This window comes from Pristiophorus japonicus, chromosome 15 (genome assembly GCF_044704955.1).
Source record: "Pristiophorus japonicus isolate sPriJap1 chromosome 15, sPriJap1.hap1, whole genome shotgun sequence".
Taxonomy (NCBI): Eukaryota; Metazoa; Chordata; class Chondrichthyes; family Pristiophoridae; genus Pristiophorus; species Pristiophorus japonicus.
This window is the reverse complement of record NC_091991.1, coordinates 56,911,330-56,972,925: the sequence shown is the minus strand read 5'-3', so window position 1 is coordinate 56,972,925 and position 61,596 is coordinate 56,911,330. Positions and strand designations below refer to the sequence as shown.

At 44.5% G+C, this 61,596-nt stretch overlaps 1 protein-coding gene across 1 annotated transcript; it reads left to right on the top strand.

The window, feature by feature from the left end:
• The first annotated feature begins 4,346 nt into the window (after positions 1 to 4,346).
• Positions 4,347 to 57,108, top strand: LOC139281485 (polyglutamylase complex subunit TTLL1). Its single transcript, XM_070901657.1, has 9 exons — positions 4,347 to 4,459; positions 10,950 to 11,158; positions 29,082 to 29,262; positions 37,258 to 37,392; positions 38,014 to 38,122; positions 42,219 to 42,362; positions 48,775 to 48,861; positions 49,783 to 49,946; positions 56,979 to 57,108. The coding sequence occupies exons 1-9, from the start codon at positions 4,347 to 4,349 to the stop codon at positions 57,106 to 57,108; spliced, it is 1,272 nt and encodes a 423-aa protein (XP_070757758.1).
• Positions 57,109 to 61,596: the final 4,488 nt, after the last annotated feature.

Sequence of the window (61,596 nt, the reverse complement as noted above, 5' to 3'; positions counted from 1 at the left end):
GCCCAACCGAGCTGGTCGCGTGTGGTCCGTGCTTCGATGCTGGGGATGTTGGCCTGATCGAGGACACTAACGTTGGTGAGTCTGGCCTCCCAGGGAATTTGCAGGATCTTGCAGAGACATGATTGGTGGTATTTCTCCAGCGATTTGAGGTGCCTACTGTATATGGTCCACGTCCCTGAGCCATACAGGAGGGCGGGTATCACTACAGCCCTTTAAACCATAAGCTTGGTACCAGATTTGAGGGCCTGATCTTCGAACACTCTCTTCCTCAGGCAGCCGAAGGCTGCGCTGGTCCACTGGAGGCGTTGTTGAATCTCGTTGCCGATGTCTGCCCTTGCTGATAATAGGCTCCCAAGGTATGTAAAGTGGTCTACATTGTCCAGGGCCGCGCTGTGGATCTTGACGACTGGGAGGGGCAGTGCTGTGTGGCGGGGTCAAGTTACTGGAGGACCTTTGTCTTACGGTTTAGTGTAAGGTCCATACTTTCGTACGCTTCAGTGAAGATGTTGACTATGACTTGGAGTTCAGCCTCTGAATGTACGCAGACGCAAGCATCATCCGCATACTGTAGCTTGACGACAGAGGATGGGATGGTCTTTGATCTGGCCTGGAGACGACGAAGGTTGAACAGGTTCCCACTGGTTCTGTAGTTTAATTCCACTCCAACGGGGAGCTTGATGAGTGTGAGGTGAAGCATTGCAGCAAGGAAGATCGAAAAGAGGGTTGGCGCGATGACGCAGCCCTGCTTGACCCCGGTCCGGACGTGGATTGGGTCTGTGGTGGATCCGTTGATTAGAATCATGGCTTGCATGTTGTCACGGAGTAGGCGGAGGATGGTGACAAACTTTTGGGGGCAGCCGAAACGGAGGAGGACGCTTCATAGTCCCTTGCGGTTAACAATGTCAAAGGCCTTTGTAAGGTCAAAGGCGGCCATGTACAAGGGTTGGTGCTGTTCCCTGCATTTCTCTTGCAGTTGTCGCGCCATAAAGATCATGTCCGTTGTACCCCATAGTGGACGGAATCCACCCTGTGACTCCGGGAGGAGCTTCTCAGCCACAGGGAGAAGACGGTTGAGGAGGATTCTAGCGATGACCTTCCCAGTGGCTGATAACAGGGAGATTCCTCTGTAGTTGCCGCAGTCGGACTTGTCCCCTTTTTTAAAGATGGTCACGAATACTGCATCTCTGAGATCTCCCAGCATGCTCTCCTCCTTCCAGAGAGATGAGGTCATGCAATCGTGCCAATAGCACCTTAGCGGGGATTCCACCACTCCTGATTCCTTGTTGTTCTTGAGCTGCCAGATGGCCTTTTCTACCTCGTGCAGGACTGGGGTTTTTCTGAGATGGTGGTGGGTAGCATGCTGCGGGATAGAGTCAAGAACACGCGTGTCAAAGGCTGAGTCTTGGTTATGGAGAGCTTCAAAGTGCTCCTTCCAGCAGGTCCTGACTGCCTAGGTATCCTTGATATATGTCTCCCCTCTCTTGGCCAGCAGTGGGGTGGGGCCTTGGGTGCTTGGGCCATAGGTGAACCTGACTGCGGTGAAGAATCCTCGCACATCATGGCTGTTGGCCAGCTGCTGAATCTCCTGTGCTTTCTCCACCCACCATCTATTCTTTAGGTCGCGGGTTTTTTGGTGGACCTCGGCCTTAAGCCGTCTGTAAAGCTGCTTTGCAACTCCTGAGCTGGGTTGTTGTTTTAGGTAACATGACGCATGGGTCACAGGGTCACAGCAAGGTGGGAATCAATAAAAGTGGCACATTCAATTCTGTTGCAGCTACTTGGGAAGCTATTATAAAATGCACCTTTTAAAATGAAGTTCAGGACCTGGCCCGCTTTGGTCTCATCAGTCACCTTAGAACTCATTTTGGTGTAGAATCAAATCATCCTGGGCTCCAGGGGACTGCCTAAGAAGATTATAATATAGAAACAAAGACGTGCACTTCTATAGCATCTTTCACAACCTCAGGACATCCCAAAGTACTTAATAACCAATTAAGTACTTATGAGCTGTCCTCACTTGTAATGTAGAAAACATGGTAACCAATTTGCACACAGCATGGTCCCACAAAGAGCAATGTGATAATGACCCGATATTTTGTGGTCTGCAGCAAAGGAACAACGCTCATCGGCCATTACACTTACAGCTACCCATAGGCTTTTTGTGAGCTTTTGAGTGGCAACTTACAGTATTTAGAGATCCTTTTCAGTGCGGCACCCTCTACAAAGGATCTGTGGCATGTGTGAGCAGGTTAAGCAACAGCATGTCTCCTCAACCATTCAGATTGAAGAATTCTCACTGAGACATGTAGTCTAAACCAGGAAGTATAAATTAGAATATTTAATTCAATATAAAATCATGTACAGAAAGCAAAATAAAGTGAGGAAAAGAAAGATGGAATTAAGAGAGACAGATAAAAGAGACAGAAATAATTTTTTTTAAAGTTTTATTTTAATTTTATATATTTTTTTAAATCTCCAACAATAATTAAATTCTGAAGGAATGAGACTCCACACTTGTAAAATTAAATTTTCAGTGGCAGAGAGTATGTTTGGTACTAATTAAGACATATCACGCCATTAAAAATTCACACAGCTGAATGCACCTGGCGTATTTAGTGGGTAACTAGTGGGTAAGTACCACAACTTAACACTGTTCATTTGTTTTAATGCCGAATCTGCCACATGAGGTGCCAGGTTTGCACCACACCAATACCATAAAGCATTCCTACAATGTGCAGGCCATTCCTTTCGCACACATCAGCATTGCGGGGAGGGTACTGTTATGTCTCACCATTCACTACAACTCACTAAGCCACTTCCAAAGTGTACACAAATCTGTCCAAGAACGAAAAGTGTTGAAAATAAAGATTTCAAATGTTTGACAGCACATTAACAGAAACTTTACATAAACATTGGTTAAGGCACCGAAGTCGCTACCCTTGTGTGTTGTTAGTTGGTATGTTTGCACTAAAATGAAGGTGAGTGTGAGGGGTGGCTAATGAGATGGGGATGTGATAATGTAGATAGAGAGAAAGGGATGAGTAGACGTGTAAGGTAAGTTGATGTGAGTAATGATGTGCAGGAGTAGGGTAGGGAAGGCAGAGTGATAGAGATGTGATGAGAGACACAGCAGGATGGAGTTGAGTGTGGCTTTGTACTAATCTAATCATTGAGATCATGAAATCATTGAAAGGGTTGCACCACTGCACCCAGGTCTTCCTGACCACATCCCTACTGTGATCTCCTCTGCAAGTGCAACCAGGCTGCCTTGATCTCCTGGGGAGGTCTCTTCCACCCATGGGAAGGGAAAAGGATCTCCCTGCATGTTGTGACTCCCTCCATAAGCATATGGAGGGAGTCATGGGAGAATCTGGGTGCAGCCCTGCACCTCTGTGCAGTGATTGTCAGTGTTCGCAGCACTTCAATGCTGTAGAACACTGACAGCACAAATGTCAAAAGAACATTCAAAAGAAATGTAGCCATGGTCCCTTTAAGGATATTGGTCAAGACGTGTCATGAATGACATCATCAACCCGCTCCATCTAATTGGGCCAGGAAATGTGTTGAGCAAGCCCCATTGAGGTAAATTAGTTCTGGGCAGCGGGGCTGCGACCTACCACCATCACCGGAAATGCCAAGGTCAGTAAAATCTCAGCCTATGTGCTCAAGTTTCTGTAGTGAGACTTGAATCCACGACCTTCTGACTCTGAGGCGAGAATGCTGCTAATGAGCAACAGCTGGCACAAGGTTGTCATAAAATGAGCGTATGTATGCTTATTAAAGTTACATGGGCAGTCCAATTTGCTAGTGACAAGTCAAATGAAATTCTATCACTGGTTTCAATTATTAATTCTCAGAATATGGGCGTCACTGGCAAGACTGGCACTTATTGTCTATCCCTAGCTACCCTTGAGAAGGTGATGGTTGGCCTTCGCCTTGAGCAGTTTAATGCAACTGAGTGGCTTGCTAGGCCACTTCAGAAGGCAGTTAAGAGTCAACCATGTTGGTGAGAGACTGGAGTCACATATAGTCCAGACTGGTTTTATGTCCAGATTTTCAAAACTGAATTCAAATTCTCAAACTGCCAGGGTGGGATTTGAACTCATGTTCATATCAATGAAACAAAAATACCAGTTGTGGGTTTTCCCTCAAGGAATAACAAAAATCCATGAATTTAGGATTGAAATTTCACCAAGAGTATTTAAGGTTTGTACCTTAGATGTACTTTAAAAATAAAATTATTGGAGAAAGGTCAATTCCTTTGTTTTGTCCTGTAAGTACAATACTGTGTTTCTCTTTGATAGTGTTAACTGAATCCACGGTAGTTCACATGCTTCAGAAAAATCATGGCAGGGAAAGTGAAATGGGTAACGGACATTGACAAGAATGTGCTTATAAATAACTTTGAAAAAAGAAATTGGATCCCAGTATCAGAAAATGAAGACTGGAATTTTTATTGGTGAGTAAATTGCTTAACAGTAAGTGCACAGATGCTGACCTGATTACTGTGGGTGCCATCTTTGGAATTATAGATCAATATCATCAGTACGGAATTTATTGAGAACAACACCGCAATGCAGTGATGTTATATAGTATCCATTCCTGCAGTGTTTCTAAGGCCAGATGGTGAAGCAGTATAACTGGAGCAAAGTGAGCTTTATACTTGGTGACATCCTCCCAGCTTTTCAGGATGTTCCAAAATCTGCCCTAATTAGCCATAAATTATAAGGCCATATGTTTCCTGGCACTGGAGCTCCACAAAGTTTGGAGATTGGAGGGAATTGTGTATACATGCAGTCTATAAAGATAAAACTTCTTTCAACTTTCCTAAAGGGTGCAAGTAGTTTAAAAGAGTGCTCAGCCTTCCATAGGCTCATCAGGAGAAGGAAGAAGTGTTTGACAAAATAAATAAATGTGAAGGCAGCAAACTGTGTTTGTGGGTAAGTGATGGAGTGGCACAGCACCCAAAGCCTCTGATGGTTGGTGAAATAAAATGTTGTTGCTTGAGATGGATGCATGAATGAAAGCTTGTCTGGGACTCGAGAGCAACATCATCAAAAGAACAGCAGTGCAGCATGTCCGACAGAAGGTGGCAGTAAGGCTCAGCATGACCGCCAAGACTACCTTACACCGAGTGCCCCAAGTATGTATGGCACAAAGTGTTGCCTTTCCGTCTGTCCCATATTTACTGCTCACACAACCCTACAGCTCATTCATTGCATGTCGCACATAGACATACTCCAGTACGACACTTGTTCAGGCTACAATTTACAATTGAAAATCTTGGCACATTCATCTTTTCAAAGATTTTCACAAATAAAATTATTGTAATTCAACTGGCCATTGAACTTCATAGACTTTTCCAGCATGTTGTTATGTAACCTAGCTGCATGACACATGATGAGCTGTAGGTTGGGCAGGTATGTTTTATTGTATTTGTGCTCCTTCAACTGACAACAACTGAAGATTACTGCTCTGCTTCGATGACAAAACAAACAATACAAGGGAGTAGATTTAAACTGAAGGGGGGAGGGGCTAATAACTTACACACCCTAAACTCCCTTGGAAGAAGCCACCTTGGGCATCCTTGCATATAAGATGGAGGAAGTAGGGAAAGGTGAATCGAGAGATTTTCCCCAAGCTCAGGTTAGTACCACCAACTTATTACGTCTTATTCCCTTTTCCCTCACAGCCACTCAGGCATAGAGGAAACCACACAAATATCATGTAGAGTTCTTCTAATGCAAACTTTGAAGATGTGTGTTGGAGGCAGCATTCTAACATCAACAGAATTTTTGTCATTTTACATATGAACAAATTGCCTGACAGCACTGCCAGTGACCAAGAGCAAGTCACCAATGATAGAAAGAATAACCACAGTGACACACAAAATCACAAGATAATTATGGATGAGGAAGTTATCTGTCCACATTAATTCATCCACCCAGAGAGATCCTAATGTCCTCCCATTGTAGCATCCAACAGTAGCATCTTAAATGATTCTCGGGATTTTAACTTCACTGATCTATCCAAAAGTTTATTCCAGACATTGATCACTCTTTGTGTAAAGAAGAATTTCCTGATATCTGTCCTTACATTACTGTTTACTCGGTTGAACCTGTCCCCGCCCGCCCCAGTTCTATTCCCAAGTTCAATTTAAAGTAATATTGCAAGTTAACTTTGTCGATATGCTTAACAATCTTATATATCTCTGTAAGATCATCTATCAGACACCACTTTTCTGGGCTGGAAATCTCAAATCTCTTTAGTCTTTTCTTATAGCTCAGACGTTTGACAATAACATCAGCCAGTACACTAATCAGCTTGGTCATATTTCCTCGGACTTATATTCTACTCTTTTGACTATGTATTTCAACATCCTATTAGCTTTGTTGATTGCTGCTCTGTATTGGTCGAACATATTTAGTGATGAGTCTACTAACACTCCTAGATTTCTTTCAGCTTCATCTTACCTATTTCAACACAATTCATTGTGCATTCTAACTGTGTAATTTGCTCATTAATCAATTTAGGATTATGTTTGCTTAGTCTGATCTTGTTGGTTTGGTAATTTATCCTGCATGCTCAACATTATACCTTTAAAAGTTTCCTCCACTGAAGTGTTGTTGAACAACTTTCTCCCATTTATTTGTTTTAGTTCTTCCATTATTTCATTAAATTTAGCCTTTTTAAAGTTATATACTTGTCACCTGGTCTTAGGTATTTCTGACTCCCAGGTCACGTTAAACTTTATCAGTCTGTAGTTGCTGTTCCCGGAGGCGCGATGATTTCCATTTCTTTCACATTTCCTGAGTCATTAATGAATATTCCAGATCAAGATAAGCATTTCCTCTCAAGGCTTCCTTGAAGCATGGATCAAGAAGTATTCATACACGACATCTATTAACTCCGACTCTAAACTACTTAGGTTTTTCTAGCTTATATTAGGTTGGTTGAAGTCTCTCGTTAAAATACTTTTCTATTCTCACACATCCTTCCTTCATCGAGAAAACTGACCTCCCACTTTCTCTGACCTGGTGGTCTATAGAATACGCCTACCAGCTTACAATGTTTTTAGCTTTAGAGATGTCTAAACAGAATATCTGTACTTCATTTTGTAAAATTCTACTTCCCTTCTTTTACCTTCGAGGTGTTTCTGACATATAGGGCTACAGCATCTCCTTTTTTCATCACATTTGTCTTTTCTAAATAATCTATACCCCTAAATGTTCAACTCACATTCATCTTAGAATCATAGAAAATTATGACATAGAAGGAAGCCATTCGGCCCATTGTGTCTGTGCTGGTCAAAAAAGAATTCCCCAGCCTAATTCTATCTTCCAGCACGAGGTCCGTAGTCCTGTAGGTTACGGCTCTTTAAATGCACATCCAAGTACCTTTTAAATGTATTGAGGGTTTCTGCCTCTACCAGCCTTTCACGCAGTGAGATCCAGACTCCCACCACCCTCTGGGTGAAGAAATGTTTCGTCATCTCCCCTCTAATCCTTCTACCCATTACTTAAAATCTATGCCCCCTGGTGATTGATTCCTCTGCTAAGGGAAATAGGTCCTTTCTATCCACTCTATCTAGGCCCCTTCTAAATTTTATATACCTCAATTAAATCTCCCCTCAGCCTCCTCTGTTCCAATCTATCATAGCCAATTAATTCCTCATACCTTCATAGTTTCCTTTGTTTAGATTTAGGACCCTAGTTTCGGATTGGACTACTTCACTTTCCATCTTAATAAGAAATTCAATCATAAGAACATAAGAAACAAGAGCAGGAGTAAGACATATGGCCCCTCGAGCCTGCTCCGCCATTTAATACGATCATGGCTGATCCGATCATGGACTTAGGTCCATCCCTGCCCGCCATAACTCAGTGGTAGCACTCCTGCCTCTGAATCAGAAGGTTGAGGGTTCAAGTCCCACTTCAGAGCATTGAGCACATCTAGGTTGACTCTCCAGTGTAGTGCTGATTCTGCTGAGGGAGTGCTGCACTGTCAGAGTACCATTTATCACATGAGACTTTAAACCGAGGTCCCAGCTCCCAACTCAGGTGCACGTAAAAGATTCCATTGCACTATTTTGAGTTCTCCCTGGTATCCTGGTCAATATTTATCCCACAACCAACATCACTAGAACAAATTATCTGGTCATAATCACATTGCTGTTTGTGGGAGCTTGCTGTGCACGAATTGGCTGCTGCATTTTTTACATTACAGCAGTGACTGCACTTCAAAAGCACTTCATTGGCTGTAAAGTGCTTTGGAACATTCTGAGGTCATACAAGGTGCTATATAAATACAAATCTTAGAACCTTCGAGCCTGCACCACCATTCAATAAGATCATGGCCAATCATTTAACCTCAGTACCCCTTTCCTGCTTTCTCTTCATACCCCTTGATCCCTTTAGCCATAAGGGCCATATCTAACGCCCTTTTGAATATATCTAACGAACTGGCCTCAACAACTTTCTGTGGTAGAGAATTCCACAGGTTAACAACTCTCTGGGTGAAGAAGTTTCTCCTCATCTTGGTCCTAAATGGCTTACCCTTATCCTTAGACTGTGACCCCTGATTCTGACGAATGGCCTACCCCTGCACCTACTTTCTATGTTTCTATGTTTCTTTCCTTTTCAGATCCCTCTGTTCCACCCTTCTTTGAATTGCTTCGATTACTGTTCGGCTTCAGATGAAATAGCAGACAATATTCAGCTATTTTAGATTCCACATAACTATTACGTGCTGATGTGATAAAAAATAAGATGAAAATATCTTGGCATAAATTGCCCCAAAAATTGGCAAACACCAATATTAAAAATTTATGTAAAACTGGACAATGAAAATAAATGGCTATAAAGCCTCAGCCCCTGAAAAGGTCCATTACACATGGAACTTTCTTTTGCCCCAGCCCAGATAGGTCAACAGAGCACAAAGTGCAAGTGCATTGTAAACAAATTGCACTGTGCTTAATCTAAATGCACTATATAATTCAATGAAGCCCAAGCCTATTTTGGGTGAACATACTTTAGACCAGTTTAAAAGCTTGCCCGGAAGATTGTGCTCAATGCAAAAGTGGCACAGATACAGCAATTTGGATCTGCTGCTGATTATCCAGCCCCCAATTATTCACTCCATTCCTGTGGCACTGGCCATGGCATCCAGAAAACATACCATGATGCTTCTTTATTTACCCTCAGCTCTACTGAAAGAGGAGACTTGGCTGGGCGGGGTAGAAGAATCATGTTTCAGCGCAGCGCGTAGCTTCAGAAGCATGTCAGTGAAGTTTCTCTTCTGTATTCTGCATATTTTATCCCCTGAAACTTAACATACAACACAATGACCACAAGTATCAAAATAGCAAAGATCAGGATTCAAAATCTGATGAATAAATGGGAATATATAAAAGGTGAGGAAGCAAAACAAAGGTTAGAAGACACACATAAGCTGTGAAGGTTACTGAAGTTTGCTGTGTTTGCACTTTGTTTCCCCAATAGTTTTGTAAATACATTTAATTATATCAGACGACCTTGGGCGTCGTGGTGCTCATAATGCTTTGTGGAGTTGTTATTGTGCAGGAAATACATCATCAGGACAGAGTATCTCCAGCAGGAGCAAAATATACTGACGTAGCCTAGATCCAACTACATGTTGCTACATAAGAGGTTCCTGTTTCAGTGTTATTTTTAAGCAACTTCCCAGGATTTTATATAGGTAGCTATTTAAAAAAGCTGCAGGGTAATTTAGCACCTTAGCTCTTTTCCTGTCTCAGTTAAATAGCCTGCCAGTTCTCCAGGCTCAGTCATGAGGAATGCTCACCTGGGCGAGGTCCTGGAGCACTGCCAGCTTTTGTGGAACCATAGCCCAAAATAAATCCCTGTTTTCAGACAAAGAGACATGGAAAAAGAGTATGGGCCTGATAATGCAATGGACTGAGCTGATGCCTATTGTAGATTAGCTCCCAGGACAATTAAACACTGATGCCTGAGGCCTACTGTGCACTACATGCAACTGGTGCCTCTGATGTGCCAGCATGTAGTCTGTAACGCTCCCCATAAAGCAGCTGGAGCATTTGAACAGTGCTCACAAACAGGTGTTACAATACAGGGCTTGTAGAAAATGTTTTTAATCTTTTGCCTGAGTGTTTTTAACCTTGCACTAGGGTCACCCAGTTTACCTCCTGCTCGAACTTTGGGCCTCAACTAGTGATTTTTCTCCAGCATCATACTCATTTCTCTGGGAGTGGAGAGACCTCAAATGAGAAATTTTGGGCTAAAACCGAAGAACTACCACTCCAGTCCACAGTGCCACAATGACACATTGTGTAAAAAGGTACCATGACCTCCATAAACGTATTACTCTGCCTGATCATACTGGCAGTCTCCAATCCATTCTTAGCCATACAAGTAGAATACTCAAGACTTTATAAAAATAATCCCTGTTATAATTCCAAAAAATGCAATCTAATTTCCTTTTCTTCATTGCGGTCAGAGACGTCAAGATTTTTATCCATTTTGTGAGAGTGTCCAGCACTTCAAGGTTAAGACCAGATGCAGTGCTCTGTTCCAACAATGTATCTAACTCCAACATCCTATGGGTATAGTAATGTATTGGTTATGTAATCCAGAGGCCTGGACTAATGTTCCAGAGAACTTGAGTTCAAATTTCACCCTAGAAGTTTGAGAAATAGAATTCAGTTTAAAACATATGGAAATGAAAAAAAGGCTCGTATCAGCTGTTGAATGGCCAGTGTCACCCACATCCTGAGAATGAAAAAAACCCTTCTGTACCAGTGTGAATGTTACTATTTCTCTCAGCAGCTAACCTAATGGCCTTGGAGTGTACTACATTTGGGGCATTTTATGTTGCCTGTTATTATATTTGTATTTCCTATGGGGAAATTAGTTTACGTCAATCATTTTTCTGGTCTTACTTTTACCACGCAGGATGAGTGTACAGACCATCCGGAATGCCTTCAGTGTTGAAACTGGCTACCGTCTGTCAGATGATCAGATTGTAAACCACTTCCCCAACCACTATGAACTGACCAGGAAGGACTTGATGATTAAGAACATAAAGCGTTATCGCAAAGAGCTCAATAAAGAGGGAAGTCCTCTAGCAGAAAAGGATGAAAATGGCAAATATGTTCACTTAGGTACCCATGTTATACATCCTATAGTTGTTTGGGATCAAATGTGGCAAAATATTATAATTGAATCAACAGCATATATAAAATAATATAGTCTTACAGATTATCAAAACTGAAATAAACGTAGGATAAATTTTCAGTGTGTATATTGCAATTGCTAAATTTGCAGTGTAGATATCATCAAGCATCAGCTATGTGGAGTGCATTGGCCAAAAAAATCTGCCACCAACAGAAATAAATGAACCACAATATAATAAAACCACTCCCACAAGCTGTACACTATCCACTTTTCTACCAAATAAAAAGAAAAGCAAAATACTGCAGATGCTGGAAATTGGAAATAAAATACTCGGCAGGTCAGGCAGCATCTATGGAACGAGAAACAGGTTGATGACTCTCTTTTGTATTAGATTAAATGTTTTGTCCTTGTGCTGAATGTCTAACAAATTTCTTCTTGATCATCTGTCAACCTTCCTTATCGGTTAAATGTGCGTATACTCTGTGTTTATCTGTTTTCTAATTGATTATCTTCTATGTTCATCACCTCACCAATAATAATACACAAACCTTACTCCCTCCCTAAAAATGATCTCCCCAAATCACACTGCAGCACAAATAAAATGACTCCATCATACAACCAGCATAGCAGTTCCCTGCCCACCCAAATATATGTCCATAAAATTATAATGTGTAATAAACTCTTGAAAATTGATAGCAAAATTCACAAACTTACCCATTCCATATTCCAGTCACTCAACCAGCTTTCCCCACAACCCAACCATCACAGCTAATTGAGCCCTGACCAGCAATGCATGCAAAAGAAGTGCATTTAACCCAGCAGTTAACATATGAGTCAATGCTTGCAGGCTCCACACCCGCTTTGAGTGATCCAAGGTCTAATGCCCCCAGTACTTTCCAGAGTTTCCAGAAATGACACGAAAATCTGAAGCACAACAGACAGACCTGGCACTGAATGCTTAACGCTGAATAGAACAAGTGACTGTGTGAAGGAGCCACTAATTATAGCATTAGAAAAATTAGTATAGCTGTCCAGTGCATAGTGCAGAGGTATTGTTGATTGGTTGTGCAGCTATTTCTCTCCAGCTCAGTTCCATCTATCTCAATGCAGTCTCCAGAAAAGCCAGAAAAAGTAGTTAATTTGTTTTATAATACTCATTAACCACCATTGTTTCTTCTCAAATATGTATTTGCAAGAAAATCACTAGTAAATCATTTGAGCCTAAAGCCTAGTCTTACCAGCTCCTGTATTAATATAATTAGAGATGTTTATAATTCCAATTATACTCCACATAATATTATGTAGAGTTTCTCCCCACAGAATATTTTCAGAACTCAGGGCCAGGCTGTGGAGTTGGCTAATTGTCTAACAACTTAGAACATCTTCCCAGTTTAAAAGGAAATTGAAAAGCTTGCACTTCTTCCATCTAGTGTCAATGTCCCATTCTAGCCTGAACAGTTTCCTGGATTAACTAAAGGGAATAGAAATATTACAAGTTACCTCAACTAAATAGCATAGGTAGGAGAGAAAGAACTTACACAGTGTAATGGAATAGTCTGTGAGAAAACAGTGGTTCTGTCAAACCTTTTCCCCACAAATGTTCTCTCCTTCTTTCCTGATGATGTTGGGGTATGGTTTCTTGGGCACTGGCTCCTTCGTAGCCATTCTTCCTGTGTGAGTACTGGCAGCGAGTGGTAGCAGGCAATTGGATTGTGGATACCTGTCCTCACCTGATATCCATACTTGTGCATTTTCCAGCAGAAGGCTGATTCCAACACTGGTTGATTTTCCCAATTCTTAGTTCAGCACAAACCGAAGGGCGAACCTGTTCAGTTCCACACTAGGCAATGAGCCATCATAGAATGACTGTTACAATTCTACTGATCTTAGAACCACCCTATCTTACTTTGATCAAATGAATACATCATTGGGGAGTTGCATGGAGTGGATTTGCTGCTTCTGCTATTTTGTGGAATTACACTTTGTTGAAAAAATGCAATGCTTTTTAGTAGTATTCCAGAAAACCGCTACAGTACAAATATATCTGTCAGTCTTCGTGGTAAATCATTAAATTAGAGAGGGCTAACAAGGCAAGGGAAAGCACTCTTCTTCCTCCACTGGCTGAGGGATGTCGACATTCTCAGCAGCTGAAATGAAAGAGAGGAACAAGAGTTCATTTACAATGTGAGAGAGAGCAGAGTGAAATAAGTAGGTGTTTAAAGTCTCTGCAACTTGTAAGGCAGAGTGTGTGGGATGAGGGAGAATGTGTAAAGCAACTGCGTAGTGTCTCCTTCAGTGTCACCAATGTCCAGGACCTACACTGTCCTTCCCATGATTATCAAGATGTCTCTTCAAAGATGAAGAAGGTGTGCAGACGTCTCTTCCTCCTCTGGTTCCAGCCTGTTGCCTGCTGTTGTGTATGACATTCATCTGCAAGAAAAAAAGGAGTGTGTTGGTAAGAGTCTTTAAGGTGTTTGAAGAATGTGACTGTCATTGTAGAGTAGCTGAAAGTCTGCACGTGAGATATGAGTTGTAGATAAGAGATAAGAGAGTTTTAATAGTAGTGAGTGTGTGAGTATGAGGAGCAGGAAGTGTAGTGAAATGTGGTGCAGTGATTGTAGAAGATTAAAGGGTAGTGAGGAAGGGCAGTGTTGTGACTGCTGTCAGTGTTGTGATTAATGAGGTTATAAGTGGTGTAGCTGTGAGCATTAAGTATGAGAGCAGTTTTCTTACCTTGACAATTCTAGTTAGATTATTGATTTTTTTACGGTATTGCATCCATTTCTTCAGTGCAATGCTCCCAGCATTGACATACTCGCCGATTTATTTCCAATTCTGGGCGTGATCGGATTTCTAGACCTGTGTCTCTTATAAGTCCAGATCATTTATATCTATATTGAGAACAACATTTGTCCCTGGTGGACAACACTATTTACATTCTTTCAGTGCAAAACAATCTATTAACTACAATACTATTAGTTGTCCTTTTATGCTCTGTTACCTCCTCAAAGAACATTACTAAATTTGTCAGACATGACTAGTCTTTTACAAATCCATACTGGCTGTCCCTAATTAACTCATGTCTTTCTAAGTCAATATTAATTTTATCCCGTATTATTTGGCCTCTAAAAACCTATCCATTACTGATATTAGCATGCCTGGACAATAGTTAACCCAACAATAGTTGATTACCTGAACAATAGTTTTTCCCTTTATAAACTGAGGTGCCATATCAGTAATGCTCCATTTCTATGTCATAACTTTCATATCCCAGAATGTTTGAAAGATTGTAGTCAGAGCCTCTCAGCATTCAGGGTCTTTTCCGGTTGGCCGGAATTTTGCGGGGGGCCAGTGGGCGCAATCAGTAGCAGATCAGGTGGGAATGTGTTTTTCTGCCCCAGCGGTTCGTGATCCCACTGTGAACTCACCACTACGCATCTTTCCAGATGTCGGGTCTGTCAGCACTGCGCAGACCCAACACGCAGCGGCAGGGGACCCAATTTAGGTAATTAGTGGCTTGTTACAAGCTACTTAAGAATGATTTTGAGCTTACCTTTTGCATTTGAAAGCTTGGCCATGGGGTTCACACTGGTCGTGGGCCACGTCTGTCAAGCTGAGGTGGGAGTTCAACGGCCATTGAATCAGCTGATAAGTTGACAGCTTCAAATGTACAGTGAAAGCTCCCACCTTACAGAACTATCTTCCTTCAGCCACAAGCTCTTCCCCACTGTATTTCCACAACAGATTCACTATGCTGCAAGTTTTTACACCAGTCTTCATCCAGTCTGACCTCATTACCTCTCCCACCATTGATAGATCGCTTCTGTTATCTCTACTTCACCTGCCATCTATTCTATCAGCATGGGTGCCCTTTATGCTCCCTCACCTTGGTCCTCAGAATCCCACCATGATCAGCCCCAATACCAGCAGCACCAGGCATACCAGCAGCACCAACAACACCAACGTTCTCTGCAATTAGCATGCTGCACATGACAGAGGCCATCAGCATGCAACCACATTGCTGTCCAAGAGGCTAGGGATGACCTCACCATGGCCAGATTTACTTCACTTAATGCTATGCACCCTGGGTGCCACATGATGTGCAAGGTTGGCACCACCCCACACCAACACCACAAAGCATCCCTTCAATGCCCAAGCCATTCCTTTCATACTCATGATCATTGCAGGTGGTACCGTTCTGTCTCACCATTCACTGCAACTCATTAAAAGCCACGTCCAAAGGGGCACACAAATCTGTCCAAGAAGGCAAAGTGTTGAAAATAAAGATTTCATTGTTTGAGACCACATTAATGTTACATGAACATTGCATAAAACACCCTTGTGTGTTGTTAGTTGTACTAGGATGAGAGTGAGTGTGAGGGGTAGCTAGTGAGATGGGGAAGTGATAATATAGATAGAGAGGGAAGGTGGTGAGAGTAAGGATGTGCAGGAGTAGGGTACGGAAGGCAGAGTGACGGAGATGTGATGAGTGGCACAGCAGGATGAGGTTGAGCGTGGCTTTGTACTAACGTTTTGTGACCTACTGAGATCATTGAAATTTTTGTGCCACTGCACCCAGGTCCTCCTGATGATATCCCTGCTTGTGCACTCCTGTGCAATGTGCAACTAGGCTGTGTTGATCTCCTGGAGAGGTCTCTTATGCCCATGGGAAGAGAAGAGGACCTCCCTGCGTGCTGTGACTCGTCATGGGAGAGTCAGTGTTTGCAGCACCACAATGCTGTACAACACTGACAGCACAACTGTCAAAAAAATTTAGACACGGTCCCGTTAAGGAAACCAGCTGATGGCACGTCATCAAATGATGTTACCAGTCCCGCTTCCTCTAATTGGCCGGGAAAGGCGCTGGTCGGGCTTAACAAGCCCAATCAACGGAAAGTCCTTATACACAGTGGGCTGGAGCCAGCAGCGGGGTTGGGACCCACCACCAACGTCACCTGCCACAGTCCCACTGAGGTTAGTAAAATCCTGGCCTTTGAGTCTACCAATAGTGTTATATAAATGCAAGTCAGTCCTTCCTGCCTTCCTTTCTTTCTTTCCTTCCTTCTTTTATTTTCTTCTCTTAATTTAACAGAGCTGGATCCAGCACTGCCTCCTTCCATGTTAGACTAAAAACATAGTGATCCAGAAAAAAGTAGAAGATACAGTGTAAAAAACCCTCCCCTTCTTTGCCACTTACATTACTTTTACCCTCATCTGTCTTTGGATAATTAAAGTCATCCTATTATTTTATCGCATATCTCTCAATTCTCCACAAATCTTGCGTATTTGACATTTAGATAAGTATTGACGTCGTTGATAAAATATTTCAAGAGAAAGAAAACTTAATCCATATACTCTTAACAATATGATTTTTGAAATAGTGTAAATTTAAAAGGTTATTTTTACTGAGTGAAAATTTAAATAGATAAAACTCAACTGATAAAAATGTTATTTGCATTGCATTTTTTAACTGCTGTGGGCCTTTGCGGCTATTGGGGATTTGAGTATAGGAGCAGGGAGGTCTTACTGCAGTTGTACAGGGCCTTGGTGAGGCTTCACCTGGAATATTGTGTTCAGTTTTGGTCTCCTAATCTGAGGAAGGACGTTCTTGCTATTGAGGGAGTGCAGCGAAGGTTCACCAGACTGATTCCAGGGATGGCTGGACTGACATATGTGGAGAGACTGGATCAACTGGGCCTTTATACACTGGAGTTTAGAAGGATGAGAGGGGATCTCATAGAAACATATAAAATTGTGATTGGACAGGACAGGTTAGATGCGGGAAGAATATTCCTGATGTTGGGGAAGTCCAGAACCAGGGAATACAGTCTTAGGATAAGGGGTAGGCCATTTAGGACTGAGATGAGGAGAAACGTCTTCACTCAGAGAGTTATTAACCTGTGGAATTCCCTGCTGCAGAGAGTCGTTGATGTCAGATCATTGGATATATTCAAAAGGGAGTTAGATATGGCCCTTATGGCTAAAGGGATCAAGGGGTATGGAGAGAAAGCAGGAAAGGGGTACTGAGGTGAATGATCAGCCATGATCATATTGAATGGTGGTGCAGGCTCGAAGGGCCGAATGGCCTACTCCTGCACCTATTTTCTATGTTTCTATGTTTCTATTTTTTCCAAATTCACACAGCTGTCACACATAACCTTTCCCCAGCATCACCATTTGCTTAACTGCTAAGTTTTACCATTGCTGATTGCACATACTACAGTAAAGTTGGATTTACTTAGGATTTTCATATCTGTCAGTTAGAGCACTTGGCTAGTCAAATTCCAACTTGTAGTCTACGTTGTACTAGTTGGGAGTTACCAATATTAGACAGATTGAAGGTTGTGGAAAGTTTATGCATTTTGTTAAATTAATATTTTTATTGCACTTATGTACTTTCAAAAGCATAAATGTTTTTAACCACAGTTTATAATATAGTCATTTGCTCTGGATGGAGACATATTAGGTTTTAAAAACACATTGGTACGGAACCATTAAAACAAACAATTTGTATATCATTTGAGCAAACACCATAACTAGATTCTAGAATACATTTTTGTATATAGTTTTATTTCCTGCAAAAAAAATAAAAACTGGTGGAAATATTCAAGTTAGCCAGCAGATATAAAGCAAAAAGACAAATTATGAGTTTCAGGTGGGTATTCTTCATCAGATCTAATGTAGGATACCAATTTCTCCAGATGACTCTCCTCATTCTTTTAGTGACAATTTTCAATTGATGACCGCTCATCACTACCTCTCCAACCAAAGGTCTTTCTCAATTTACCCTATCAAAACTCTTCATAATTTAAAAAAAATCTAAAATCTCTTCCTAGACTTCTCTGCTTATGTGCAATTAGTATCACAAGTCTGTCCTCATAACTGTAGATTACCATCCCTGACATCATCCTGGTGAACCTGTGCTTTATGCTCTCTATGTTGTTAATGTCCTTTTTGTGATGAGGCACCCAAAACTACACACATTACGCTAACTGTGGCCTAATCATGGTCTTAAAAATGACTAAGCAAATCATTAATTTACATAAGGACTCAAAACTGCCATTGTACCCACATTACAAACATCACAGAAGATAGCCATATGAACCGTAGAAAATTTCAATCAAAAACCACAAAATAAACAAATATATAACATAAAGATCCCTGGGAATATAATTAACATCTTTCAGATAGGTTGCATCATAATTTTTATAGTAATCCCTTCACATTATGCTTTTTTCCAAAATGCATTAAATTACTGGAATTTAAAAATGTTAAATTTTACTTGTCAATGAGCTAAAATCATAGGTAGTTTTGGTTTTCATTTTTAATTTGTCCCATCTGAGTGAAAACAGGAAACAGAAAATAATAGTATGTCTCAAGCATATCCAATCCTACTGTGCCTAATCTGCATTTGCAGCATCAAAGCATTTGTGCTGCAATCTATTTGATTTTTCCATTCAAATTTCTTAAATATTTTACATTTTCTCATGCTCCACTAATTCAAAAGAGGCAGTGTATAATGAATCTCCATAAGCAGTACACTGAAGGAGGATGTAATACAGGTTCAACCTCTCAAATCTGGCACTCTTTGGTCTGGCAACCTCCCTGGTTTGGGGGGGCGGTGGCGGGGGCTGGGGGGGGGTGCATGCGCAGAACCCAGCCGGGTTGTTGACGGCAGCGTTGTCAGCTGTACCCGGTAAGGTACTGGTAAATTTGGATGTTTAAAAAATATACTCATCATGAGAATGCAAGACTGAGAGGTGAGAATAACAACACAGGAAGAAGGAAGGGGATTTCAATATGAGAACAAATTGACTGCCTTTTACTGTGAAATGTGTACACGTATCGTGGACAGAAGATTGTCGAATGAATGCATTATGCTTTCATCTGCTAGTCTCACGAGTGATTCTGGACTAAGTGCTGTGCAGTAACCTTCTGCACAGCACATGCGCAAATCCAGCTTCGGGGTCAGGATGCCATCTTGTCAGGCAACATTCAACAAAGCAGCACAGAGAAGGAGCATGGCGGGAGTTTTGGAGCCGGAATGTGGTGGAGACAGTCAGGGGCACGAGTGCTGTGATCAGGACCCAGTAAGTCGAGGGTCGGCGTGACCTCCCGTGGTCCGAAAAATTCTCTGGTCCGGCACAAGCTAGGTCCTGAGGGTGCCAGATTAGAGAGGTTCGACCTGTATAACAATTTAGAAGTCTGGGCCTAGGAAATAATTTCTACAGAGATTTTTTAAAATACTCACATTTAAATATACGTTTTATTTTTTGAAGTGTGAAGTTGCTATGTCGACAAAGTAAATGCATGAGCATAAGTAAACGTGGAAAATTGTTAAGTAGAGGACTAGTCCAATCTGTTAAAAACATTACACCTTCAATTGTTCTGCAGTGGTACCATAATGTAATGATTTTGCCAGTGAACTATGTAATTATTAGAGCTCCCTGTAGTGGCAACAGATGGTACCACAGGATTTTAATTTTCTTGATAATGCATTCAAACTTGGCAGGTCCTGCCACTCCTCCAAAAAATAGCAGTTCTCAGATCTTGTACCTTGTACTTTTCAGCCTCTAATCAGGACAGTAAAAATAGATTTCCAAATGTAAGACAGAGTTTGAACCTGTTTAGTAAATACATTGAAATATTTGAATTTCGAGTGATGGAAGTTAAGGTCTACAGCAGAAATCTGCACTTCTGGATTATAATGGGATCTGCATGGATCAAACAACCTTTCCTTGGTGATAATTTAAAAATGTTTATTTTAAACTGTTTTTAAGTTTTCCATTGTATAAGCACCTAGTTGGTAACAGACAAGATTTTTTTCTTCGCAAGCAGGAAATGTCTGGTCACTCAAAGGGTTTAAAGTATTTATGGAACAGCAGCTGTTCGTTTTGTTTTCTGTTTCTAGAAGGACACACAGCTGTTCAACATTCTTTGATGCCAAAACAAAAAAACAGTTATCAAATCTAAATATAATGTCAACGCTGTCCTGGAGGTATTTGTTGCTGTGTTACTTTTGTTTCACTCCTTTCAGTTTTTAATTCTTTTAACATTCCCCAGAAGTTAGAAACATAGAAACATAGAAAATAGATGCAGGAGTAGGCCATTCGGCCCTTCGAGCCTGCACCACCATTCAATAAGATCATGGCTGATCATTCACCTCAGTACCCCTTTCCTGCTTTCTTTCCATACCCCTTGATCCCTTTAGCCGTAAGGGCCATATCTAACTCCCTCTTGAATATATCCAATGAACTGGCATCATCAACTCTCTGCGGTAGAGAATTTCACAGGTTAACAACTCTCTGAGTGAAGACGTTTCTCCTCATCTCAGTCCTAAATGGCCTACCCCTTATCCTAAGACTGTGTCCCCTGGTTCTGGACTTCCCCAACATCGGGAACATTCTTCCTGCATCTAACCTGTCCAGTCCCGTCTGAATGTTATATGTTTCTATGAGATCCCCTCTCATCCTTCTTAACTCCAGTGAATACAGGCCCAGTCGATCCAGTCTCTCCTCATATGTCAGTCCTGCCATCCCGGGAATCAGTCTGGTGTACCTTCGCTGCACTCCCTCAATAGCAAGAACATCCATCCTCAGATGAGGAGACCAAAACTGAACACAATATTCCAGGTGAGGCCTCACCAAGGCCCTGTACAACTGCAGTAAGACCTCCCTGCTCCTATACTCAAATCCCCTAGCTATGAAGGCCAACGTGCCATTTGCCTTCTTCACCGTCTGCTGTACTTGCATGCCAACTTTCAATGACTGATGTACCATGACACCCAGGTCTCGTTGCACCTCCCCTTTTCCTAATCTGCTGCCATTCAGATAATATTCTGCCTTTGTGTTTTTGCCACCAAAGTGGATAACCTCACAGTTATCCACATTATACTGCATCTGCCATGCATTTGCCCACTCACCTAACCTGTCCAAGTCATCCTGCAGTTTCTTAGCATCCTTCTCACAGCTCACACCGCCACCCAGCTTAGTGTCATCAGCAAACTTGGAGATATTACACTCAATTCCTTCATCTAAATCATTGATGTATATTGTAAATAGCTGGGGTCCCAGCACTGCGGCACCCCACTAGTCACTGACTGCCATTCTAAAAAGGACCCGTTTATCCCGACTCTCTGCTTCCTGTCTGTCAACCAGTTCTCTATCCACGTCAGTACATTACCCCCAATACCATGTGATTTAATTTTGAACACCAATCTCATGTGTGGGACCTTGTCAAAAGCCTTTTGAAAGTCCAAACACGCCTCATCCACTGGCTCTCCCTTGTCCACTCTACTAGTTACATCCTCAAAAAATTCTAGAAGATTTGTCAAGCATGATTTCCCTTTCATAAATCCATGCTAACTTAGACTGATCCTGCAACTGCTTTCCAAATGCGCTGCTATTTCATCTTTAATAATTGATTCCAACATTTTCCCCACCACTGATGTCAGGCTAACCGGTCTATAATTCCCCATTTTCTCTCTCCCTCCTTTCTTAAAAAGTGGTGTTATATTAGCTACCCTCTAGTCCATAGGAACTGATCCAGAGTTGGTGGAAAATGATCACTAATGCATCCACTATTTCTAGGGCCACTTCCTTAAGTACTCTGGGATGCAGACTATCAGGCCCTGTGGATTTATTGGCTTTCAATCCCATCAATTTCCCTAACACAATTTCCTGACTAATAAGGATTTCCTTTAGTTCCTCCTTCTCACTAGACCCTCGGTATCCTAGTATTTCCAGAAGGTTATTTGTGTCTTCCTTCGTGAAGATAGAACTAAAGTAATTGTTCAATTGGTTTGCCATTTCTTTGTTCCCCATTATAAATTTGCCTGATTCTGACTGCAAGGGACCTACGTTTGTCTTCACTAATCTTTTTCCCTTCACATATCTATAGAAGCATTTGCAGTCAGTTTTTATGTTCCCAGCAAGCTTCCTCTCATACTCTATTTTCCCCCTCCTAATTAAACCCTTTGTCCTCCTCTGCTGAATTCTAAATTTCTCCCAGTCCTCAGGTTTGCTGCTTTTTCTGGCCAATTTATATGCCTCTTCCTTGGATTTAACACTATCCTTAATTTCCCTTGTTAGCCACAGTTGAGCCACCTTCCCCATTTTATTTTTACTCCAGACTGGGATGTACAATTGTTGAAGTTCATCCATATGATCTTTAAATGTTTGCCATTGCCTATCCACCGCTAACCCTTTAAGCATCATTCGCCAGTCTATTCTAGCCAATTCACGTCTCATACCATTGAAGTTATCTTTCCTTAAATTCAGGACCCTAGTCTCTGAATTAACTGTGTCACTCTCCATCTTAATAAAGAATTTTACCATATTATGGTCACTCTTCCCCAAGGGGCCTCGCACAACAAGATTGTTAATTAGTCCTTTCTCATTACACATCACCCAGTCTAGGATGGCCAGCCTTCTAGTTGGTTCCTTGACATATTGGTCTGGAAAACCATCCCTAATACACTCCAGGAAATCCTCCTCCACTGTTTGCTACCAGTTTGGTTAGCCCAATCTATATGTAGATTAAAGTTGCCCATGATAACTGTTGTACCTTTATTGCATGTTTCCCTAATTTCTTGTTTGATGCTGTCTCCAATCTTCCTACTACTGTTTGGTGGTCTGTACACAATTCCCACTAACGTTTTCTACCCGTTGGTATTCCGCAGCTCTACCCGTACAGATTCCACATCATCCAAGCTAATGTCCTTTCTTACTATTGCGTTAATTTCCTCTTTAACCAGCAATGCTACCCCACCTCCTTTTCCTTTCTGTCTATCCTTCCTGAATGTTGAATACCCCTGGATGTTGAGTTCCCAGCCTTGGTCACCCTGGAGCCATGTCTCCGTAATGCCAATTATAACACCAGACTGATTCCAGGGATGGCTGGGCTGTCATATGAGGAGAGACTGGATCAACTGGGCCTTTATTCACTGGAGTTTAGAAGGATGAGAGGGGATCTCATAGCAACATATAAGATTCTGACGGGACTGGACAAGTTAGATGCGGGAAGAATGTTCCCGATGCTGTGGAAGTCCAGAACCAGGGGACATAGTCTTAGGATATGGGAAGGCCATTTAGGACTGAGATGAGGCAAAACTTCTTCGCTCAGAGAGTTGTTAACCTATGGAATTCCCTGCCGCAGAGAGTTGTTGATGCCAGTTCTTTGGATATATTCAAGAGGGGGTTAGATATGGCCCTTACGGTTCAGGGGATCAAGGGGTATGGAGAGAAGGCGGGAAAGGGGTACTGAAGGACTGATCAACCATGATCTTATTGAATGGCGGTGCAGGCTCAAAGGGCCGAATGGCCTACTCCTGCACCTATTTTCTATGTTTCTATGTTTCTATATTTGTTAATAGCTGCCTATGCAGTTAATTCGTCCACCTTATTATGAATACTCCTCGCACTGAGGCACAGAGCCTTCAGGCTTGTCTTTTTCACACACTTTGCCCCTTTAGAATTTTGCTGTAATGTGGCCCTTTTTGATTTTTGCCTTGGGTTTCTCTGTCCTCCACTTTTACTTTTCTTCTTTCTATCTTTTGCTTCTGCCCCCACTCTACTTCCCTCTGTCTCCCTGCATTGGTTCCCATCCCCCTGCCATATTAGTTTAACCCCTCCCCAACAGCACTAGCAAACACTCCCCCTCAGACATTGGTTCCAGTCCTGCCCAAGTGCAGACCGTCCACTTTGTACTGGTCCCACCTCCCCCAGAACCGGTTCCAATGTCCCAGGAATTTGAATCCCTCCCTCCTGCACCACTCTTGATCTTAGCTATCATGCTATTCCTACTCACTAGCACGTGGCACTGGTAGCAATCCTGAAATTACTACCTTTGAGGTACTACTTTTTAATTTAACTCCTAGCTCCCTAAATTCAGTTTGTAGGACCTCATCCTGTTTTTTACCTATATCGTTGGTACCTACATGCACCACGACAACTGGTTGTTCACCCTCCCCCTCCAAAATATCCTGCAGCCGCTCCGACACATCCTTGACCATTGTACCAGGGAGGCAACATCCCATCCTGGAGTCTCGATTGTGACCACAGAAATGTCTATCTATTCCGCTTATAATAGAATCCCGTACCACTATAGCTCTTCCATTCTTTTTCCTGCCCTCCTGTGCAGCAGAGCCCCCACGGTGCCATGAACTTGGCTGCTGCTGCCCTCCCCTGGTGAGTCATCCCCCCCAACAGCACCCAAGATGGTGTATCTGTTTTGGAGGGGATGACCTCAGGGGTCCCCTGCACTACCTTCCTTCCACTGCTCTGCCTGAAGGTCACCTGTTCCCTATCTACCTGAGTAACCTTTACCTGCGGTGTGACCAACTCATTAAACATGCTATTCACAACATTCGCAGCATCGCGGATGCTCCAGAGTGAATCCATGCGCAGCTCCAGTGCCGCAATGCGCTCTGTCAGGAGCTGCAGCTGGATACACTTCCCGCACATGTAGTCGTCAGGGAAGCGTCCCTGGCTTCCCACATAGCACAGGAGGAGCATGACACGGGTATGGGCTCTCCTGCCATGACTTAACCCTTAATTCATTTAATTTGGCAACAATGCCAAAGTTTTCTTACTGATAAAGGAAAAGAAAAAGAAGAAAAACTACTCACCAATCACTTGGTGACGTCACCCTTCGATTTCTTTTTACTTCTTTTTTGCCTTCTCTCCCTGCTGCAGCTGCACCAGCTAGCTCCTCCTCCGACGATGGGCCTTTTAAGGGCCTCCCCTGGACTCCCGCTGCTCGGACTTCCACTCCTCTTCCGACGTTGAGCCTTTTATGGGCCTCTCCCCGACTCCCGCTGCTCGGATAGGGTTTGATTCCATAGATACTGTGAACCTTCTACCCCCTTGGACACGTGGCTACTTTTCATGTGTGCACTATTCAATCATGGGAATTTCACAGTCAACCCTGACCTCTCACCCAGCATCCAAACAAGCCCACTTCCAGCAGAGATCACTGGATAGTGCTCACAAACAGGAGCCCAAGCACTTATTTTCTCCCTCTTCCTAGCGCAGTAACATTGAGGTCAATTGTAGCTTCTCACTGCTACGTTGGCTGATGTCAACTAACTCAGCAACCAGCAGAGACAATGGATTGAACCTGAGACTTTCCTGATCTGCATGACACGGTGGATTTACCCATTGAACTGCTATAGCTTCATGCCAAGGATTTTCCCTAAAACTGAGTCAATACTTTAAGGCAAGTTTCTCTGACCCTTAAGCCTAGGAATTGCAAATTTTGCAACAATGTGATTAGAAGAACATAAGAACATAAGAATTAGGAACAGGAGTAGGCCATCTAGCCCCTCGAGCCTGCTCCGCCATTCAACAAGATCATGGCTGATCTGGCAGTGGACTCAGCTCCACTTAACCGCCCGCTCCCCATAACCCTTAATTCCCTTCTTGGTTAAAAATCTATCTATCTGTGATTTGAATATATTCAATGAGCTAGCCTCAACTGCTTCCTTGGGCAGAGAATTCCACAGATTCACAACACACTGGGAGAAGAAATTCCTTCTCAACTCGGTTTTAAATTGGCTCCCCCGTATTTTGAGGCTGTGCCCCATAGTTCTAGTCTCCCGACCAGTGGAAACAACCTCTCTGCCTCTATCCTGTCTATCCCCTTCATTATTTTAAATGTTTCTATAAGATCACCCCTCATCCTTCTGAACTCCAACGAGTAAAGACCCAGTCTACTCAATCTATCATCATAAGGTAACCCTCTCATCTCCGGAATCAGCCTAGTGAATCGTCTCTGTACCCCTTCCAAAGCTAGTATATCCTTCCTTAAGTAATGTGACCAAAACTGCATGCAGTACTCCAGGTGCGACCTCACCAATACCCTGTACAGTTGCAGCAGGACCTCCCTGCTTTTGTACTCCATCCCTCTCGCAATGAAGGCCAACATTCCATTCGCCTTCCTGATTACCTGCTGCACCTGCAAACTAACTTCTTGGGATTCATGCACAAGGACCCCCAGGTCCCTCTGCACTGCAGCATGTTGTAATTTCTCTCCATTCAAATAATATTCCCTTTTACTGTTTTTTTTTCTAAGGTGGATGACCTCACATTTTCAGACATTGTATTCCATCTGCCAAACCTTAGCCCATTCGCTTAACCTATCTAAATCTCTTTGCAGCCTCTCTGTGTCCTCTACACAACCCGCTTTCCCACTAATCTTTGTGTCATCTGCAAATTTTGTTACACTACACTCTGTCCCCTCTTCCAGGTCATCTATGTATATTGTAAACAGTTGTGGTCCCAGCACCGATCCCTGTGGCACACCACTAACCACCGATTTCCAACCCGAAAAGGACCCATTTATCCCGACTCTCTGCTTTCTGTTAGCCAGCCAATTCTCGATCCATGCTAATACATTTCCTCTGACTCCATGTACCTTTATCTTCTGCAGTAACCTTTTGTGTGGCACCTTATCGAATGCCTTTTGGAAATCTAAATACACCACATCCATCGGTACACCTCTATCCACCATGCTCGTTATATCCTCAAAGAATTTCAGTAAATTAGTTACACATGATTTCCCCTTCATGAATCCATGTTGCATCTACTTGATTGCACTATTCCTATCTAGATGTCCCGCTATTTCTTCCTTAATGATAGCTTCAAGCATTTGCCCCACTACAGATGTTAAACTAACCGGCCTATAGTTACCTGCCTTTTGCCTGCCATCTTTTTTAAACAGAGGCGTTACATTAGCTGCTTTCCAATCCGTTGGTACCTCCCCAGAGTCCAGAGAACTTTGGTAGATTATAACGAATGCATCTGCTATAACTTCCGCCATCTCTTTTAATACCCTGGGATGCATTTCATCAGGACCAGGGGACTTGTCTACCTTGAGTCCCATTAGCCTGTCCAGCACTACCCCCCTAATGATAGTGATTGTCTCAAGGTCCTCCCTTCCCACATTCCTGTGACCAGCAATTTTTGGCATGGTTTTTGTGTCTTCCACTGTGAAGACCGAAGCAAAATAGTTGTTTAAGGTCTCAGCCATTTCCACATTTCCCATTATTAAATCCCCCTTCTCCTCTTCTAAGGGACCAACATTTACTTTAGTCACTCTTTTCCGTTTTATATATCGGTAAAAGCTTTTACTATCTGTTTTTATGTTTTGCGCAAGTTTACTTTCGGAATCTATCTTCCCCTTTATTGCTTTCTTAGTCATTCTTTGCTGTCGATTAAAATTTTCCCAATCTTCTAGTTTCCCACTAACCTTGGCCACCTTATACGCATTGGTTTTTAATTTGATACTCTCCTTTATTTCCTTGGTTATCCACGGCTGGTTATCCCTTCTCTTCCCGCCCTTCTTTTTCACTGGAATATATTTTTGTTGAGCACTATAAAAGAGCTCCTTAAAAGTCATCCACTGTTCCTCAATTGTGCCACCGTTTAGTCTGTGTTCCCAGTCTACTTTAGCCAATTTTGCCCTCATCCCACTGTAGTCCACTTTAGTCCATAGTACGCTCGTTTGAGACACTACTTCCTCACCCTCAATCTGTATTACAAATTCAACCATACTGTGATCACGCATTCCGAGAGGATCTTTTACTAGGAGATCGTTTATTATTCCTGTCTCATGACACAGGACCAGATCTAAGATAGCTTGCTCCCTTATAGGTTCTGTAACATACTGTTCTAAGAAACAATCCCGTATGCAGGCTACCCCGTGCGATTTGATTTGACCAATTGATATATAGGTTAAAATCCCCTATGATTACTGCCGTTCCTTTTTCATATGCCTCCATTATTCCCCTGATTATTGTCCGCCCCACCGTGAAGTTATTATTTGGGGGCCTATAAACTATGCCCACCAGTGACTTTTTCCCCTTACTATCTCTAATCTCCACCCACAATGATTCAACATTTTGTTCATTAGAACCAATATCGTCTCTCACAACTGCCCTGATATCATCCTTTATTAACAGAGCTACCCCACCTCCTTTCCCTTCTTGTCTATCTTTCCGAATTGTCAGATACCCCTGTATGTTTAATTCCCAGTTTTGGCCACCCTGCAACCACGTTTCAGTAATGGCCACAAATCATACCCATTTGTAATGATTTGTGCCGTCAACTCATTTACTTTGTTTCGAATGCTGTGTGCGTTTAGATAAAGTGTTTTAATACAAGTTTTTAAACCATGATTTTTAGTTTTGACCCCTCCTGCAGCCCCTTTATATTCATACATATTGTCCCTTCCTATCACCTTGTGGTTTACACTTACCCCAGTGCTACTCTGCTCTGTTGCCTCCTGTCTTTTGCATTCTTTCTTGGGGTTCTGTTCATCTGAGCTCTCACCCACTCTAACTAGCTCAGATCCCGCTCCTGGGTTCCCATCCCCCTGCCAAGCTAGTTTAAAACCCTCCCAACCGTACTATCAAAACCACCGCGAGAACATTGGTCCCGTCTCTGTTGAGGTGTAACCTGTCCGACTTGTATAGGTCCCACCTTCCCCAGAAGCGGTCCCAATTGTTCAGGAAACTAAAGCCCTCCCTCCTACACCAGCGGGAGAGTGGAGAGCACCAGTTCCAACTGTCACAGGACGGGAGAGTGGAGAGCACCAGTTCCAGCTGTCGCAGGAGAGAGAGTGGAGAGCACCAGTTCCAACTGTCACAGGACGGGAGAGTGGAGAGCACCAGTTCCAACTGTCACAGGAGAGAGAATGGAGAGCACCAGCTCCAACTATCGCAGGACGGGAGAGTGAAGAGCACCAACTCCAACTATCGCAGGAGAGAGAGTGGAGATTGACATTGTTCTACCCAGTTGTTTGGTATAAGTTACAGGTGGTATTTTTACATTGACACAGTCGGATTGTGATGCATCTGGTTTTACTGTTATACAAGTTGCATGCTTCAAGGATCCATTTTTGTTTTTAAAGATTTTGTTCCAGTTACATTTATGCTCCCGGCAGACTATAATATGTTTGTGGAAGAATTTAGGAGGAATCCATCCAACACCTGGATCATGAAGCCCTGTGGAAAAGCTCAGGGAAAAGGAATATTCCTTATCAACAAGCTGTCGCAAATCAAGAAATGGTCTCGTGACAACAAACCCTCTAAGTGAGTAGAAACACTGAATCTTATTTTCGTATATTTAAATAAACTCCATGGGGACTTGGGGGGGTCATCCATGGAACTTATACAAATATACTAAAATAAGACGCAGTGGAGTTGGTTCATTGAAATTTCAGGAGTTATGCTCGCAATGCACCCTGGATAACTTAGAATGATTTTTTTAGGATATAGTTATTGCCAGTAACAGCTGAGACTAATAGAAGTGAGGAACATTTGATTCTGGAGTGCTGACACATTGTATACCAATTACTGGAGCTGGGAAAGAATTTTTCGAGTGCTTGTTTTTGCTTTATTTTCCATAGACAATGTTGGACTTGCCCCAGAGAGCTGCCAGAATCTTCCAGCCCTACAAGTGTGGAATTGGAAGTGTCAAAATGGCTCTAATTGACAGCAGGTCGGAATCCCGCTCCAAACCTGCCTCCATGAGAGTTTCTGACCTGTCAGATCTGCATGCGGATCGTAGACCCGACAGCAAGCAGCGGGCTAGTCAATTAAGTTGTTAAGATGCAGTTGAATACTACTTAAGAGGATTAAAAGCAGGCACTTACAGTTTTACCAAACTTTTGATGAATTTGCCGTCCCTCAGGGAACACGCCAGGTTAGTGGAGTCGGGTTCTCAGTGACTCTCTATTGCTTTGGCTAGTTGACAGTTGCAGAAGTGGTACAAAAGCTACCATTTAACAGCTGTTCACTTTCCAATGTCAGAAGCTGAGCCTTCAGGATTTGGAAGAAACTTTTGAGCTGTATGCAGATTGGAAGTGTTTGCAGTGAACTCTCTATTCACTGTCACCTCCTTCAAGCAATCTCTCTTACCTTTGACAGATCGCTTCTGTAATTTCAACCCCACTGCTATCTACTCCAGCAGCATCAGTGCCCTTGAAAAAATATAATCTCAGAATCCCAGCCCCAACACCCACATCACTAGGCATACCAGCATCACTAACAACAACACCTACCTTCTCCGCAATCACCTGATGCGGCACAGGACACAGGGCATCAGCATCCGACCACATTGATGCCTGGGTCCCCAGGAATGGCCTCACCATGACCATATTTACTTCACTTGACACTGTAAACCCTGGCTGCAACATGACGTGTCGGGTTAGCTCCACCCCATACCAGCTCCATAAAGCATCCCTGCAATGCCCAGGCCATTCCTTTCATAACCAACACCATTGTGCAGGGTACCCTTATGTCTGACCATTCACTACCACTCATTAAGCCACTTCCAAAGGTGCACACAGATCTGTCCAAGAACACAAAGTGTTCAAAATAAAGATTTCAATGTTTAATAACACATTAGCAGAAATCTACATGAGCATTGACTAAAACCCAAGTGCCTACCCTTGTGTGTTGTTAGTTGGTATGATTGGACAGGATGAGGGTGAGTGTGAGGGGTGGCTAGTGAGATGTGGAAGTGATAATGTAGATAGAGAGAGAGAGGGATACATGGAGGTGCAAGGTAAGTTGGTGTGAGTAAGGATGTGCAGAAGTAGGTAGGGAAGGCAGAGTGATGGGGATGTGATGAGTGCCACGGCCGGATGAGGTTGAGTGTGGCTTTGCAGTAATGTTTTTAATATGTCCTTACTATATAGTACAAATGCACACGAGGCCCATACTGCAGAGAAGGTCACTCTGTGACCAGTAACCTTTATTTGCCAGCATTGAAGTGGAGAAGATGGGTGGAGCTTCCCCTTTTATACCTGAAAGTCCAGGTTAGGAGTGTCTCCCATAAGTTGACCATCTAGTGGTCAGTGTTCTCACGGTGTACAACTGAGGTCAGTTTTTACATGGATTACAATGACAGTAGAATACATGACATCACCTCCCCCCCAAAGTCTTATTGGGATCACAGGTTAAGTCTCTCTGGTGGTTTACGCTCGCTTGTAGAGCGCCTGAGTTGGGGCTCCAGTTGTTGGGCGCTGGCCTGAGTGTCTGCTGTTTGCGGTGCCTCAGGCCTGTCCGGACTGCCCACAGTGACTGGGCTCTCCTCCACTTGGTTCCGGTGTTCGGTCACCTGTGGTGGAGATGAACTCTACATCGTGTTCTTCCTCTGCTTCTTCTATGGGGTTGCTGAACCTCCTTTTCGTTTGATCCACGTGTTTGAGGCAGATTTGTCCATTGGTAAGTTTAACTACCAGAATTCTATTCCCCTCTTTGGCAATCACAGTTCCTGCGAGCCATTTGGGCCCTGCAGCGTAGTTGAGGACAAAGACAGGGTCAATGACATCAATACATCGCGCTCTCGCATTCCCATCATGGTAGTCACATTGTGACCGGCGTCTGCTCGCAACAATTTCTTTCATAGTGGGGTGTATAAGGGATAACCTGGTTTTGAGCATCCTTTTCATCAGCAGCTCTGCGGGTGGAACCCCTGTGAGCGAGTGTGGTCGGGATCTATTGGCCAACAGGAGGCGTGATAAGCGGCTTTGTAGGGAATCCCCTTGGATTCTGAGCATCCCCTGTTTGATTATCTGCACTGCTCATTCCGCCTGGCCGTTTGAGGCCGGCTTGAACGGTGCCGTTCTGACATGGTTGATACCATTTCTTGCCATGAAGTCCTGGAATTCAATGCTTGTAAAGCACGGGCCATTGTCGCTGACCAAGACGTCGGGTAGACCATTTGTGGCGAACATTGCCCGTAGACTTTCTACCGTGGCAGAGGATGTGCTTGAATTGAGAATGTCACACTCGACCCATTTGGAATAGGCGTCTACTACAACCAAAAACATTTTTCCCATGAAAAGACCTGCATATTCCACATGGATGCGTGACCATGGCTTGGCGGGCCAGGACCAGGGGCTAAGGGGGGCTTCCCTGGGCGCATTGCCCAGCTGGGCGCACGTGTTGCACCTGTGAACACAAAGTTCCAGGTCTGCATCTATCCCTGGCCACCAAACGTGTGACCTGGCAATTGCCTTCATCATGACAATGCCTGGTTGCTCATTGTGAAGTTCTCGGATGAACGCCTCTCTGCCCATCTGGGGCATGACTACTCGGTTTCCCCATAGTAGGCAACCGGCCTGAATCGAGAGTTCATCCTTGCACCTGTGAAATGGTTTAAATTCCTCAGGGCATGCCACATACGTGGCTGCCCAGTCCCCATTCAGGACACATTTCTTCACTAAAGACAGTGTCGTGTCTCTATTTGTCCAGACTTTGATCTGACGGGCTGTCACGGGTGAGCCTCCGCTTTCGAAAGCTTCAACAGCCATGACCATCTCAGCAGCATGCTCAGTTGCCCCTTTGATGGTGGCTAGTGGGAGCCTGCTGAGTGCATCGGCACAGTTTTCAGAGCCCTGTCTGTGCCGAATTGTATAGTCATAGGCGGCTAACGTGAGTGCCCACCTCTGTATGCGGGCCGACGCATTTGCACTTATGGCCTTAGTGTCGGCCAAAAGGGACATTAGGGGTTTATGATCCGTCTCCAGCTCAAATTTCCTGCCAAACAGATACTGGTGCATTTTTTTTACAGCGTATACACATGCAAGCACTTCCTTTTCTACCATCCCGTGGCCCCTTTCTGCCTGGGACAGACTTCTGGAGGCATAAGCTTCCGGCTATAACTGACCCTTGGCATTCATATGCTGCAACACACACCCGACCCCATAGGACGACGCATCGCACGTTAACACAAGTTTCTTACATGGGTCGTATAGCGTTAACAGATTGTTGGAGCATAACAAATTGTGTGCTCTGTCAAAAGACCTTTTCTGGCTGTCCCCCCAGACCCATTCGTGACCTTTGCGTAGGAGCATGTGTAGCGGCTCTAACAGCATGCTCAATTTGGGAAGAAAGTTACCAAAATAGTTCAGGAGCCCCAGGAATGAGCGCAGCTCCGTCGTGCTATGGGGTCTGGGTGTTCTCTGGATCGCTTCTGTTTTGGACGCAGTAGGTCTGATCCTGTCTGCTGCTAGAATCCCCAGGAATTCTACCTCTGTAGCTAGGAAAACACTCTTCGCCTTTTTCAGTCGCAGAGCTACCCGGTCCAGTCTGCGTCGCACCTCCTCCGGGTTGTGGAGGTGTTCTTCAGTATCGCAACCCGTGATGGGGAAGTCATCTTGAAAAACCACCGTCCTTGGAATCAACTTGAGGAGACTTTCCATGTTTCGTTGAAAGATCGCAGCGGCCAAGCGAATCCCGAACGGACATCTGTTGTACTCAAACAACCCCTTGTGATGGTGGTCAGCTTCTTCGACTCACTCGCCAGCTCCTGGGTCATGTAAGCTGAGGTAAGGTCCAATTTTGAAAAACGTTTGTCACCAGATAACGTCGCAAAAAGGTCCTCCACACTCGGTAGTGGATACAGGTCTTGGAGTGACACCCGATTGATGGTGACTTTGTAATCACTACATATCCTGACTGACCCATCCACCTTGAGCACCAGCACAATCGGGCTCGCCCAGTCACTGAATTCGACTGCGAGATGATGCCTTCCCTCAGCTGGTGGTCCAATTCGCATTCTATTTTTTCCTGCATCACGTACGGCACCGCTCTAGCCTTGTGGTGTACTGGCCTGGCGTCCGGGTTTATGTAAATCACTACCTTGGTCCCCATGAAACTGCCAATGCCGGGTTGAAATAGTGAATCAAATTTGTCCAGGACCTGTGAGCATGATATTCGCTCCACAGATGAAATTGCATTGACTTTGCCCCATTTCCAGTTCATGATAGCAAGCCAACAGTGCGGGACCGTCCCCCGGGACAATCCAGAGTGACAACCTGTTCTCCAAATCTTTGTGGGTCACGACTATCGTGGCGCTGCCTAGCACTGGAATGATCTCCTTTGTATATGTCCGTAGCTGTGCGTCAATCGGCAATAATTTTGGCCTCCTGGCCTTGGATGCCCACAACTTGTCGAACTAATCAGGGACTAGCTGGCCCCCATGTCTAGCTCCATTGATACTGAGATGCCATTGAGGAGCACGTTCATCATTTTCGGTGGAGTCCTGGTGTATGAACTGTATATGTGCTTCACATTAACTCGCTGAACTTCAGCTTCCAGCGATTTCCCCCAGTGTCCATTTGGCCTCGTAGGGCTTACATCGGGCCCGTCCTCCTCATGCATCAACCTGGCTGCAGGCTTCCTGTACATACGTGCCAAGTGACCGCTGATGTTGCAGTTTCTGCAGGTATATTGCTGATACCTGCAAGCTCTGGCTGTGTGTTTGCCTCCACACCTCCAACATGAGCCGTTGTTGGAAACAAAAGGTCCATTACCAGTCGATCATCTCTGGCTGTCTCTGTAACTGTCCTTAAACGCACCATTGACAGGTGTTGATGGCCCCATTACTGGCCGCAATGTCCCTTGCGAGGCCATGAATCGCCGTTCAGCTAGCCATTGTCTCTGTTGAATTCCCCCTTTGGGTTCGACTACATGCTCGGGCATGTCCAATTGCCCCTGTCTGCCTGGAGAACTGTGTGCCGCGTTAACAATGTTGACTCCCTGTCCATTTGCTGCATTTAAACCAAGATTTTTGTCAAACATCATTCTGGTCTCTTCCTCCCCTGAGATAAATGTCTGGGCCATCAAAGCCCCCATTTCCAGGGTCAAGTCTTTGGTCTCAATCAGTTTCCTGAAAACCCCAGCGTGCCCGATGCCCTCAATAAAAAAGTCTCACAGCATCTCCGCTCTGCATGCATCTGGAAACTTACATAGGCTCGCCAGTCACCGGAGATCTGCCACGAAGTCTGGAACGCTTTGCCCTTCTCGCCGCCGGTGCGTGTAGAACCTGTGTCTCGCCATGTGCATGCTGCTCGCTGGTTTAAAATGTTCCCCGATCAACTTACTGAGCTCTTGAAAAGTCTTGTCCACCGGCTTCTCTGGCACTAGAAGGTCCTTCATCAGGGAGTACGTCCTGCATCCACAAACCGTCAGGAGATGAGCCCTGCGTTTGTCGGCCGAATCCTGTCCCAGCCATTCCTTAGTGACGAATCTTTGCTGTAGTCTCTCAATAAAATCGTCCCAATCATCACCAACACAGTACCTCTCGTCTGTGCTGCTAGTGGCCATGTTCGCATGGTTTAAATCCTAGTTTCTCGTCGCCAATAATATGTCCTTATTATACAGTACCAATGCACACGAGGCCCATACTTGAGAGAAGGTCACTCTGTGACCAGTAACCTTTATTTGCCAGCACTGAAGTGGAGAAGATGGTTGGAGCTTCCCCTTTTATACCTGAAAGTCCAGGTTAGGAGTGTCTCCCACAAGTTCACCACCTAGTGGTCAGTGTTCTCACGGTGTACAACTTAGGTCAGTTTATACATGGATTACAATGACAGTTGAATACATGATAGTTTTGTGATCCACTGAGATTTTTGAAAGGTTTGTGCCACTGCATCCAGGTCCTTCTGACGACATCCCTGCTTGTGCCCTCCTGTGCAATATGCAACCCAGGCTGCGTGGGGTCCTGGTGAGGTACCTTCTGCCCATTGAAAAGGAAGAGAACTTCCCTAAGCATCTGGAGGGAGTCATGGGAGAGCCTGGGTGCAGCCATGCACCTTTGTTCAGTGTCTGTCAGTGTTTGCAGCACCTCAATGCTGTCGAGCTCTGACAGAAGAATTGTCAAAAAAAGTTGGCAATGGTCCCTTTAAGAAAACTAGCTGATGACACGTCATCAGGTGACGTCATCAGACAAGTTTCCTGTTAATTGGCCGGGAACCCCGCAGAGCTATCATCTGGGAGCGCATTTCCCACACACCACCGATGCCACCCGCTCCCGTTGGCGAAATCGCGGCCGGCATGTGGGACTTTGAGACCCCTGGGATATTTTTCCCAACCGAAAGTGAGAGGAACAATGGACCCGGTATGGGATTCCCAATGGACAGACCTTTGCTTACCATTGTAATGGAGGAGGAAAAAGAGCGGGAGAATATAAGGGAAAGAGGAGTAAGATAGCATATGAAGAGGATGTGCCCTTCAATATATTACCCCCCAAGACTACACAGGTCCTAAGAAGACTTTAGTGAGGAGCTCTGTGTTAGAAGAATGTGCTTCACCAAAGACACAACAGGAAAATTGAGCCAACTACTACATGAAGAACTGTGGCCACAGATTTCTGACTATACTATGAAGACTGAATCCGTCATCATTGTGCATTTCTTATTACATTTTCCCTGCAATTCCCACCACAAATGCTGTTTGCAGCTGTTGATGGCTTTTTTCCCCATCACATCACACTATTCCATGCACTATCTCCCACCCAAAAGGAAATAAGAAAAGAAAAAGACAGAGGAACAAAAGAGGACAGAAGGAGAACTAAAAAGAGACACCCACTGAACACGGAAATTGTTTCTCCCCATTTACCTTACAAAAAAAACACTAATAGCTTTGAACACTTCTATCAGATTACCTCTTAACTTTCTTTGTTCTAATGAAGAAAGCCCCATTTTCCCCAATACCTCCCTATAACTAAAGGTTCTCATCTCTGATATAAATTTAGTGAATCTCTTTCAGAACCTCTCCATGGCTTTGACATCCTTTCTCAAGTAAGGCACCCAAAATGAGACCCAATGACCCTGATTAATGTTCTCTAATTTTTTCCCCCTGCACGGGCCCTTAAATTTGCACAATATCTTTTCCAACAGTCGCAGCTGGTGAGCGCCCTGCAGGGGACCTCGCGATCTGTAGGGGTAACATTGGCCCTGATATTGCTCCCTTTCCATTGCCCAGGCACTGGACAGGCAGAATGTCCATTTAGTAGGCCATTCCATTCGTATGGCTCAGTCACATCCCATTACAGGACTTTGCACCTGGAATTGGTGGCAGGAACACAAATACTTTAAAGGCTTGCAGTAGGAGAGAAGGCGCTAGAAAACCCAAAGGTTTATTGGATCCGTGTGAAAAAAGTCAGATTTATCTTTTGGGCCCTTTTTACCTTGCTGCATGGCCCTCTTCGACCCTCCAATCTGAGAAGACCCAGATACAAAGCCCACCACCAGCTTCTTGGGGTGCCACCATTGATGTTCATTTCTTTTGCAGTTTTGTGACTACGCCTTCCAAGGAAAATTATGTCATCTCCCTCTACATAGACAGTCCATTACTAATTGGTGGGAAGAAGTTTGACCTCCGTTTCTATGTGCTGGTGACCTCAATTCGTCCGTTAAAATGTTACATGTAAGTGCAATAGATTTCAAACCTCAACCACTTTATTTTCAGATAACAATATTGCATGTTATTAACTTTGATCCATGGATGCAAGACATTCATCTTTAGAACACAGACGTCCATTGGAAGCTCAGATCATATAAATCTGTTGCTAATGTTGAGCTACAGATATCTGACAATGGTAAGACAGAAGTAGCCTTAGGTATAGAACCTGTGGGGTCGATTTAACCCCCTTTCCCACTTGGTGGGAATGGTGAGTGGGAGGGCCAACTCTAACAGCTTTACCATGGCGGGAGTCCATGGAGTGGCCAGCAGAGGTAAGTTTCAAAATTTTTATGTGGAATTCTTGTAAATCAGAAGGGGCAGGAGTGCTCCCTGGGCCCCACAAGGGCTCCTTGAGACTTTCCAGCCGTTGGGGCAAGATGACAGGATCAAGAATGCAACTTTATCTTAACACTTGTAAACTATAGCCGGGTATTGTTTTTATGTTTTCTAAGCTACAGATACCTAAAATCATAAGGATGGATTTACCCTTTGGGTAACAAGCTGGAGTTATTTTTTTTTAATGTGGTACCAAAGTCTTTATTTGTCTTCTGCATTTTATCATTGAAAGTAATTTTTTTTTTCTAGGTACAATCTGGGTTTTTGCCGCTTCTGCACCGTTAAATACACTCCAAGCACCAATGAACTGGACAACATGTTTGTGCATCTTACAAATGTTGCTATACAGAAACATGGGGTAAGGCCTGGTTACAATAAAAAAAACTTCACAGTGCTCGTCATCCGTCCCTGTGGCAACTTTCTCCCCAACTCTCAGTGTTGCAGGCAAACCTCCCAACGGCAGTTTTGAAACAGGGAAATGTCAAGAGCTAGTATACATGTGATCTGGATTTTCCCAGAGAGGTCAAGAGACTTGTATGGTATACCGTTCCTTTTATGTATAGCTACAAGACTGTAGTCCCACAGTGAGTGGAGAGCAAAACATAACTATATGCCTGTAACTCCCCACATAGTGAGTTCTTGAGCTAGCAAACAGAGCCGATAAGATTCTCCACAGGGAAGGAGAGAAAGTTGCATCGTCTCAATTGATTGGAGTTTGGGTTGTAGATAGGTTATTGAACTTTAATGGGCCAGTTTTGCAAACCTGCCCTGATTAGCAAGGCTCTACCCTGGGAGAGCTGACTGTCACAAAAAATGTTTTCTATCGTTTTATATTTTATTTTAGGGAATTAGCCAGCCATGCATAAGGAGAAATTGTGAGACCCCAACCAGCAGCACAAACTCAGAAAACTGGCTCCTGAGTTTCTTCTACCCACTCACCTTGTGCAGTCTTCTTGAAACACACATAAGAACATAAGAAATAGGAGCAGGAGTAGGCCCCTCGAGCCTGCTCTGCCATTCAATAAGATCATGGCTGATCTGATCTTAGCCTCAATTCCACTTCCCTACCCTCTCCCCATAACCCTTGACTCCCTTATCGTTCAGAAATCTGTCTATCTCCACCTTAAATATATTCAATGACCCAACCTCCACAGCTGTCTGGAGTAGAGAATTCCAAAGATTCACGACCCCTCTCTGAGAGAAGAAATTTTTCTTCACTTCTGTATTAAATGGGCGACCCATTATTCTGAAACTTTGCCTCCTGGTTCTAGATTCCCCCATGAGGGGAAACATTCTCTCTTCATCTACCCTGTCAAGCCCCCTCAAAATCGTATATGTATTAATAAGATCACCTTTCAGTCTTTTAAACTCCAATGTCTCAACCTTTCTTCATATGACAACCTGTAGAATTCTCTGCTGCAGAAAGTTGTTGAGGCCAGTTCGTGAGATATATTCAAAAGGGAGTTAGATATGGCCCTTACGGTCAAAGGGATCAAGGGGTATGGAGAGAAAGCAGGAAAGGGGTACTGAGGTTGAATGATCAGCTATGATCTTACTGAATGGCGGTGCAGGCTCGAGGAGCCTAATGGCCTACTCCTGCACTTAATTTCTATGTTTCTCTGTTTCTAACCTCTTCATCTCAGGTATCAACCTAGTGAACCTTCTCTGAACTGCCTCCAAAGCAAGTATATCTCTCCTTAAATAAGGAGACCAAAACTGTACGTAGTACTCTAGGTGTGGTCTCACCAACGCCCTGTACAGTTGTAGCAGGACTTCCCTACTTTTATACTCCATCCTCTTTGCAATAAAGGCCAACATTCCATTTGCCTTCCTAATTACTTGCTGTACCTGCATACTAACTTTTGGCGCTTCATGTACAAGGACTCCCAGGTCCCTCTGTATGGCAGCATTTAGTAATCTCTCCCCATTTAAATAATAATTTTTTATTTTTCCTACCAAAGTAGATAACCTCACATTTTCCTACATTATACTCCATCTGCCAAATTTTTGCCCACTCACTATATCCTTTTCAGATTTCTTGTGTTCTCCTTACAATTTGCTCTCCCACCCATCTTTGTATCATCAGCAAACATGTTACATTACACTTGGTCCCTTCATCCAAGTCATTAATATAGATTGTAAATAGTTGAGGCCACAGCACTGATCCTTGTGGCACACCACTATTTACAGTTTGCCAACCTGAAAATGACCCATTTATCCCGACTCTCTGTTTTCTGTTAGTTAGCCAATCCTCTATCCATGCTAATATATTACCCCCAACCCTGTGAGCAGTAACTTTTTATGTGGCACCTTATCGAATGCCTTCTGGAAATCCAAATACACCACATCTACTGGTTCCCCTTTATCCACCCTGCTCGTTACATCCTCAAAGAACTCCAGCAAATTTGTCAAACATAATTTCCCTTTCATAAAACCATGCTGACTCTGCTTGATTGAAACATGCTTTTCCAAATGTCCTGCTACTGCTCCTTAATAATGGACTCCAACATTTTCCCAAAGACAGATGTTAGGCTAACTGGTCTATAGTTTCCTATTTTCTGTCTCCCTCCTTTCTTAAATAAGGACGTTACATTTGCAGTTTTCCAATCTGCTGGGACCTCGCCAGAATCCAGGGAATTTTGGTAGAATACAACCAATGCATCCACTATCTCTGCAGCCATTTCTTTTAAGACTCTAGGATGCAGGCCTTTAGGTCCAAGGGACGTCCACCTTTAATCCCATTTGTTTGCCTAATACTTTTTCTCGAGTGATAATGATTGTTTTAAGTTCCTCCCCTACCCCAATAGCCCCTTGATTATCAATTATTGGGATGCTTTTCGTGTCTTCTATCATGAAGACTGATACAAAATATTTGTTCAAAGTCTCTGCCATTTCCCTGTTCCCCATTATTAATTCCCCAATCTCATCCTCTAAGGGGCCAATGTTTACTTTAGCTCTTCCTTTTATATACATGTAGAAGCTCTTACTGTCTGTTTTTATATTTCTTGCTCGTTTACTCTCATAAGTTATCTTCTCTCTCTTTATCATTTTTTTAGTCATCCTTTGCTGGTTTCTAAAAATTTCCCAATCCTCTGGCCTGCCACTATTCTTCGCAACATTGGATGCCTTTGTTTTCAATTTGATACCATCCTTTACTTCCTTAGTTAGCCACGGATGGTTCATCCTTCTCTTAGAGTCTTTCTTTCTCACTGGAATATATCTTTGCTGAGAGTTATGAAATATCTCCTTAAATGTTTGCCACTGCTTTTCGACCGTCTTACCCTTTAATCTATTTTCCCAGTCCACTTTAGCCAAATCTGCCTTCATACCTTTGTAATTGCCTTTATTTAAGTTCAGACACTAGCTTCCTCACCCTCAAACTGAATTTGAAATTCTGCCATGTTATGATCACTCTTCCCAAGAGGATCCTTCACTACGAGATCATTAATTAATCCAGACACATTACACATTACCAGATCTAAAATAGTCTGCTCCCTGGTTAGTTCCACAATGTATTGTTCCAAGAAACCATCCCGCATACATTCTATGAACTCTTCCTCAAGGCTACCTTTGCCAATTTGATTTGTCTAATCAATATGAAGATTAAAATCACTCATGGTTATTGCCGTACCTTTCTTACAAGCCTCTATTATTTCTTGATTTATACTCTGTCCTACAATGTGGCTACTGTTAGGGGGCCTGTAGACCACTCCCACCAGTGATCTTCTGAGCCAATATCATTTCTCACTACTGCACTTCTCATCCTTTATTAACAGAGCTACTCTACCTTCTTTTCCAATTTGGCTATCCTTCCGAAATGGCAAATACACCTGAATATTCAGTTCCCAGCCTTGGTCACCTTGCAACCATAGTTATTCATAGCTGAGAAAATTGCTCCAAACCTCTGCCAATATTAATTTAGTCATCCTTCGCAAATAGTAGCCTGGAACAACTCCAATTCACACTCCTCCCACTGGAATAGGCAGAATGTTACTGCTCTAGGTGATGTTGAGATCAGGGACGCATCAGATCACATGCTTAAAATTCCAATATGCTGCCCCCAATTCTTTGGAAAAGATTTTTCAATCAATTATTTTTCTGAACTTTGTGTTGATGTAAGTGAGGAACATACATGCCAAGAACAAGATAATTTTTCCATTTTTTGTCCTGCTGTAAGATGCAGCATGGATGAGATGGAACAAAAGGTTCTCTTACACTGTGCTTTAACCCCAACCTCAAAAGACCATCCCTGCTTCACAGTGAGCGATCCTTTTCCCATACCACCATCATTGGCTTCTCTGAATACAATTACTAATTTGGTGTCAAGTACAGGTAATAGCAAATGATGGGTAATTTTGTGACAGAAATTCATGTTCATTGCGAGCTACTTTAAACTCTTACTGTGAGCACTGGCAGAAAATTTAAAAATTATGTTCCTCTTCTATTTTTTAAAGGATGACTACAATCCCATTCATGGTGGGAAGTGGACTGTGGCAAATTTGAAACTCTACCTGGAGAGCACACGGGGAAAGAAGGTCACTGATAAACTGTTTGATGAAATTCACTGGATGATTGTACAATCACTTAAAGCTGTAACTGTGAGTATAACTTTGACATTTAGCAACTATCCAGAGGAGGAAACGGGTACAGGTAGTTGTGAAATGAAAATATTAAAAAGGACACTTGGTACATAACCAACTCTGTGGGGAGATTTTAACCCCCCAAACCAGGTGAGTTTGGGTCAGGTGGGATGTGAAATTTTAAAAATCTCTAACCCAAACCTAAGCTGCCTGCAACCCACCAACTTTTGGTTTTAATGGAGGCAGGATGGGGCGGTAGGGTGGTGGGGTGAGGCAACCAACCCACTCCCAGGAGATGGGTTGGTCATTTAAATATTACAATACAGCCCAGAAGAGGCGAGGGCCCAGGGGTAGCACGGGCCAGCCCACATTGCAATATGTGTGCGCACTAGGTCCGTGCAGCAGAGCTGATCTCCAGTTGTCTTGGTTAATCCTTGTTATGTTTGGAATAACTCCACGAGGCTGTGTTGTAAACTTAAACCGTTGTGACCTTAGTCTGTTTAATATAGCTCCAAAGTGAGGCAGCAATGTGGTGGCCTGCCTTTTATACCTGCTTGCACCAGGGTACACACAGGTGACCCATAGGTCTCCCACTGGTGTGCCCTCTGGTGGCAAGTCTTACACACAGGTGAGGTTCACATACATAACATCACTTCCCCCCAAAGTCTTGAGTACAAGTTATTTACAGGTTGAGGCGATCTGGCGGTCTGCGTTCCCTGGTCGATCGCCTGAGTTGACATCCTGGCATGGGTGAGTTGGTCACGTCATCGCTGCACGGGAGCTCGGCTGGTCTGGTCGGACTGTCGGGCAAGGTGGGTTCATTCTCATGGTTGACAGCGAGGTCACTTGCTGGTTGGATGTGTGTTGGTGGATCATAGATGGTGGGGTCTTCCTCAAACTGTTCTTGGTAGTCCGTGAATCGCGGTTTGGTCTGATCCAGGTGCATTCTGCACGTTTGCCCATTCAACAATTTCACAACAAACACTCCATTCCCCTCCCTGGCTAAGACAATGCCAGCAATCCACTTGGGACCATGACCATAATTTAGAACAAACACTGGGTCATTGACTTTAATGTCACGCAAGGCCGCCGTGCGATCATGGTACACGTTATGCCTGTGCTGCTGGGTTTCTATGTGATCACTGACTAAGGAGGACTAAGGTGGACTAAGGAGAGCCTGGTTTTGAGTGCTCTCTTCATTAACAATTCTGCAGGGGGAACCCCGGTGAGCGAGTGGGGGGCGCATCCGGTAGCTGAGCAGAACCGTCTTGGAGTCCGTGGGCCTGGTGCCATCTGCCGCAATCTTTCTCCCCATAAATTCGGCCTCTGGCGCCAGGAAAACACACTTGGAGCATTTCAGCCTGAGTCCCACTCTGTCCAGTCGCTTTAGAACCTCTTCCAGGTATTGCAAGTGTTCGGTGGTGTTTCACCAGTGATCAAGATGTCATCCTGGAACACCACTGTACATGGAACTGATTTCAGCAGACTCTCCATGTTCCTCTGGAAGATGGCCTCCGCCGAGCGAATCCCAAAGGGGCATCTGGGATACAAGAAATAATCCTTTGTGCGTGTTGATGCACGTCAACTTCTTTGACGGTTTAGCCAGCTCCTGCGTCATTTAAGAGGAGGTGAGGTCTAGCTTGGTGAACGACATTCCCCCTGCTAGCGTTGCAAATAAGTCTTCCGCTTTGGGTAGTGGGTACTGGTCCTGTAGCAAGACTCGGTTGATCATCATCTTGTAGTCCCCGCAGATTCTGACCGTCCCATCGCTCTTTAGCACTGGCACAATTGGACTGGCCCACTCGTTGAACTCGACTGGCGATATGATTCCCTCTCGTTGAAGTCTGTCCAGCTCGATTTCGACTTTCTCTCGCATCATATATGGGGCTTCTCGAGCCTTGTGATGAATGGGCCGTTCCCCAGGAACAAGGTGGATCTGCACTTTGGCACCTGTAAAGTTGCCGATGTCTGGCTCAAATAACGCCGGGAATTTGTTTAGCACCTGGGCGCACGGGGCATCATCCACCGAGGACAGGGCTTTGATGTCGTCCCAGTTCCACCGGATCTTGCCTAGTCAGCTCCTGCCGAACAGTGTAGGGCCATCGCCTGGTACAATCCATAGTGGTAAATTATGTACCATTCCATCATACGATACTTTCACTGCCGCACTGCTGATAACAGGTATGAGTTCTTTGGTGTAAGTGCACAGTGTAGTGTGAATCAGGCTCAGTTTTGGTCTCTGTGCCTTATTACTCCACAGTTTCTCAAAGGCCTTCTGGCTCATTATCGATTGGCTTGCTCCCGTGTCCAGTTCCATGGAGACTGGAATGCCGTTAAGTTTGACTTTTAACATTATTGGAGGGCTTTTGGTGGTGAAGGTGTGTACCCCATAAACTTCCTTCCCATCCTCCAGCTGAGTTGCCTGTCCTACTCGTTCAGTGTGATCCACGCTGGATCGGTCGCTGACTTTGCCACGTGGTGAGTCCGAGGTCGCTTGCACAATCGCTGGAGGTGCACCATTGTTTCACAGCCCCTGCACACGTAGTGCTCGAAAAATCATTGATGGGCTCTGTGACTGCCCCCGCAGTGCCAGCATGACGTTAATGGATTCACATTAGCACTCCCCAGCAGCCTCTGAGTCACCCTGGGCCTGGCCTCTGTGGCCGTGTGGGCCCTATCGCGTACAGTCCTGCCTGCTGAAGGCCTTATTTTAAGCACAGTACTTGCCGGTGAGCCTCGATTCTGTGAAGATATCTGCTTCGTGTTTTCGTTCGTGGATATGAAGGCCTGGGCTATTGTGATGGCCTTGCTCAGATCCAGGGAATCGGCAGACAGCAACTTGCGAAGGATGCCCTCATAGCCAATTCCGAGCACGAAAAAGTCCCGCAACATTTCCTCCAAGGATCCTGCAAAATCGTACTGCCCCGCAAGGCGTCTAAGGACGGCGATGAAACTCGCCATGTTCTGGCCCTCGGAGCGACGGTGCCTGTAAAAGCGGTACCTGGCCATCAGGATGCTCTCCTTTGGCTTGAGGTGCTCCTTAGCCAGCGTGCACAGCTCTGCGTACGATTTGTTCGTTAGTTTGGCTGGTGCCAGCAAGTTCTTAAGGAGGCCATATAGTGATGACCCACATACGGTGAGGAGAATCGCCCTGTGCTTGATCTCTGTTTCAGCCGTGTCCAATTCATTGGCCACAAAGTACTGGTCGAGGCGCTCAATGAAGGCTTCCCAATCATCACCTTCAATAAATTTCACAAGAATACCAACGGCAGCCATTTCCGCGTGAAAGTTCGTGATCTGTAACTCGTCGCCAGTTGTTATGTTTGGAATAACTCCACGAGACCATTGTGAATTTGGTCTGTTTAACATCACTCCAAAGTGAGGCAGCAACGTGGTGGCCTATCTTTTATACCTGTTTGCACCAGGTTACACACAGGTGACCCATAGGTTTCCCACAGGTGTGCCCTCTGGTGGCAAGTCTTACACACAGGTGAGGTTCACATACATAACAATCCATGCCACTGGACCAAGACCTAGCTCTGTGAAGCCCGTATGGTGGCTGGTGTGCATCTTCCACCCTTCAACATTTAGTTCTGGAATATTAGGTCCTTCATTGAAACACCTGTGAACTCATCCCTTTTTGCCATGGTCGCAAATCATCCTCAATATGAGGGACCACCTATGATGATGATGACAATAAAGCTGCGTGCCTCAGATTTTATCTGTCTTCCAGGTTTAACCCTCGCTGGACATGTTCCCCAGGCCTCGGGAAACCCGGCAGCTAAAGGGAGGCGAGGATTGCTGATGGAAGAGGTTAAGTATCCCCACCCCATGATCGCCGCCTCTCTCACCCCAGGATCGCCGCCCCTCCCATCCCAGGATCAACGCCCCTCCCACCCCAAGATCGACGCCCCTCCCACTCCAGGATCGCCGCCCCTCCCACCCCGGGATCGCCGCCCCTCCCACCCCAGGATCACCGCACTCCTCCCCAGGATCGCCGTCCCTCCCACTCCAGGAACACTGACTCCTCCCCAGAATTGTTGACCCCCCCTCCAGCATCACCGATCCCCGCCCCCCCCCGATCAGACACCCTCCACGATTCGGACCCCCTCCCCCCCCCAATGTTATCACTACCCAAGCAGCAGGCTCCCTATCTGCTCCTCTGGTGCATTCCCCGCCTGACATGGAGCCAAACCTGTCAATCAGCTCAGGGCCACATGTTTCTCTTCTTAAATTGTAATGTTTTGGATTATTCATAAACTTGGAATAAATATTACATTTAGATTATCTACCCAAATTGTTTTGTTGTTCTAATCAACTGATAAACATTTTATATCAATTTGTAAAAAGATCTTCCTATCTTATCAAGTTTATTTTAAATACTTTATTTAATTTTAATTAATTTTCTTTAATTGGATCTTGCTACCTTTCCCAAAATAGATTGGATCCTCAGAAGAACATAAGGAAAGAACATTGATGGTGGTGGGGGTAATAAAGAAAGTGAATTTTCAGCAGCCCACTTTGGATTCCCAATTATGACACCCAAATGTAAAACTCATTCACACTTTGGGAGAGAAATTTGGGAGCACCTCATTCGAGATGCTAACTTTTAAAAGTTGAAAAATTTAGTGCCAGGCGCTAATGATTTTCAACTTAAAAAAAAATCGGTGTTTGTGCTCCAGGAAGGAAGTGGAATGCTAAATCAAACGCTCCACTTCCTTCCTGGAGTGCAACAGGACGCAGGCGGGGCGGTAGTTCTGCAGTGCTGCCGCATTCCGAGACTCCTTCCCTTCCTTAAAGGGAAGGGCCATCGCTGTAGGCTCTGCATTGGGACCAGTGAGCTGGTCCCCGACGGCAGCCACGATTTGGCTCGGTCAGCCCGATGCACTGCAGCAGAGAGCCGGACTGATCGATTGCGACCGAAGAGGAACCTAAAAACATGAGCAATGCCATTTTTTGAAATTTTTGTACTTACCTCGGCCACCTCGCCTTTAACTTTTGCCGCTGAAGCACCTGGCCTCCCGATGAACCCCAATGTTTTATCTGAGGGAAAAGAAAAATAAGGATAGTTGGAGAAAAAATTGAGGAGTAAAGCAAAAAGGAGAGACTAAACTTTCCAGAGAAAGAAAACTGAGGAAATTGTGTTCATTTGTGCTTCCCGTTATCACTTCCGGGGGGGCGATAACGGGGCACTAACCACTTACTGACCGGGCGCGGCGAGATGAACGACTCCCGCTATGTTCCGCGGGAGTTTAGCGGTGGCAGTAACCCGTAGCGCCCCGCTCCGCTGCACCGGCAATGACAACATCATCACCGTGCACAGAAAAGTTCAGGAGCGGCCCCTGAAGCTGCGGCAGGCGATGACAGCAACAGCATCAGGGGGCACATGCTGAACTGCAGGCCGCTCGCGGGGCACTAGTTAAAGGGGAAGTGGCGTGTGTGGAAAAAAAATCGGCCAACTTACCAGTCAAAGCCCGTTGCATCTTTTAACGTGGGGTCTGTGCTGCGATCTGGCAGCCCAGCACGCCACCTGAGTGCCGGGCTGATTGCATGGCTTCCCGCTCCCCGATGGTCCAGGTAGGAAGCAGCAGAGTCGGCAGCTTGGCCCTCCCCTTTATTGAAGACGTGGGCCCCTTCTACATGACAACATTCTGCATCCTAGCGCGTAGAATTGCGCCCCTCTCTGTGTGCTTCCACCCTGCTCGCATCCCACAGAGGGAGTGGAGTGCGTTACTTTGCGCTCCATTTCCTCTCGGGGGCGGTAATCCCAATATCGCAAGGGGGCGAGACTTCCACACCTGGCACAGGAACCCCCATCTCACGGCTGTTACCGCCCGCAAACGGGGCGCTATGTAATTTCCCCCCGAATGTGATATCACAGATTTGTTATTATAGGTTCAACTATTTATTTCTAGTTACGTAAGTATTCATAGACATTAGCTCCATATAACAAAACCATGCCAAATCAGCAACTGAAGCTTATCTATCCGTAATCATTAAATTACAGAAAATTGTTTGAAGAATCATTTGCATTAATGATTATATGTCACCTTGAAATGTACTTTTTTGTTATCTTTTTACATTTGTGGTATTTAATGAAGTGATTAAAATATATTATTATCTCATTGTGAGGGATTAACTCAAAGGCTTTCAAATGCCTGTCAGTATTTCTGAAGAGGAACATTTGAGTGTTTTAATCATTTTGCACATAAGCATTGTGATATCTCCAGCACAGTGCTTGTTATTCATCTTGTATTAAATAGTAATTGTATTGCACATAGAAGTAATGTCCATTTAATAATAAGCCTCGCACAAGAGACACAAATGATCTTCTTTGAATCATCATCCATTTAAAAGTCCTTCATTTTAGCTTTCAAGCAGATTGTGACATTTCATCAGTAAATGTTATCCTGTGTTTTTGTTTTTGCAGCCAGTGATGACCAATGACAAACACTGCTTTGAATGTTATGGCTATGACATTATCATTGATAGTAAATTGAAGCCATGGCTCATTGAGGTAAATGGCACTGAATAACTGAAGATTGACATTTATGTAATTTAGTGATTTATAACTGCTGTTGTTAACTGCTTAATTCAGTTTTAGAAAAAGGATAATAATATTGATTAATAACAGTGTATATGACGGAATCAAAAAAATCTTGGCCCCACTCCACCATTGGAACCACAGTGGAGCAGGCACCGATGGCCTCTGCTCCTAATCCCACCTGAGCATCCAGCTCAGCTAATTACCAGGTGGGTACAGGCCTGAACCCCATGTGGGCCCTATGTCTGCTGCTGTATGCTGGGTTCATTCTGACTTCCAGGCCAATCAGTGTTAGAGAGGCCAGGGAATTCTCTCTCTTGGTCCCATCCACTCCGATATCATAACCCATGTTTGGAGCAGGCGGAGGTTCTTTCCCAAACAGGCCTCAATGGAAAGCTGTGCCCTGGATTGGGACTCAACATATCCAGATTCCAGCTGATTTCCCACCGCTTTGGCTGCATTCCTGGCTGATCTATGCTGGGAGTGTACCACTGGGGCCGTGGAAATTCGGGGCCATAATCTAGGCTGACACTTCCATGAAGTACCGTGTTAATAAATTGCCACATTGTGAGAAGTGACATTTATCAATGAAATGTTAAACTGAGTCTCCGCCTGTCTGTTCAGATGGATGTAAAAGATATTGTGGCCATTTTGAAGAAGAACGGAGCATCATTACACATAAAGAATAGTAACAAAATAGGGGACGTAACTCATTGCCCAAGTAATTGTGCTCTTACGTGAGTCATTAGCTTCAAAAGAGGGGAGGAAAGAAGATCACCTTGTAAACATGAGGGAAGGGGGAGAACTGTTATCAACAATCAGTAGTTTCATGCAGATTAAGTTTATATGTTCCAAATATTTCCATTCTTGTAAAATCAATTCTCCCCCATGTAGGTTAATGCTTCTCCTTCACTGGCATCCAGCACAGCTAACGACCGAATCATGAAATACAATCTCATCAATGACACGTTGAATATTGTTGTGCCCAATGGTGACATTCCAGATTGCAAGTTCAACAAAAATCCTTCCAAGGAGGCTCTTGGAAATTATGTCATCCTGTAAGTTATTCACAAATTATAATCTAAAGCTTATGGTTTCTTAAATTAAAAAGTTAAAGTCATAATTATCACAAAACTTTTACAGAGAAATACAGAATAGTCCAGTTTTATACCCCCTTGAGATAGATATACCATGAAACAAATCCAAGCCAATTGCTACTTCTTTATTTTGCAACCACTATACACAACAAGAGTATTGCCCAGCTTGATAGGTTCTGGAGAAAACATTCACATGAAAAAGCTGTCTTTGATGTTGCAATTAGGTGATGCAACATGTGATCTCGTAAAGGGGGAGAAAGGGAGTGTGGACAGCAGAGTTTTTATGAATTATAGTTTGTGTAGGATGGAACTTGGGAGGCTGATAGGAAGAGTATTTGAGAATTGATGTGATGAAGGCATGGGTGACCTGCTTATATAATGTTCTCCCAAGGGATGCTGTGATCCCTTGGGACTCCAACAGGTAGGCCCTCTGGTGGTCAGGTGTGATGCAGGTTACAAGGGGTTAAATACATAACACTATGTTCACTCATTCAATATGAAGGTTAAAATCACCCATGATTATTGCCATTCCTTTTTTACAAGCCTCCATTATTTCTTGATTTATACTCCGTCCAACAGTGTAGCTACTTTTAGGGGGCCTATAGACTATGCCCACCAGTGACTTTTTCCCCTTATTATTCCTTATCTCCACCCAAACTGACTCAACATCTTGATCTTTTGAGCCAATATCGTTTCTCACTATCGCACTGATCTCATCCTTCACTAACAGAGCTACCCCACCTCCTTTTCCTTTCTGCCTGTCCTTCCAAATTGTCAAATACCCCTGAATATTTAGTTCCCAGTCTTGGTCACCTTGCAGCCACGTCTCTGTAATGGCTTTTAGATCATACCCATTTGTAACAATTCGGTGTGGTGGGGGGGTTTGGGGATGGAGGAGCCAGAACTTGCATACTGCGGCCACAGAGCACGACCTCTGTATAAATATAGGGCTCAATTTTGCACAAGCCCGTTTTCTGGCGTAATTCCAGAGTTTTGCCCGTTTTTCTAGGCCCGAAATGCACCAGAAATATTTTGCCAAAGTTTCCCCGATGTATAATTCAAATTTGGTGCCGCGAAGCGTGTCCAGTCGCCTCGGAGGATGGAGCCTGCTGTCTGCACCGATAAAGCAATGCCGCACATTCTGCACATGCACAACAAAAAAAGTGACTTTTTGATGTTATTTCAATGGACACGCATGCGCAGAATAGCTCCGGGTTGGCAATCAGCTATTTTTAAAGAGCCAGTTGTGTGAGAAGGAGTGTTGTGTGAGAGCATTGGAAAAATCGGATCTGCAGCAATACATGGTGCAATACAAGGACCAAGAATTTCTTACAGGATAAAGTGGAGGCTCTAATTACTGTGATTGAGGCCAGATGGCAGGAGCTGGACACCAACAGAGGTCACATAAAAGTTCCACTCAAAGAAATGAAGAAACACTGAAACCAAGTTTCAGAAGATTACTGCACAATGGTGACCACCACCAGATCTGGAGGCCAGTGTAAAAAGAAGTGGCAGGACCTTGGTCAAGTAGTTAGTGTAAGTAATATTTTCATTTATTCAATAGAATTGCAATTGTAAATGTGACCAGCTGTATCCCACCCAGCAAAAAGACAACCTTCTCTAAAAAGTTGCATTTTCATCTTTGCAGAGGAAGGTGGCACATAATAAAAGGGAAAGAACTTGAACAGGAGGAGGCCCGGCATATCTGCACCCACTGACACGATTGGAAGAGAGGGTCGCTGCTTTGATGGGTCCCGCCTGGAGAAAAGCAACCACCACTGCACAAGCTGGGCACTCGAGGAAGAGGGTAAATCCTGCAAATTTCACAGTCTGGCTTTGCTAAATGTTAAGTATTGCGCGGACTAGCCATGCTTCGGTTCCTGGGGATGTCTTCGTCAACTATGCTTCGGTTGATGCAATGTGCTATCATTCATCGTGGCTCTTCAAATGAGCCTGCTGCCTGCACTGTGTGAGCCTACTCATGCCACCCACCCTGCCCCCTCCTCTGCTGCTAACCATTTGTCTGTTCTGCTATATTTTGCAGAACTTGAGGCCTACCCTGACAATGCAGAAGAAGATTCAGAAGTGGACGAGCCTGAAGAGGAGAACATCTTCCAATCCCACACTCGAGACCAAGAGCATGGGGGTGAGGAGGAGGGGGAGGAGGAGGAGGAGGGGATGGAGATGGATGAAGCCCCACTGTTTTACTGATTTTGGAGGAGGTGCACGTGCCGCCCATTGAGGTGCCAGCTCCTTCCGTGACTAGTGGTTTGAGTGTTGGTGGGACATTCCATGGTTTCCTAATGTCTGAGGCTGAGGGGCCCAGTGGTGGGGTACAATGGGGCACACCCAGTGCCCCACCTTCTGAGGCTGCGGGTTCCAGTGATATGGTGCAGCGAGGCACACCCAGGGCCTCACCTTCCGAGGTTGCAGGTTCCAGTGATATGGTGCAGCGAGGCACACCCATGGGGAGGAAGGGAAGGAGAGGTCGACCGCGCTCGCCTGAGGTGCAGGATCTAACAGATGTGGTTCAGATAATGGCAATGAGTGGGGAGAGCATTGACCTTATGCGATCACTCCTGGACACCATCAGTGGGGCGGATGATGAGGTCGCAGGACTGTCGGAGAAGTAACAGCCAGCTTACGAGAAATGGGAACGATGTGTGGGACCATGAGTGAGGGAATATATCAGTCAGCTGAAACCATGTCAGTGACCCTGAGGGAGAGAATGTCACAGGTAGGTGATGCACTGTCAGTGAACATCAGCGAGGGAATGTCAGAGATGGTGCAAACACTATCACTGAGCATGAGGGAGGGAATGTTGCAGGTAGTTGAAACAGTTTTGCTCAACATGAGGGAGGGTATGTTGCAGGTAGTTGAAACAGTTTTGCTCAACATGAGGGAGGGAATGTTGAAGGTTGTTGAGACACTGTCAGGGCACATGTTGGAGTTGGCTGCTGCAATAAGGGAACATGCCCACACCCCGCGCCCATTGATAGAATCAACTGCCATTACCACTCCAATTCCCACACCAGCCTCTGAAGAACCCCAAGCTGGGCCCTCCACATTGCTGCCTGGACCCTCCACATTGCCACCTGGGCCCTCCACATTGCCGCCTGGGCCCTCCACATTGCCGCCTGGGCCCTCCACATTGCCGCCTGGGCCCTCCACATTGCCGCCTGGGCCCTCCACGTTGCCGCCTGGGCCCTCCACGTTGCCGCCTGGGCCCTCCACGTTGCCGCCTGGGCCCTCCACATTGCAGCCTGGGCCCTCCACATTGCCGCCTGGGCCCTCCACATTGCCGCCTGGGCCCTCCACATTGCCGCCTGGGCCCTCCACATTGCCACCTGGGCCCTCCACATTGCCGCTTGCCACCACCCCCACCCCCCCGCCCCCCGCAACAGGTAAATCGGCTGATGGTCTTGCAGGCCGGGACCATTAGAGGGAGCAGCGTGCGGTGGCATACCACTGCAGGGAGCAGCGCATGCTGTTGCAGGAGGGCGATGGCTGTCTGCAGTGCAGGCAGGTACAGCAGGAGTGGTGAGGTCGGGGCAAAGGAGCGGCAAGAGTTCATAGAGAGATGTGATCGGGGCCCAGGAGAGGCGAGGGCCCAGGGGCAGCACGGGCCAGCCCACACTGCGATATGTGCGCGTACTAGGTCCGTGCAGCGGAGCTGGTCTCCAATCGTCTTGGTTAATCCTTGCCACTGGACCAAGACCTAACTCTGTCAAGCCCATGTGATGGCTGGGGTGCAACGGCCACCACACGTTAAAAAAATCCACGCACAGGCATCTTTCCACCCTTCAAGATGTAGTTCGGGATCCGGAATATTAGGTCCTTCATTGAAACATCTGTGAATTCATTCCTTTTCGGCGTGGAAGCAAGTCATCCTCGTTTCGAGGGACTGCCTATGATGATGACCCAAGATCTTAGAAAGACTAAGCTTGATATCAACCCCAGAAACACTGCGCCACCGCCTGAGGGCAGAGGTGGTGTAGTCACTGAGAACAAGTGCGGCGGGCGGTCTTAAAAAAAGGAGGAGAGTGGGTGCAGTAAATTATTGCATAATTTCTTTGCTGCTGCTGTTGTTGTTGTTATTATTGTTATTGTTGTAACTGTTGTTCTCAAATTAAAATATTTTTGTAAGGTATGTAAATTTAGAAGTTTAAAAGTAAGTAAGTAATCTTAAAAGTTTTTAAGTGATCTTAGAGTTTGTAAGTGATCATAACTGAAAACTTTAAAGTTTGTACAGAATAATTTTATTAAAGTTAAGTTAAGTACAAAGAACTGTTTGTTAAACTTTTGAATAAAATATATTTTACATTAAATCTGAATCATTTTCATTATTTGTTCCATTATTAACACAACTTTTGGAATGCAAGAAGAATCATTTCCATTATTTGTTCCATTAACACAACACAACAGTACGGAACAGGTCCAAACAGTAAACATGGTGCATGTGGAATAGTTGTCGCTGAGCCTTCAGGCAGCAAAGCGATCACGGATGAGCTGCTGACGCAAGGCTCAAGCAATCGTTAAAGGGGCACGATGGCCCGCCCTCCTCCGCCGTCGTGCTTCAGGTTCAGGTACTTGCATGGCTTCCTTATCCTCGTCCTCCTGCTCGTCATCTGCATCTTCCTCATCATTATCATCAGCCACTCTCACCATCGGTGGGTCTTCTCCAACCAGCTGCTGCTGCCTCATGATAGCTAAGTTCTTCTTCTTAGGCGGTCCCTCGTATCAAGGATGACTTGCTTCCACACCAAAAAGGGATGAGTTCACAGGTGTTTCGATGAGGACCTGATATTCTAGATCCCAAGCTCCATATTGAAGGGTGGAAGATGCTTGTGTGTGGATTCTTTTAACGTGTGGTGGCCGTTGCACATCAGCCACCACACGGGCTTGACAGAGCTAGGTCTTGGTCCAGTGGCAAGGATTAACCAAGATGACTGGAGACCAGCTCTGCTGCACGGACCTAGAGAGCACACATATCGCAGGAGAATAGTAAGTAGGTGGCCACCTGGTAGGGTAGGAAGAAGCAGGCAATGCAGGAATCCTCCAGGAATGTGATACACTCAAACCGGTTTCAGCGCTGAATAGTGAGCCAGTGAAGGTGATGACACCTTGAGGGAGTACAGTATAGAACACATCCATGGTACTGTGGGGAAAATGACTGCACGGGGGATACAGCAAAGTGTAGAAATGCAGTGGTCATAATATAGCACTTTGCACATGCAAGATAAATGGCCATTAAGCAGCTCTACATTTTCCATCAACAAAGCAGAACAGGCAAGCAGACAAATGGCCAGAAAATGCTGCACTTTGGAGGATGGCTAAGTTATGCAGCATGCAGCACACAACAGTGAACTGACCAACAATTTCAGGGGAGTATAGCAGGTAGCCTCTGGAATGGTCCAGGCATCGGAAACACTGTTTCAAGACGCCAATGGTCCTCTCTATGATGCTGCACGTCGCAATGTGTGACATGTTGTATTTCCGGTCAGCTTCCGTCCGGGTTACACGTAGGGGCATCATGAGCCAAGTGCTGAGGCCGTACCCTTTGTCTCCCAGTAGTCAGCTCTGCCCTTCTGGCTGCTGTTGAAACATGGCAGGTATAATGCTCTCGCATAGGATGACCACGTCATGGGTGCTCCCAGGGTACCTTGCATCGACCGACATGATGCGATGCATGTCGTCACACACGATCTGCACATTAATGGAGTGGAAGCCTTTTCTGTTCCTGTACATCTCCGAATCCTCCAAAGGTACTCACAAGGTGATGTGGGTACAATCAATGCAGCCCTGTATCTTTGGGAAGCCAGCAATCCTGGAGAAGCCTACAGCCCTGACACGCATTGCTTGGGCAGTCATGGGGAACATTATGTAGTCATTCCTCTGGGCATATACTGCAGCTATCACCTGCCGAATGCAGACACGTGTTGCATGTTGAGAGATGGCGCACACATCCCCAGTTGTAGCTTGAAACGATCCAGAGGCACAGAATGAAAGTGCAGCTGTAACCTTCATTTCAACTGACAAAGCAGTCCTCCTGACGCTTCGAGATTGCAGGTCTGCTTTCACCAACTCACAGATCTCAGTTACAACTTCTTTGCGGAAACACTGCCTTCTGACACAGTCTCCATCACTCAGGTGCAGGTACGAACGCCTGTCTCGATATACCTGACGTGGGTAAGGCCTCCTGCCCAGCACCCTACGGGCTCTGATGTTCCTCATGCGATGACATCGAATCAATTGTCTCCTACGTAGTACCATCATGCAGAAGGCTCGCACAAGATATGGTATTGTCAGTATTGCCCCCATAGTTAAATTTTACCTTTACGAGAAGCTCAAAATGGCAGGAAGGCAGGTTCTTTGTTCTCTCTCCCCAAGGTCGGTATGGATGGACCACACCAAGGTCTTGTGACTTCTCCCATCCCCCCAACTCATTGCAGTCTTGCGGCTTCTCCCCTTCTCTCCCCCACCCCCCTCCCCCAAACTCATTGCAGTTTTGTGCCTAGTGCAGCAGCCTTCCAATCGCCACCTCGCTCCCCGAGCTCAGTGCAGCAGCCTTCCGATCGTCTAAAGCAGTTAGGCCGGCGCAGATTCCAGGGGGAAACTTTGAATTAAATAATTACGCCAGAAAAAACGGCGCGTGCCAAAAAAAACAGCGCAAATGACCTGGGAAAATTGAGCCCATAATTCCCTTAGTGAGTCCACCCCTTCTACTGGTTGAAAACAGGAGATTGACAACCCTCCCACCACGGGGCAGTTCGGGGTCACATGGCTCCAGATTTTAACCCGCGCTAATTCAGGAATGAGCTTCCTGAATGGGGGGCTCTTCCAGGGACATTGTTTACCCGAGAACAGAGTCCCTCATCCAGGGACTGTCCCCAGAAAACAGTGATGTATGGTCACCCTAAACAAATAGCTATTTTAAACTTTAAAGACAATCTTTTAAAATCACATTCCTTGTTTTTTATGCTTCTTTGTCAGTTGCGATGAAGAGTTAGCAGTGAATGAAGGAGCTGACTGTGACCTGAAAAATCGCCTGGGTCAGTCCTTTGGTTCAAAAGGTGGCAGAGCAAAAGATTGTGGACGACCTATCGCCACGACTTGGAAATGATGTCAAAATTTTGAAGAAATTGTTTGATGGCAGCAGCTAAACTAAAACAATGCTGTCCATGTACTTCATGAACACAGCTGTCCTAACTGTCCAAAATGAATGATGAAAAGTAGTTTGCTGTTTGCAATTTGCTTCCTGTTACTGTAACCATATTTTAGGCACTTTGATGCTTAGCTCGGTGCTTTGGAGAAAATAGGACAAACATTATGGGGGTACAATTTCTCTTAGTGTACAGACCATTCAAATTATTTTTTGTGCACTTTCCCCTGTGGAGAGCTCCATCTCACTTTCAATCAGCTCCCCACTGGAGTGGAGCTAATCTACAGAACGGGAAATTGTTCAACCTCCATTGCTTCCAGTCCAGATCCAAGGTCGTCCCATCCTCTGTCATTAAATTACAGTACGCAGACGATGCTTGCGTTTGCGCACACTCGGAGGTCGAACGCCAAACCACCGTCAATACCTTCACCGAAGCGTACGCGAGTATGGGCCTTACACTAAACATCCATAAGACAAAGGTTCTCTACCAACCTGCCCCCGATTATCAAGATCCATGACGAGGCCTTGGACAACATGGATCACTTTCCATACCTTAGGAGCCTACTGTCAGCCTTTGTTATTAGCCAGGTGTCAGAACCATACAGTATAGTGGAAAGGAATTGCTATTATGCAGTCGGACCTTTGTTGTGAAATACAGCCAGTTATGGAAACTAACACAGCTATATGGACAGCAGTCAAAAAATATGACTGATGATATTCAAAATTCCCTTCAAAATCAGAATATCAACATATGTGATTTGGGTTGTTATTTTCCAGAATAAATGCCAAATGGTTTAATTCATATGCTTCCTAATTCATTCTTCAGATTTACACCAAGTGAAGAAGAAGTAATGGATCTTCAATTAGCATAGCCGTCAACATTGGCAATATTTAAGGAGTTATATTTATAATCAGTAGGACACAGGTTGAAAATCAATTTAAAGTTATAGAGTTGTGTTTATTTTTGTGAATGAGAAAATAGGTTAGGTTTTTAAACCAAATGATTGCATGACACCTCCAACAAACTTGATTTTGATGCATCTCATTCTTAGCTCCATTGATTTAATTATGTCACTCTTATTGATCACAAATGTCATTCGCAGCAATTCCGTAATATTGGCATTTTATTAAAAATTAAGGTTGCCTAATTTTCCAAATCAAAAAACATATAAAAGTGATATAGGGCCAGATAAAGTGGTGGGATTATTGTTCGAGTTCTGATATTTCCAGTCTTTTGGGTGTTTTCTTTTTATTAAAAAAACTTCAGTTTGGTCAGCTCATAAACCAGACTGTTTAGTTCAAAGCAGAATAAACCATCCAACTCAGCACAATTTCTGAACAATGATTTTTTTAAAATAAATATACTTATCTCATTACTTAGTCTGCTGATATATTATATATCCAACTGAATAAAGAAAAACAGAAAATGCTGTAAATATGTATCACTTCAGTCAGCATCTTTAGAAAGGCTGCAGGGAATGGAGTGTATAGTGGAAGTAATATTGTTATTTAATTTGTTAAGTTGCCTTTCGTTTTATAATTTGGGTTTTATTAGTTGTGCCCCTCTAAAAAGGGGGCACTTTAGTTAGATTGTTTGAGTTGATGACACTAGTGTAACCAAAAGCACCATCTGTAGAAATGGCAAATTAATGTTCTTGGTGTTGTATTTGACCATGAGATGAGTTTTCAACCACACATCTGTGCCATCACTAAGACTGCCTGCTTCCACTTCTCTAACATTTCACAACTCCGCCCTTACCTCAGCTGCTGAATCCTTCATCCATGCCTGTTACCTGTAGACTTAACTATTACAAGCACTCCTGGCTGGCCTCCCAACTTCCACCCTCCATAAACGTGAGCTCATCCAAAACTCTGCTGCCCTTATCCTAACTTGTACCAAGGTCCGTTTACCTTTCACCCCTGTGCTCGCTGACATACATTGGCTCCCAGTTAAACAACGCCTTGGTTTAAAAATCTCATTCTTGTTTTTAAATCCCTCCATGGCTTTGCCCCTCCCTATTTCTCTGTAACCTGCTCCAGCCCCACAACCCTCCAAGACCGGCGCTCCTCCAATTCTGGTCTCTTGCACATCCCTGATTTTAATCACTCCACCATTGGCGGTCGTGCCACCAGCTGCTAAGGCCCTAAGCTCTGGAATTCCCTCCCTAAACATCTCAACCACTCTACCTCTCTTTCTTCCTTTAAGACACTCCCTAAAACCTATCTCTTTGACCAAGCATTTGGTCATCTGTCCTGATTATCACCTTATATGGCTCGGATTTAAAACTTTGTTTGATAACGCTCCTGTGAAGCGCCTTGGGATATTTTATTACTTTAAAGGAATATAAATGCAAGTTGTTGTTGAAGTAAGAAAGCACTCACAACAATCTAAAAACATTTGCACCCTGTGCTTTTTGGCTCAACATTGTACCAACAAAAGATATGCACATATGCATAGGCCATGCGAATGTAAATATTGAGATCTCGTTTCCAATGACGGTGTATATTACTCATTATTTACGAATCAGAAATGCAATTATCGACATCTGGTATTTTCAATGAGCCACACGTGGCCAACTTATTGGGCATCACATGTCTCACACAGATGGCAGCAAGTCACTGCGAACAGGTGGCACTTGGAAGATATTAGAAAGACTTGCATTTCTATAGCACCTTTCATGACCACCGGACGTCTGAAAGTGCTTTACAACCAATTAAGTACCTTTGGAGAGTAGTCATTGTTGTAATGTGGGAAACGTGGCAGCCGAGTTGCGCACTGCAAACTCCCACAAATAGCAATGATGATGATGATGATTAAGACCAGATAAGCTGTTTTTGTTATGCTGATTGGGGGATAGAAACATAGAAAATAGGTGCAGGAGCAGGCCATTCAGCCCTTCTAGCCTGCACCGCCATTCAATGAGTTCATGGCTGAACATGAAACTTCAGTACCCCCTTCCTGCTTTCACGCCATACCCCTTGATCCCCCGAGGAGTAAGGACTTCATCTAACTCCCTTTTGAATATATTTAGTGAATTGGCCTCAACTACTTTCTGTGGTAGAGAATTCCACAGGTTTACCACTCTCTGGGTGAAGAAGTTTCTCCTCATCTCGGTCCTAAATGGCTTACCCCTTATCCTTAGACTGTGACCACTGGTTCTGGACTTCCCCAACATTGGGAACATTCTTCCTGCATCCAACCTGTCCAAACCCGTCAGAATTTTAAACGTTTCTATGAGGTCCCCTTTCACTCTTCTGAACTCCAGTGAATACAAGCCCAGTTGATCCAGTCTTTCTTGATAGGTCAGTCCCACCATCCCGGGAATCAGTCCGGTGAATCTTCGCTGCACTCCCTCAATAGCAAGAATGTCCTTCCTCAAGTTAGGAGACCAAAACTGTACACAATACTCCAGGTGTGGCCTCACCAAGGCCCTGTACAACTGTAGCAACACCTCCCTGCCCCTGTACTCAAATCCCCTCGCTATGAAGGCCAACATGCCATTTGCTTTCTTAACCGCCTGCTGTACCTGCATGCCAACCTTCAATGACTGATGTACCATGACACCCAGGTCTCGTTGCACCTTCCCTTTTCCTAATCTGTCACCATTCAGATAATAGTCTGTCTTTCTGTTTTTACCACCAAAGTGGATAACCTCACATTTATCCACATTATACTTCATCTGCCACGCATTTGCCCACTCACCTAACCTATCCAAGTCACTCTGCAGCCTCATAGCATCCTCCTCGCAGCTCACACTGCCACCCAACTTAGTGTCATCCGCAAATTTGGAGATACTACATTTAATCCCCTCATCTAAATCATTAATGTACAATGTAAACAGCTGGGGCCCCAGCACAGAACCCTGCGGTACCCCACTAGTCACTGCCTGCCATTCCGAAAAGTACCCATTTACTCCTACTCTTTGCTTCCTGTCTGACAACCAGTTCTCAATCCACGTCAGCACACTACCCCCAATCCCATGTGCTTTAACTTTGCACATTAATCTCCTGTGTGGGACCTTGTCGAAAGTCTTCTGAAAGTCCAAATATACCACATCAACTGGTACTCCTTTGTCCACTTTATTGGAAACATCCTCAAAAAATTCCAGAAGATTTGTCAAGCATGATCTCCCTTTCACAAATCCATGCTGACTTGGACCTATCATGTCACCATTTTCCAAATGCGCTGCTATGACATCCTTAATAATTGATTCCATCATTTTACCCACTACTGAGGTCAGGCTGACCGGTCTATAATTCCCTGCTTTCTCTCTCCCTCCTTTTTTAAAAAGTGGGGTTACATTGGCTACCCTCCACTCGATAGGAACTGATCCAGAGTCAATGGAATGTTGGAAAATGACTGTCAATGCATCCGCTATTTCCAAGGCCACCTCCTTAAGTACTCTGGGATGCAGTCCATCAGGCCCTGGGGATTTATCGGCCTTCAAT

Bases quoted from the DNA above. Each gene is read 5' to 3' on its own strand.
- LOC139281485 (XM_070901657.1), top strand. From the start codon at position 4,347: ATGGCAGGGAAAGTGAAATGGGTAACGGACATTGACAAGAATGTGCTT. The intron at 11,159-29,081 runs GTACCCATGTTA...TTGTTTTTAAAG, and splicing joins TGGCAAATATGTTCACTTAG to ATTTTGTTCCAGTTACATTT. The intron at 29,263-37,257 runs GTGAGTAGAAAC...TTTCTTTTGCAG, and splicing joins CGTGACAACAAACCCTCTAA to TTTTGTGACTACGCCTTCCA.